This window comes from Heloderma suspectum, chromosome 4 (genome assembly GCF_057233095.1).
Source record: "Heloderma suspectum isolate Gila_16-S chromosome 4, 16-S_ref, whole genome shotgun sequence".
NCBI lineage: Eukaryota > Metazoa > Chordata > Lepidosauria > Squamata > Helodermatidae > Heloderma > Heloderma suspectum.
In genome coordinates this window covers 164,896,703-164,968,366 of record NC_139461.1, presented here as the reverse complement: position 1 = coordinate 164,968,366, position 71,664 = coordinate 164,896,703, and the positions used below count along the sequence as shown (strand labels likewise).

Sequence of the window (71,664 nt, the reverse complement as noted above, 5' to 3'; positions counted from 1 at the left end):
TTCAGTGAAGCCAGGAAAGATGTAAAATGCATTGTACAAAGTATTCATTCCCTTGTCTAGAGATCACAGTTAAATCTGGTGTACAACTACAAACTAGTCCGCTGTTTGAACGCAGGCTTGGTTCCCCTCCCCGCCCTAGTTCTGAGAGTGGATCATAGAATCATAGAATAGTAGGGTTGTAAGGGACCTATAAGACCATCAAGTCCAAGCCCCTGCTCAGTGCAGGAATCCAAGTCAGAGCATCCCTGACAGATGGCTGTCCAGCTTCATCTTGAATGCCTCCAGTGTGGGAGAACCCGCTACCTGCCTAGGGAATTGGTTCCATTGTCGTATTGCTTTGTCAGGAATTTTTTCCTGATGTTCAGCCGGAATCTGGCTTCCTGTAACTTGAGCCCATTATTCCGTGTCCTGCACTCTGGGATGATGGAGAAGAGATCCTGGCCTTCTCTCTGGGACAGCCTTTCAAGTGCTTGAAGAGCGCTATCCTATCTCCCCTCAGTCTTCTCTTCTCAAGGCTAAACATGACCAGTTCTTGTCTCCCATCACAGGGCTTTGTTTCCAGTCCGCTGATCATCTTTGTTGCCCTCCTCTGAACCCTCTCCAGCTTGTCTGCATCCTTCTTAAAGTGCAGTGTCCAGAACTGGACACAGTAATCCAGATGAGGCCTAACCAGTGTGGAGTAGAGGGGAACTACTACTTCCCGGGATTTGGAAGCTATGCTTCTATTAATGCAGCCCCAAATAGCATTTGCCTTTTTTGCAGCCACATCACATTGTGTTTCAGCTTGTGATCAGCTTGTGATCTATGACAATTTCAAGATCCTTCTTATTTGTAGTATTTTTGAGCCAAGTATTCCCCATCTTGTAACTGTGCATTTGGTTTCTTTTTCCTAGGTGCAGAACGTGGCATTTATCCCTATTAAATGTCATTCTGTTGTTTTCTGCCCAGCACCCCAGCCTATCAAGATCACTTTGAATTTTGTTTCTGTCTTCCAAGGTATTAGCTGAAAGAAGCAAAACAATAAAATTGTAATAACAATAACATTGTAATAAAAGGTCTAAAGTAAGGCCCGTCAAATATTGTGACTGACTAGAATAACACTGGTATATCTTTGTAGCACAGATTGTCCCTGTGTCAACTGAGATATTGTTTTCCTTTCATTGCCCACAAGAAAGTTCCTTTTTAGAGCCAGGTTCCCTGAGGACACCCATCTGTCCACATGCATCTTGGACACTATTTTATATAGGACCGTGAGTAGTGTGCTTTATCTGACATGCTGCTTTGGGCAGTAGCTACATCTTTCTCCACCCTTGGCCATTGGAAGGACTCCAATTAGAAGGAGCATGGTGCTACCCCTTCCTTCCTTCCTTCCTTCCTTCCTTCCTTCCTTCCTTCCAATCCCTCCTCAAAACCCACCTTTTTCTGTAGAGCTTTTGGTCAACCTCCAAGTATCCATGCCCTCTTGAAACTAAGCCTGTAACCAAGCACAACCAGCACTTGTGACTGAAACAATAGTGCATTTCTTCCCTGTTTACCCCACCTCCTTACTTCCATCTCCTTACTCTGCAAATTTTATATTGTAAGCTCCTTGGAGCGGGGACCTGTCCTCTTGTACTCTATAAAATGTCATGCATACTGATTGTGCCATATTAAATAAATACATAATGCTTCTTGGCCTATGGCAGTCCTCCTAATGTGGTAGCCATGCATTCACCTGAGTCCCATTGACTGAAGCTGCAGGCATTGGCCAGAGTAGCGTGGCAGCAACCATGGAGGTAAATGGCTGTCACTCTCAGTAAGATGCGAATAGGCTGCGAAATGGGAGCTCATTCAGTCCCACCATACCTGAACGAAATAGATTCTAAATACAGTATTTGCTTCTTAAGAAACGTGATTTTTAACAAAAGAGAGAGCAGGGGCATATACTTCTGGAAACGAAGGAGAAGAGTAACCTCACAAAGTGTACAGGAACCAATACGGTTTGAGGCCTATTAGGCTTCACGTTCAAGATCCCTTCTCAGGTGCAACTCTGACAGGGCAATCCTACCTCCCAAGTCAGAATGCTCTGAGGTCGGAGCACCTAACTTACCTAAGCCCAGCCAGTTGGAAGTGAGGTCAGAGCAGCTTTCTTCTCTCTTTCCTCCAGGTTTTTTTTGGTTGTTTCAACCATATCCCTCCCCTCCCATTGCAATTAATGGGAGGGACATGATTTACATCTGCCCCAGGACTGGTGTAAACACCCCCCCCCCCATGTTGGGGGCATGTTCAGGGATCTGCAGGGCTTTGGATCCTGCAGATCAAAGTCCCCTCCCCCCATCTGCCCACACCACGGCTTTGATCCGCCCCCTTTTCATCTCTCCTGATGTCGAAGTTTCAATCTTTCCACAGGGGCTGGGAGGAGGGATTCAAGGTTGGATTTCCAAGGTTGGAGCTCTCTCTCTCCAGCCTCTGACAGGGGGATCAGATATTCCTTTGGTCCCTGGGACACCCTTCAGGGGGCCATAGGATTGTCACATAAATGACCTATTTCATCTCAAACCACTGTTCACATATACCCTCCTAAATCATTCAATGAGATCTTATGAACAAGCTTCACAATTCCAACAAGAAAAGGTGGAAGACAACAGAAGAAGCCAGTGTGGCTTCACAAAAAGCTTAGGGATGACATGAAAACAAAAAAGTACACATATAGGAAGTGGAGAGAAGGCCAAGCAACAAAGGAAGAGTACAGGCAGGTAGCACAGAATTGCAGGGATGGCGTCAGGAAGGCTAAAGCTGAGAACGAGCTGAGGTTAGCGAGGGATGCTAAAAACAACAAAAAGGCTTTCTTCAGCTACGTGCATAGTAAAAGGCAGAGGAAAGAAATGGTGGTTCAGCTACTAAATAAGGATGGCAAAACGATAACAGATGACAAAGAAAAGGCAGAGGTGCTCAATTCCTACTTTGGCTCGGTCTTCTCCCAAAAGAGGGTTTATGACCCCCCTGGCAAAGGCGAAGTGCAGGCTGAAGGGGCAGGATTGCAGCTTGAGATCGATAGGCATATGGTCAAGGAACACCTAATTACTTTGAATGAGTTCAAATCTCCAGGGCCAGATGAACTGCATCCTAGAGTAATAAAGGAACTGGCAGAAGAACTCTCAGAACCGCTGTCTATTCTCTTTGAGAAATCATGGAGGACGGGGAAAGTGTCAGATGACTGGAGGAGGGCTAACGTTGTCCCTATCTTCAAAAAGGGTCAAAAGGAGGAACCTGGGAACTACAGACCAGTCAGTCTGACATCAATCCCTGGGAAAATTCTGGAGCTGATGATAAAGCAAGCCATCTGTAAGCACCTTGAAAACAATGCCGTGATTACTCGAAGCCAACATGGATTTGTCAAAAACAAGTCCTGCCAGACGAATCTGATCCCATTTTTTGATCAAGTAACCTCCCTTGTAGACCGTGAGAATGCGGTTGACATCATATACCTCGACTTCAGCAAAGCTTTCGACAAAGTGCCCCATGATATCCTGATGAGCAGACTAGCTCAAAGTGGGTTAGATGAAACATCGATCCGGTGGATCCACAGTTGGTTACGGAATCGGACTCAAAGAGTGCTTATCAATGGGACCTTCGCAAACTGAGGAGAGGTAACGAGTAGGGTACTGAAGGGCTCAGTCCTGGGCCCAGTGCTCTTCAACATTTTTATTAATGACTAGGAGGAGGAGGTGCAGGGAATGCTGATCAAATTTGCAGATGACACAACATTGGGCGCGATAGCTAATACTTTGGAAGACAGAAACAAAATTCAACATGATCTTAATAGACTGGAGCGCTGGGCAGAAAACAACAGAATGACATTTAATAGGGATAAATGCCAAGTTCTACACCTAGGAAAAAGAAACCAAATGCACAGTTACAAGATGGGGGATACGTGGCTCAACAACACTACAAGCGAGAAAGATCTTGGAATTGTCGTTCACAAGCTGAATATGAGCCAGCAATGTGATATGGCTGCCAAAAAGGCAAATGCCATTTTGGGCTGCATTCATAGAAGCATAGCTTCCAAATCCTGGGAAGTACTAGTTCCCCTCTACTCAGCACTGGTTAGGCCTCATCTGGAGTACTTTGTCCAGTTCTGGGCACCACACTTTAAGAAGGATGCAGACAAACTGGAGAGGGTTCAGAAGAGGGCAACAAAAATGATCAGAGGACTGGAAACAAAGCCCTATGACGAGAGACGGAAAGAACTGGGCATGTTTAGCCTTGAGAAGAGAAGACTGAGGGGAGATATGATAGCACTCTTCAAGTATTTGAAAGGTTGTCACAGAGAAGAAGGCCAGGATCTCTTCTTGATCATCCCAGAGTGCAGGACACGGAATAATGGGCTCAAGTTACAGGAAGCCAGATTCCGGCTGAACATCAGGAAAAACTTCCTGACTGTTAGAGCAATATGACAATGGAACCAATTCCCTAGGGAGGTGGTGGGCTCTCCCACACTGGAGGCGTTCAAGACGAGGCTGGACAGCCATCTGTCAGGGATACTCTGACTTGAATTCCTGCATTGAGCAGGGGGTTGGACTCGATGGCCTTGTAGGCCCCTTCCAACCCTACTATTCTATGATTCTATACTCACCCCACCAAAAAAAGACCACCAACATAAACAATAAAAATTGCGTACACAAACACATAATAAAGCCTATGTTTTAACTATGTTTTGCTACTGAAGCTGCAGTTCGAGAGTTTTTCTATACAATGCTATTAATTGCTGTATCTACTTTTGGTTTCATCACAGAATTGAGATTTGAGCTCTACACAAACAGCTTTTCCTTTCCTGCTTTTCTACTACATAATTCCTAGGTGGCGCTGTGCTATAGTGGAATAGCACAAATACAGGAGAAGTTCTTTCACTTTCAGAAATAATACCCCATTTTCCCTGCTCTAAAAAAACACCCAGGAAAGTGCTCTTAAACAGAAATGAAACTGGGGGATCATGATGTCATCCAAAGAACCCATAAATAGCCGTGAGTATGGAATCAAGAGCGTACAGTAAATGTCTTGTATAAAAAAGCTCCAGAACACACTTATTAGGGAAGGGGTCCCCAACCTTTTTGGACCCGTGGGCACATTCAGGAATTTGAGAAACTGCTGTGGTCACCACCACAAAATGGCCCCCATGGAGAATATGGCTAGTCACATAATGGCTGCTGTGGAGCCTGGCTGGTCAAGAGATGGGGGTTGGAGAGAAATAGTGAGACTAGAGGCTAGGAAGGAGGGGGGAATTGAAAGAATTGCTTCCTGGCCCACCCAATCTTCTTCCGTCCATACAGATCTTTCCCCTTTGTGAACTCTCTCTTTTTCTCTCTCTCCACTCCCAGCCTCTAGCCTGGCTATTCCTCTCCCCCAACCCCTTTCCTCACTATTTCTCTCCCTTCCCTAGCTTTCTTTTTCTCTCCCTTCCTAGCCCCCAGCTTTGAATGTTCTCTCCCACTCAGCCTTTTATCTTGCTGTTTCTCTCCACACCCAGCCTCTAACCTTGTTATTTCTCCCCACAGCATCTCCCCCCCCCCTTTGCCTCTCTATTTCTTCCCCTCTGCCCCTTTGCCTTGCTTTCTCTTCCTGCCTGCTGAGCAGCTGATCCGTGGCAGGTTCAGGAAGAGGAAGGAGAACCTGGTGCCCTAACATTTTTCAATTTTTTATTTAAAACGTTTTTTTTGAAGGGGGCAGAAAGTGAAGACCTGCGTGGATGCCATTGGAGATGCCCGCGGGCTCCGCATTGGGGAACCCCAGGGAGTAAAGCTCATTGAACACAGGGAGACTTACTTTGGAGTAAATGTGCATAGGACTGCACTGTAATTTATCATATTGTTAATCATATAAAACACAAGGTACATAATAAAGGTGTACCTCTTTTAGAAAACATGACATGTATATTTTATGTAATCTATGTAATGCTGGAATAAAATAGCAAGCCTTTTTCTCCAAACACAAGTTATTCAAATCTATGGACCCTAGCAGGAATTTGTTGTTGTTATCGAACACCAACAATAATGGTGTACAATGTAAACAATGACATGTTTTTTACAATCTCCAGTCCTCTCTCCTATATCCCAAAGTCAAATGCTCATTAAAGAGAATGAGTTAAACATAAACGGTAAGTTAACTTCATCTGAATCTATCCCTTTAAAGGATGCAATTCAGACAATCATCTGCTCTACTAGCACAACCTATAAAACATTTCAGAGGAATCTATGGGTTAAAAGGCTGAAAGGCATTATTCCTACAATTATCCCTACATAAAGAGAAAAATACTGTTGCTGCCCCAGGGCCCAAACCTTGAGCTGTCCCTGAAACAGGAAGAAAGGAAGCAAAAACCCCTTTCTAAACAGTACAAAATTAAATCTTCAAGGAGTAAGCTATCAAAAAAATCCAAGCACTTTGCCTGAAAGTGTTTTCAAGAAGAAATTGCTTGAGAGAGTCACACACTTGTGTTTGCTAAAACCAGTGTTTGCTAAAATACCATCGAGAGAGAAGTTTATTGGAAGCCATTCCTACCTGTTACCAGATTAGGACTGAATTGGGAGGAGGGGGTTAAAATAATAGAAAATTAACCCTATAATTCCTGTACTCTGGGATTTGCGATGCAGGAGGGGTGTTTATGTGAAGGCCCTGTTCATATAAACATAGTTGCTGGATCATGGCTGCTGGCCACACCTGTTGGTGACCAGTGTTTTGGGGGAAGGGCCTGCACACTCACAGGTCCCCGTGCATGGGGCTCTTGTACATATACCGGAGCCCTGGTCATTGAGGGACCCTGCTCGCATAGAGGAGCCCTCTACGCACCGCTCCTTTCACGCTATGCGGAATGGGTGGCTGCTGCTGGGAGGTTTTGGTGACAGATGCATCAGGGGCAGGGCCTGTGGGCTGGCTTCCCTCCCAGGCATTTGTTGAATTTGTGCTGGGGGTTGTCTCAATAGGACTAAGGGGTCTGTTGGAAAGTATATCCCAACTGGCCAAACAAAACTACATTGTTCGCTTTGGGGGAAACTTGCAACTACATGAGATGTTGGCATTTCATGAGCAGATCTCCCACCCTGTTTATTGATTTATTTATTTTCAAAGGAGGCTGGAGGGGATTTCGGTTACAACTGTGGTGCTGGGCGAGGCAAATTTAATCCTTTCCTTGTATTATGTTTTCCTGATTTGGGGCTTCTCCACATGAGGTTTTTATCCTGTGATTTACTGCTCCTCCTTCTTCCAGATTCTTTGCGGGATTTTAAATCAGCTCTTTATGCAGCTGGTTTTTCCTTACTGCGTAACGCTGCCTACCATTTACACTGGTGGGTGGAGTCTGGTGGGATGTTTTTGGATGTTAGCAGCATCGTATGCCCCACTGTCCACCCCCTCTGGGGTAGCCCCTCCCCCGTCTTGGCATGAACTTCATCCTTTCAACTTCCTTGCCTCCCCTTTTCACTGTTATTTGCCTCATTGGGTAAAATGATCTGGTGCTTTTGTTTCCCCTGAGCAATTCAGATCAGAAATACAGTGGAAAGGGAACGGGTTGACTCCCCTTCTCCAGCTCGGCTGCTTTAATCAGATCCGCCCACCCCCAGCCCCAATGTGGGAAAGTGGGAGATCAGGGCTCTCCTGATATCAAGTCTTGTTTAACCCTCAGTACAGTTTCCTCCTTACGCAAAACCTCCCAAGAATCACTAGGAAAGCCAAAAAGATTTCAGTAAGGCTGGCAAATTTTATCGGATGGGTTCTGTATGTTGCTAAGTTGTTGTTGGCTTTTAACACTTGGAAGGAAATATTTGGGTTCCTTTTCAGGTGAAACGCCTGAGCAGGGTCATTGCTAGGTTCTTAAAAGATTCAGGGCACAGGCCCATAACATAAATTTGCATATGCATATCTATCTATATATCTATATTTATCTCCGAGTCTAAGTGAACCTCTAATATGTGTGTGTGTGTGTGTGTGTGTGTGTGGTGTGCTTACATGTGTGCATAGATTACATACATACATACATACGAAGTGTGCACTGACCCCATCTCCCACCCCATTTCAATTCAGACCCCAATTCACCGTTTTGGAAAACGTCCCGCTTCTGCCCGGGCCAGTTTGTAGTCACTCTACTTCAGCTCAGCAAAAAACCTGAGTCAATGTTTGGAAAAATGAGTCTTTATGCTTCCTGTTGACTACTAGACTACTATGTGAAATTAGAAAAAAAATATTTTTTTTCTCTTGGTCAGAACTGGATGGTAATTTCAGGCATAGTGGCCCCCTAGAAGGGGATTACACCTGCCCAATGTCAAAAAAAAAATTGCAGGGTTTGTATTTTGACTTTCTTTTAAAGGGAACTGCCAATAACATTTCTGTTCCTTGGAAGAATTGGATAAAAATTTCAGGATTCATTGCCCCATCAGAGGAGATCATGTCTCCAAATTTCATAACGATAGCCACAAGGGGTTTTGTGCAAGGGTGGCCTTGATGTTTTGAGGTCTCCAAAAGAGGACATATTTCTCTCTATGTTCCTTCTGGAACATTGTTCTGAAAATTACAGATAGTCTTGAGGTGTCCCTAAGTAAGAAACCAGCAAAGTTTTAGAAGGATAAGTGCACCAGTTCATGTGGAAGGGGAGTTCTCCAATTTGGAAGAGGGAGTGATTTGCTTTCCCTTCCCTTCACCCCCTCCCCAATAGTTTTTTGGGTAGATTTGTATGAAAATGCAGAGGTCATTAGAGGTGCCCCCCAGGCAAGAAACCTGCAAAGTTCCTGAAGGGTATACATGCCTGCAAATTTAGAATTACTAGAATTTATTTACATTTCACCAATGTTAGCAGCAGGGGAACATGGGTGAGAAGGTGCAATTGCACTCATATCCTGCTTGCGTGTTTCCTATGGGCATCTGGTTGGCCACTGTGTGAACAGAATGCTGGACAAGATGGACCTTGGTCTGATGCAGCACGGTCTTCTTATGTTCTAAAATATAGAGTGCCTCTGAGCATATGCAGAATGCTTTCCTTTCACCACTGAGCACTTACATTCTCCCCCTACCAATTCTATTCCCCTCTATGCAACCATCGCTCCTCATCCTACCATCCTCCAGCAACTCTTCATAAAAACAGATGTCTTGTTTTGTGTAACTCCTCTCTATCTCCTCCTTGTTGCGCACAAGCTCTCATTCTGTCTTCCTCCCCATAACTTCATTCGTGCTAAGACTTCACCAGGATTCAGCCAATGAGTCTGTTTTCAAAACTAGGGCTAAGTTATGGAGAAACTGTGAGCATGTACTAAGTGCCTTTTCCTCTCCACTGAAGCTAGAGTTCATGCAAAAAACCCAAACACAAATGATCAAACATGCATAGGACTGAGCTGAAGGGGTAGCCAATTCATTAGACGGAATTGGGTAGGCACTGTATTAAGCCTGTAGTACCATGCTCAAAAGTCAGGAGTTATTTCTGAGTAAACATGCAGAACATCAGGGTGCAAACCTCCTTGCAAAAGTAACTCATGCTGGAATCCTGTGCACACTTTCCTGAGGGTATGCCTCATTAAACATAATGGGGCTTCTGAGTAGGCATACATAGGATTGTATAGGGGTGAATGCTCCTTTCTTGTTCTCCTCGACCTCTCAGCGGCTTTTGATACCGTTGACCACGGTATCCTCCTGGACTGCCTGGAGAGGATGGGCATTGGAGATATCATATTACGGTGGTTCCAGTCCTTCCTCTCTGGCAGGCACCAGACGGTAGCACTGGGAGAGGAGGTGTTGGACCCGTGGCCGCTCACGTGTGGGGCGCCACAGGGTTTCATCCTCTTCCCAATGCTATTTAACATCCATGTGAAGCCGCTGGGGGCTATTGTCAGGAAGTTCGGGGTGGGGTGTCATCAATATGCAAATAACACACAGCTCTTCATTCAAATCTTCACCAGGGTTGGCTGTAGAATCCCTGTCCAAATGTCTGGAGACGGTGAGTGGCTGGATGGGGAGGAATAAGCTGAAGCTGAACCCTGACAAGACAGAGGTACTTCTGGTGGGAAAGAAGAGTAGGTTGGGGGATGTTGACCTGATGTTGAAAGGGGTACAGCTACCCTTGAAAGACCAGGTCTGCAGCCTGGGGCTCGACTCCCAGCTGTCCATGGAGGCTCAGGTGTCAGCTGTGAGCTGGACAGCATTGTATCAACTCTATCTGATATGGCGGCTGCACCCCTACCTTCCCATCTGTTCCCATCGGTAGTACATGCCCTGGTCTCCTCTTGTCTAGACTACAGTAATGCGCTCTACGTGGGGTTACCCTTGAAGACGGTTCAGAAGCTGCAGCTGGTGCAGAATGCAGCGGCTCGCCTGATTAAAGGCAGCGACCAGCATGATCACATCACTCCGGTGCTGAAGGAGTTGCACTGGCTACCAGTTGTTTTCCGGACCAAATTCAAGGTGTTCGTTTTGACCTTTAAAACCCTATACAGTTCTGGCCCAGCCTATCTTAAGGAGCGCCTCCAGCAACACCAGACAGGCCGCTCAACAAGATCAGCCTCGGATGGCCTTTTCTCTGTCCCATCAGCCAGGACAGCTAGGCTGGTGAGGACGAGGGAGAGGGCCTTCTCTGTGGTGGCCCCCACTCTGTGGAACCCCTCCTTAGGGAACTCTGCCATGCCCCCTCTTTAATGAGCTTCTGCCACGCACTGAAAATTTGGTTATTCAGGCAGGCATTTGGGGTGGGTTAGGGTATTTTTAAATAATATTTAACGTGTAATTTTGCTGTTTTAAATTGTATTGTTGTACATCTCCCAGAGTGGCCGGGTGACCGGCCAGATAGGCGATTAAGAAATTTAATTAATTAATTAATTACTAGTATAAATGAGCAGTATTTATCTCCACTCCACTTAAAAAACAAACCCCAAATGCCAATTTTTATTAAAGCTTTCTGTTCATAGGAACATAGGAAGCTGCCTTATACAGAGTCAGACCCTGGGTCCATCTAGCCCAGTATTGTTGACACTGACTGGCAGCAGTAGCTCTCCAGAGTTTCATGCAGGATTCTTTCCTAGCCCTACCTGGAGATGCCGGGGATTGAACCTGGGACCTTCTGCATACCAAACATGTGCTCTACCACTGAGCTACAGCCCTTCCTATTGCTGGATAATGGCAACTGACAAACAAAACAGCCCCAAATTTGTTTCTCTGCAACCATGTGAACTCACTTTTCTCAAAGACTTGAGTGAGAAGGAGAAAAAACAACCCTCTTGTCTGTGTGTATAAAGTCAAATACAGTTCAGAACTTCTCTTGCCCACTAAAGATAATTCTCTTTAAGAATTCCCCAAGATATGGTCTGGGTGGAATAAAGAAGAGAAAGAAAGAAAAGATAGGGGAGGGGAGGGGAGGGGAGGGAAGAAGAAAGAAGAACGGTGATTGGAAATGCGGGGCGAGGAGCAGAGAGAATTCCCTAAGCCAAGTGGCTCCTTTCAGAGAGGTAGTACTTCAGAGGAATTTAGGAGGCTGCGGAGGGTTTGTGAGGATTGCACATACTTACATTAACTTTATGAGGTGAGGTGGCTGAGAGCTTTTTCTAAAACCCAGAACCTATTTAAAAGCCTCAGCAGTTCCTCAATCATGCCACCACATAGTCCCAACCCTCCTTTTGGAATAACTCGCATCCTACAGCTATTTAGGAGAAATTAAAGTGGAGGGGGAGAAAGAAGTTTGTGGAGGCTGATTGGATCCTTTGCTGTACTGAAGCTACTCAACTTCTGCAGAAGCCAAAGTTTCCACTTTGAGGCAGTAAAATCAGGTGCTGTGTGAAATACCAGTATTTCACATGGAACTCTTTCTTCCCTTCCATCTCCCTCTTCAACACTAATTGTGAGCAAGCTCCCAACAGTGGGCATGTAAGAGCAGGAAAGTAGAGGGACAGAGGTTTTTTGCACGTCAAAAAAAAAACAACAATAACCTACAGCAGAGATTAGGGATAGTGACCTCCTAATGGTCACCTTAATCGGGGCCGCGGTGGCTTAGTGGTTAAGACGCTGAACTGCAGACTGGAAGGTCGGCAGGACAGCAGTTTGAGACCCGAGTGCTGCGTGATGGAGTGAGCTCCCAGCTTCTGCCAACCTAGCAGTTCGAAAGCAAGAAATTGCAAGTAGATAAATATGTACCTCTTCGGCAGGAAAGGTAACAGCGTTCCGTGCACCTCGGTGTTCAGTCATGAACCACGGAAGTGTCTTCAGACAGCTCTTCAGCTTAGAAATGGAGATGAGCACCACGCCCTAGAGTCGGACACGACTGGTTGGGGACACCTTTACCTTTAATGGTCACCTTAATCACCTTCTGATTAGGATCTGTAATAGGGATGTCAGAGAATTCCGCCACGGATCTCGGTGAGGCCGAATGCCAGTGCATTTGGCCCCCGAACTCCGTGGCAGAATGGCCTGCCACCCCCCACCCCCCCGCGGATTCCCCCCGGGACGAGACTTACCTGTGGCAGATCTTCCGGGTGGCGGCGGCGGCGGCTGCGGCGGTGGCTGGTCTTCCGACTCGCTGCCGCCATTTCCAGGCTTGTGTAAAAAAAAAAAAAAAAAAGACGTGATAGGCTACGTAAAGATTTACATAGCCTATCATGGCTAGGTTTAAAAAAAAACAGAAACGTCGTGATAGGCTACGTAAATCTTTACGTAGCCTATCATGGTTGGGTAGGTTAAAAAAAACAAACACCCACGTATGCAAATGGCGGCAGCTACGGCCGCCACCATTTGTGTTTCTTCTTTTTACTGTCTTAATCTACGTAAATATTTACGTACGCTATGACGGCGAAAATAAAGGGGAACACAAATAGCGTAGCGGGTGCTATTTGCGTCCCCTTTTGATTCGCCATTTTAGCCTACATAAAAATTTATGTAGGCTACACTATTTGCGTTCCCCTTTATTTTCGCCGTCATAGTCTACGTAAATATTTACGTAGATTAAGACAGCCAAAAAGAAGGAACGCAAATGGCCGTGGCCGTAGCCACCACCATTTGCGTACGTGGTTTTGGGGGGGGGTTACCCAGAGCCCTCCGCGGCCGGAAATCTGGCTGTGGATGGCTCTGGCCTGGCTGGGCCTGGCCGGCTGCTCCGCAGAGCTGCCGTGGAGCACAGCCAGCCATTCGAGGATTCCGGGGGGAGGGACGGAGCGCCTCTCCACCAGTGAGGATTCCGGGGGGAGGGATGGAACGCCTCCCCCCCCACCATAAACATAATCCGCGAACAGGTAAGTCACTTTCGTACATCCCTAATCTAATCCCCTGCGTGGCTTGACAGTTTTAACTTTTTATTTTAGTCTTTGAGAAAATGAAACTTTATGCATGGCTAGCACAAAAGCCACTGGACCTAACTGTGAAATTTGGCAGGCTCAGTCAGCTCTATAGAGGCTGCCAGGTCCCCAAATTCCATGCACTTATGGCAGCACAAAAAAAGTATAGCTCTTTGCTTGGACAGATTTTCTTGAGAAAAGCAAATTTTACCTGTGACTAGCAGAAAAATCACTGGACCTAACTGCCTGAAATTTGGCAGGTTCAATCAGCTTCATGGGGGCTATTCGGTCTCCATATTTCATGAATTTCTTATACAAGCTAAAAAAGTTATGTCCGTTTCTGTTTTCCAATGCAAGTCAACGGGAAAATGTAAAAAAAATGGCAATTAGGACAGCTCAAGAGATCCAGGGCACAGCTCAAAAAGATCTGGGGCCCATGCCCAGGTGGCCTTCAATAACAATACCCCTTCACCTGAGGAATTTGGAAGGAAGCTAGCATTTGGTAATCTAAAAACAACAAATCTAAGAGGAAAAGTTGTCTTCAAAATCCCAGGGGCTGTCTCCACGAGCAACTTACTCCAAGCCGGCTATGTTTGGATGTCATTAGGGATCCATGACATCATGGCCATCTTGCAGCCGCTCTGGAGTTTTGTGTGGAAAAACTGGTTCTTCTGAGACTACTTTTAGTCCGATTGTTTTCCTTAATTTGGCTTGTCTGCACTTCTGTTGTGGTGTGCACCACCCTCCACATTTATCTGGCATGATTGATAGCCCTGCCCAGGGATGTGTCTTTCACCTCACTGACCCCAGTCAGTGGGTGTTTCCCCAATGTTTTCCCCACCTCTGTTTCTGCCATTTCAGGGCTGGCTGTCAGAGTTCTGATCTACCTCATGGCATTTACTTCACCTTGCCTACCACTAAACTCTGGTAGCCATCCCTGCAAAGTATAGGTGTGCTCTGGGCAGCCTCTAACTTCTTTTTAAAAATTAAAGTGTTAAACAGAAATAGCGCTTTTGTCGGCAGTACCTACACCTCCCCCCATCTCGCTCTCTCAGTATGTCACTATCTCGCATTTGTCCAGCAATACCTACTGTATATCCCCTATCTCACTACCTCGCTATGCCACTATTCAGGGGCGTAGCTGTTGCTAGACAAATGTGTGATAGTGACGTAGTGACATTAAAAAAACCTTTGCAAGTGTGATTTTTTTAACCTTCCTTTCTGGATGGGTGATTTCTTTCATGTCTCTATTGCCTCTATTGCGCAAGTGCTCTATCGCGCTACTGCACAATTGGAAGGTTAAAAGGAAAGGAAAGTTAAAAAAAACCACAACTACAAAGGGTTTATTTTATGCCACTAGGTCATTATCACGCATAGGGATGTGTGAAAGGCACTTACCTTTTCGAAGGGGTGATTCGCGGTGGGGGAGAGGCACTCTGCACCTCCCCCCGAATTCCTAACCCACCAGGCTGCGCTCCGCGGCAATTCCGTGGAGCCACCGGCCAGGTGCATTCGCAGGCGTGTGGAGCCTGCGGACGCAAATGGTGGCGGCTATGGCGGCCACCATTTGCGTTCCTGTTTTTTTGCCGTGATAGGCTACGTAAATATTTACGTAGCCTATTACGGCAAAAATGGGGAAGCGAATGGCAGACGCAGATGCGGCCGCCATTCGCAAAGCAGTGCGAACGGCACCAGGTAAGTGCTCTGTTTCGCGTGCCTTTCGTGGGGTGGTGGGGCGGAGGGGCTTCGTTCCGCCATGGATTTTGGGGGGCCGAATGCACTGGCATTCGGCCTCGCTGAGATCCATGGCAGAATCCTCTAACATCCCTAATCACGCATTTGTCTAGCAACAGCTATGCCCCCTATCTCTCACTAGGGATGGCGGAGAATTCCGCCACGGATTCCAGTGAGGCTGAATGCACTGGCATTCGCCCCCCCGGAATCTGTGGTGGAATGGCGTCCTGCCCCCCCGCCCGCCCTGTGGAACCCCCCGGGACGGCACTTACCTGGGGCAGATGCGGCAGCGGATGTGGCGGCGGGTGTGGTGGCGGCGGTGTGGCGGCAGAAGGTGTGGTGGCGGCAGCGAGGGTGGTGGAAGGTGCGGCAGCAGCGGAAGGTGTGGCGGCGGTGGGGGCAGGAGGGGCGGGGGCAATGGCAGCTGGTCTCCTGGCTGGGCGCAGCGTATGCAAATGGCGGCGGCTACAGCGGCCGCCATTTGTGTTCGCTATTTTTAGCCGTTCTAGCCTATTTACGTAGCCGATCACGGTTAAATACAGGGTCGCAAACGGCGGCGGCTACAGCCGCCACCATTTGCGTCCCTGGTGCCCAGCGGCCGGAAGTCCGGCTGCGGGCGGAGCCAGCCGGTGGCTCTGCGGAATCCCCGCGGAGCGAAGCCGGCCAGGCAGGATTCTGGGGGAAGGGACGGAGCGCCTCCCCCCCATCCAGGATTCCGGGGGGAGGGACGGAGCGCCTCCCCCCCCACCGCGAAGCAGATCCTTGAAATGGTAAGTGGCTTTCGTACATCCCTATCTCTCACTATGTCACTATTGCACATTAGCACTATTGTGTGATAGTGACAAAGTGAGGTAGCAGTTTTAAAGGGGAAGAAATAAAAAAGTGGCAGAATTGGGCATAGCTTAGGGAAGAGGTTTCCTCAGAAGTAACTCCCATTGTGGTCAATGAGGCTAAGCTCCATCCATCGCTTTATGGGAGTATCAGGGGAAGGAAAAAGGTAAGCCTGGATGGGTGTGGGGAGGCTTTCTTATTGGTTGAGGAGCCCCTGCCAGTCTGATGATGTTTATTCCAATCCCCCCCGCCTCCACCCGGAAGTATGTTCTGTGAAGCAACTTATACTGGAGTGGTGCAGTTGCTCGTGGAGCCCTGCTTGGACCAAAGTGCACCAAAGCCGATTCCTTGAAATAATTCGGGTAAGCCTCCCTTCGCTTCTCCTTCCGTTGTCTTGGAGACAGGGCCCCAGTCTCCACACAATCCCGGTTGAAGAGTCTTCACAGCCATCCCTTTTCTGAACTGATAGGCCTGCTGGAGGTACTTGCCATTTTCATAAAGCAATATGTTTTTTCTTCAGTTGGCTTGCTAAGAATGCAGTTGACTGGTTTTGCAGTTTTCCTCCAGGGTCAAACAGCAACTCTGAGGTGGGGTGGGGATTTTGGTGGGACCACAGCTGGGATAAAAATGGTTAAGCCCCCTCTGCCCATGCACATAGCCCCAGTCCTAAACTCCCACAGCTGATGTTTATGTGAGAAAAAGCCTAAATACATTAAATAATATCATGCTTAATGTATAGTCTAGTTTGGTCTGTAGAGGTAAGAGGTAAGGTTGCTCAGTGGAAAGGTCAGGGCTTGCTTGCTTTCCACATTTGCAGAGTTGCTGTGTCTGCAAGTAAGGCAGTTTCCTCTTTCTTCTGACTCCCCTCCAATATTAATTTATTGCAAAAATTGTTTCTGTGACAGTGTTTGTTATTTTACCTGAAGGAGTAGTCAGATCTGATTCAAAGGTAAGATATACAATGAAAGATAAGAAAAGGTCAGCTTCCTGAATAACATTAAAGACATTTCTCAGAGTCAATGGAGTCTGGATTCTCCTGTGATGATCAACCCATTTCAGGTTTAATTCCGTGCATGGAATGGAAAAAGTCCTTGTCTGTCTGCCTGCCTGTCTCTTTCTCGCTCTCTCTCTGGATCAGTTCTCCCACTAGGCATGTATTGCAAAATAACTGAACCATAAGAGCCATCCTGGTAGCCTTATTTTAACTATTTGGGTTGATATATTAAATATGAATGCCACTGGAAGGCTGCTCTGTGTGCACAGTCTAGTCAGTCTGGATTGGGTGTTGTGACCCACCTCCCTACCCCACCCTACTCTGAGGTGGTGTGAGAGATGAAGAACCTAGAACTCCAGCTTTGTATAAACTGTATTGGATGCCATTTAATTTAGAGGCTCAAATCAATATGCTTGTTTTAAGCTTTTCAAGCCATAAATAGCCTGGGGCCTGCTGGCCTCTCTGCAGGGTGCCATCTGATAAGGGCAGTGCTTTCTCTGAGCCAAGCTACAAGCTAATGTTTAAACGTGTAGTTTGGCATCGCATGATCCCCCGTTACTTTAAGTAGCAGCGGAGTTAGGGGTGGGGAATGAGACTGGGGGCTCCTTCACATGGAGTCTTTATCCTGCTATTGAGATTGCTCACTCATGGAAGTTTGTGGGCCCTTTTGATGACACCATGAACCTCCAGGGCGTCTCCTGCACTAAATGCCCTTTGTGCCATTTTTAAATAAAACCTAGATAATGAGCTATCAATTACCCCGCTTGAGTTCCCTCCGTGAAAAAGGAAAAACCGTAAGAAGAGGAGCTGGACCAATGAAACATATGGAAACATATGTTGATGTTTATGGGTGGATTAATTTTAGATTCTGTTCTTACAGGAGATTTTTTTACACATGCTACCTGTAGGTTTGCAAACAAAATCTGCTTTGTCAATTTACTCCCAAATTAAGATTAATTTAATAAAAGGGGTGGGGGAGAGTATGCGTAGTGAATGGAGACTATCATTTTTGAAATCTTTGAATATAATTTCTCCAAGTCATTGAGGTGTGTGGAACGTTTGTGGACATTCCAGCTGCTCAGAAATTTGAAAACTATTAGCACAAAAAACCCAGAAATAGCCCTCTGGGAAGGGGATAGCAGCGCTATCAAAGTGTTGGTTAACAATTTATTTGCATGAATGATGTGTGCATTTGTATAGAGTGGTGTATGAGTGTGCATAAGAGGTAAAGGGCAAATGGATTGGAAAAACCTGCCCCATATCACAGGTTACTATGTGTATATAATATTGTTATGAATTGGGCTGCCTTGATAATTGCAAAAGGACCTAACCAGCCTAGTGAGTAAGAAAAAGGGACATAAGAAAATAAACCGGTTCTCCTTAACAGCCTGGAATCCCTCTCCAGCTTCTGTCACACATCGGTATTTGAAGCAAGGACAGAGAAACATCTGGAAGGGTTTGCAGTTTTGAATCCAGATGCACAGAAAGAGATGGTGGGAGCTGTACATTTTAGCTGGAGTGTCTGGTTCTGTTGCTCTTTGGTCATCTGCTGGAGGAGCAGCTGTTTGGTGACCTGCTGGAGGATTCTGCTTGCTTCCAAAGTGCTTTGCTTGCATACTTGTGAATAGGCAGATATTACAAAGATGACATAAGTCTCCAGTGCTTGCTTTTATCCAAAGGAAATTTAACTCTGTAGTGCTGTCCATGGACTTATAGAACCATAGAATCATAGGATAGTAGGGTTGGAAGGGGCCTACAAGGCCATCGAGTCCACCCCCGTGCTCAACGAAGGAATCCAAGTCAGAGCATCCCTGACAAATGGCTGTCCAGCCTTGTCTTGAAGGCCTCCAGTGTGGGAGAGCCCACCACCTCCCCAGGTAATTGGTTCCATTGTCGTATTGCTCTAACAGTCAGGAAGTTTTTCCTGATGTTCAGCCGGAATCTGGCTTCCTGTAACTTGAGCCCATTACTCCGTGTCCTGCACTCTGGGATGATCGAGAAGAGATCCTGGCCTTCCTCTCTGTGACAACCTTTCAAGTACTTGAAGAGTATACTTCTCACAGCTCAGGAAGGGCGGGGGGTGATTGGGGGAAAGTTATGTTGGTGCCTGTGTGTGTTCCCAGCTTTGCCACCCTCCTTTATTCAGGCTCTCCTTTCCTTTCAGATTCTCCAGTTCACACCAATCTTGCGCCTGCATCGGCCCCTCCCACAGGGCATTCCACAGGTGGTCAGTCCAGCTACCTTGAGGCTCCTCTCAGTGCCTCGAGGCCTCTCTCCTCCCCTATGACCTCAGTAGGGTCTGGCAATGCAACGAGCTCTCCGTACAGAGTAATCACATCCAACCACATTGGGTCACATTCAGTTCCCTTGTGTTCAGCACCAGGCATGACTTTTGCTGCACATACCAGCCCACAGGTAGGTATCCTCTTTTATTCAGTGTGATAAAACTGAGTTTTTTAAATGAGTATTTCAGATAGCTGCCTGGGTGCTGTTTTTGGTAGAAAGGCAGGGTACAAGTCAAATAAATAAATGCTAGGCATGGTTCTTAACTATTTATAAAGTTCCTTTCAACTAGTTAAATCTTTATAAGGTTATTTTTTTAATAAGCAGTTGACTTTTTGATTCAGTTTCAGATATGAAAAAGCCTTCCTACTATTTTATTTTTTTATTTATTATTTACAGTATTTGCATACCACTCCAGATCCAAAGACCTCGGAGCGGTGAACAGCAAACAAGATAAAGAGTAAAAACACCATGTTAAAATAATGTAATTTTTTTTAAATAAAAAAGAAACAGAGTTCTGATAAAACCAAGTTTGATAAACCATGGCCGGTCACTCAAGGAAGGCCCCCCAAACTGAAAAAAGAATAACTATGCACATGTGAGTTTGCATGGAGCCCTCCCACTTTGGCCAGCCCCTCCCCTCCGGTTCCACCTACTTCAGTGGGGCCTGTAGAGGGAGATTCAAGCGGTTAAAAACACTTCCCTGCATGCAAAACAGTTTGTTCAGGCCCCACTCATTGCTGTTCGTTTGTACAGCGGGGCAGAGGGACTCTGCTGCTCTTTGGTGAGGCACTGCGGGGATTAAGGCAGAGGGAGCTGCACGTGTGCACAAACATACATAAGCACATTTTGTTACAAGTCCCAGTTGCAAGTCAACAAATGCTGAAATATTTTTAGGATTGGTTGGTGCCTACATTATGCTGGCTTCTTGCCAACCATAAGTTAACAGCACTGGGATCCAGCATTGAGAATTTCTTCTCCCTCCTTGCAGTCTCTCCCCTCTCTGGAGCAAATTTTACCCTACTCCCTTAATGATGCTTAAACAGCTTGTTGGCATGTCTGCTAAATACGGTTAGGCTAACCCTTAACTTGGGATCTGAACCCTATGTCAAGGTGGAAGAACTGGTTCCCTGCTTCTCTGTCTGGCCTTCACCACCCTACCTGGGGGGCTAGGCCCTGAGGAGCGTGGAGCAACTGAAAAGGGGTGGGGCTGGGGGGGATTCCGGGACTGGGAGAGTGGAGCTATGCGTACAACACATCCAATGTGTCGTACGGCAGCTTCCTCTCCCGGTCGGCCCCCCCACTGTTAGACAGCTGAAAACAGCTGTCTAGCAAAAAATAGCAAGGCAGGAGAGACGCAGAGGGAATGATCCCCCCCATGCCTCTTCTGCCTTGCTTTGGATAGGTGGTCACCTCAGAGTTCGGAGACGGATGCCTGTCTAGTTAGGATTGTGCCCTAAGCTGCTGAATAAAACTTGCATATCTTTTGTAAATAACTTTTGTAAACCGCCCAGAGAGCTTTGGCTATGGGGTGGTATATAAATGTTAATAATAATAATAATAATAATAATAATAATAATAATATCAAAAAAATTAATATTTCAACAGAGAAATGTAATTTCTTTTATTTTAAATAAAATTTTAGGCATGTGTTCCAATCAAGAAAAAGATATTGTGCATGTGTGTGTGTGTGTTACAGTAATAGCAAAAGAGTAATAATTACAGAATAAAATAAAATTAAGAATACAGAGAACTAAGTATTTAACTTTCATTCTGCAGCCAGGATTTCCTCCAGCCTCTTTTTTAGTAAGTGTGTATGTGCATAACACAGTTTTCTTCACTGCAAATCCCGAGGGCCACTGGAAGCTCCCAGTCACTTCAAATGTGGCTCTCCACCTCTCTCATTCTGTCTGCAGTAGCTGCGCACTCTTAGCATGGGCTCTCGAGCTTTGCCTTGTTGGGCCAGGTGCTGTGATCTAGGGTTCATCTACACAAGGCTTTTACTCCAGTTCTGCTCCACCCTCAAGTCAATCATTCATAGAATCATAGAATCATTAGGGATGTACAAAAGTCACTTACCTTTTCGCGAATGTGATTCGCGGTGGGGGGGGAGGCGCTCCATCCCTCCCCCCGGAATCCTCAAGGGGGGGGTAGGAAATCCGGTCATCCCCCCCGGAATTCTGGCCGGCCAGCTCCACTCCACAGCGGCTCCGCTAAGCAGCCGGCCAGGGCCATCCACAGCCGGACTTCCGGCTGCGGACTGGCAGCTGCGGACGCAAATGGCAGCCACTGTAGCGGCCGCCATTTGCGTCCAGCTAGGCTGCCGTGATAGGCTGCGTAAATATTTACGTAGCCTATCACGTCAGGCAAAAAAAAAAAAGTGTACGCAAATGGTGGCAGCTACGGCAGCCACCATTTGTGTTCCCTATTTTTCGCCATTTTAGCCTACGTAAATATTTATGTAAGCTATTACGGTGAAAAAAAGGAATCCAAATAGCGCCCACTACGCCATTTGCGTTCCCCTTTTTTTCGCCACAATTGTGTCTGCTGTTTGCCGTGATAGGCTACGTAAATACTTACGTATTTACTTACTACGTAAGTATTTACGTAGCCTATCAAGGCAAGCAAAAAAAAAAAGCGTAGGCAAATGGCGGCGGCTACAGCGGCCGCCATTTGCGTTCCCTATTTTTCGCCGTTTTAGCCTACGTAAAAATTTACGTAAGCTAAAACGGCGAAAAATAGGGAACGCAAATGGCGGCCGCCATAGCCGCCGCCATTTGCCTACGCTTTTTTTTTTGCTTGCCGTGATAGGCTACGTAAATACTTACGTAGTAAGTAAATACGTAAGTATTTACGTAGCCTATCACGGCAAACAGGAGACACAAATGGTGGCTGCGGCAGCCGGTCGAAAGACCAGCCGCCGCCGCTGGAACATCCGCCCCAGGTAAGTTTAGTTCCGGGGGGGAATCTGTGGGGGGGCCGGGGGGTGGGAGGCCGTTCCGCCACGGATTTCAGGGGGCCGAATGCCAGTGCATTCAGCCTCACTGAAATCTGTGGTGGAATTCTCCACCATCCCTAAGAATCATAGAATAGTAGGGTTAGAAGGGGCCTGCAAGGCCATCGAGTCCAACCCCCTGCTCAATGCAGGAATCCAAGTCAAAGCATCCCTGACAGATGGCTGTCCAGCCTCATCTTGAATGCCTCCAGTGTGGGACAGCCCACTACCTCACTAGGTAATTGGTTCCATTGTTGTATTGCTCTAACAGTCAGGAAGTTTTTCCTGATGTTCAGCCGGAATCTGGCTTCCTGTAACTTGAGCCCATTATTCCGTGTCCTGCACTCTGGGATGATCGAGAAGAGATGCTGGCCTTCCTCTCTGTGACAACCTTTCAAGTACTTGAACAGCGCTATCATATCTCCCCTCAGTCTTCTCTTCTCAAGACTAAACATGCCCAGTTCTTTCAGTCTCTCTTCACAGGGCTTTGTTTGCAGGCCCCTGATCATCGTTGTTGCCCTCCTCTGAACCATCTCGAGTTTGTCTGCATCCTTCTTAAAGTACGGTGCCCAGAACTGGACACAGTACTCCAGATGAGGCCTAACCAGTGCTGAGTAGAGGGGAACTAGTACTTCCCAGGATTTGGAAGCTATGCTTCTATTAATGAAGCCCAAAATGGCATTTGCCTTTTTTGCAGCCACATCACATTGTTGGCTCATATTCAGCTTGTGATCGACAACAATTCCAAGATCCTTCTCGCTTGTCATGTTGTTGAGCCACATATCCCTCATCTGTGCATTTGGTTTCTTTTTCCTAGGTGCAGAACTTGGCATTTATCCCTATTAAATGTCATTCTGTTGTTTTCTGCCCAGCGCTCCAGTCTATCAAGATCACTTTGAATTTTGTTTCTGTCTTCCAAAGTATTATCTATCCCACCCAATTTTGTGTCATCTGCAAATCTGATCAGCATTCCCTGCACCTCCTCCTCCAAATCATTAATAAAAATGTTGAAGAGCACTGGGCCCAGGACTGAGCCCTGCGGTACCCCACTCATTACCTCTCCCCAGTTTGCGAAGGTCCCATTGATAAGCACTCTTTGAGTCTGATTCTGTAGCCAACTGTGGATCCACTGGATCGTTGTTTCATCTAGCCCACTTTGAGCTAGTTTGCACATCAGGATATCATGGGGCACTTTGTCGAAAGCTTTGCTGAAGTCGAGGTATATTATGTCTACAGCATTCCCACGGTCCGCAAGGGAGGTTACTTGATTAAAAAATGAGATCAGATTCATCTGGCAGGACTTGTTCTTGACAAATCCATGTTGGCTTCCAGTAATCACTGCGTTGTTTTCAAGGTGCTTACAGATGGCTTGCTTTATAATCTGCTCCAGAATTTTCCCAGGGATTGATGTCAGACTGACTGGTCTGTAGTTCCCAGGTTCCTCCTTTTGACCCTTTTTGAAGATAGGGACAACGTTAGCCCTCCTCCAGTCATCTGGCACTTCCCCCGTCCTCCATGATTTCTCAAAGAGAATAGACAGTGGTTTTGAGAGTTCTTCTGCCAGTTCCTTTATTACTCTGGGATGCAGTTCATCTGGCCCTGGAGATTTGAACTCATTCAAAGTAATTAGGTGTTCCTTGACCATATGCCTATTGATCTCAAGCTGCAATCCTGCCCCTTCAGCCTTCAGTCATTCCAGATGACGCACACCCTTCCCCGTAGCTAATGCCGTGTTTCTTGCCCTAAAACTGTTTTTGTTTTTTTTTAACTCTAATTGTGGTGGGTTTTCCAGTCACAGTGACTTCAGTGCAGTTTGGAAGTCCATGTGACCTCAGCTGGCTTCAGTGCTGGCTGGTGGAAACAGCTGATTTGCAGAAGGGAAGAGTTGCATGGGGCGGGGGCTCATGTCTTCCTGGAAGTAACTCATTGCCTTGGGGATGGGAGGCAGCCCTGCTTCTTTGAAAGGATGCTGTTTCTACCCAGTGCTCAATTTCTGCCTGTACCTTTAAATATTCACTGAGCGCAGGAGTGGGGAGGGGAGCATAAGGGGGGTGTTACCTATGGAAGTGCAAAGGTATGCAGAGCCTTACTGATTTTAAGAGCTTCACTGAGCATGAGGGGTGGGGGAACAAGCCTTCTCACTTCCTCACACCTACCCATTTGATGATGTTCAGTTCTACTTGTTTGCCCATGCAAACAGATTTTTTTTTTAATGTATGCACAGTATAGTTGCAGAACTCAGAGTCAGAGAGACCTCGGAGTGAAGGAAAAAGAGTTTTTCTTTATTTAACGCACGGGCTTTATGGCTGGAATCACTTCCAAAGAGCCAAAAGCCCCGAGGCACATTAGCACATTGCTTTTATAGATATTGTGACACATAGGAAACTACTCCTCCTCTCCCTCCCGTGTGGGGTTGCAGTCCTCAACATTTCTTCTCCTAGCACCATTGTTTATAATACAAGAACTGGGTTATAGGGTAGCCATGATAAGCAGAGAACATGATATCACCATGACCTTAGCCTTTGTTGACAAGATAAGAAATTCCTGTGTCTCGTCAGCTTACAGACATATATTTCAGAGAGCAAGACCTCAGCAAGAACATGAAGCATGAGGCTACATGAGGCTACTTAGTCTGACCCCCGATATGGCTGCTACATATTAGTGGCTACCATTTGCCCAGGGAGGAGCTAACCCAATTTCATGAAAAAACATATTTAAATGGAACTTCCTCAAAACTCATTTCCATGTAGATTGGCTCCTGGACTACTGGAGGAGGCTTCGGGGGTGGGGAGTCAGGAGGCCCGCCACTCATCAGCTGTGAGGTGGCTGGGGTGGGGGGAAAGGAAAATGCAGGAGACATGAGCCAATTCGCTGTGGCGAGAAAGGAGCCTAAGTGGCAAAAAGCAATGAATTTGCTGGTGCAGTGGCTAGCTGCTCAGGCACTAGAGGGGAAATGGAGCAGAGTGCTCTTTCAGTGACAAGAAAATGATTCATTCCAATGCGAGGGCCAAGTGAGCTTCTTGGAATTTGCCTGCCTTGTGCCTGACTGGTTAGGCCTTGCTTGGACAATGGGGGGGGGGGGGGCAGAGAGGCCTGGGAAAGGCCTTCAGCAGAGTCCATTGCACAGCACTGCTGCTTGACCAGGGAGGAAGAGGAGTGGCTGCCCCATGGCGGGAAAGGCCCCCAAAACGCTGTGGTGGGGCCTGAAGCCAAAGGGGGTTTTTTGCTTGAAAAACAGTGAAGATCGCTGGTGTAACACAGAACACAGGAACAAACTTTCAGAGTCAATAAGGCTGCAATTCTGTACACGCTTGCCAGTGAATACATACCATTGTTCCCTTTCCTATTGCTGGAACCTCTTCAAAAAATGGAAAGAACAAGAATAGAACAAAATGTTCTTGAGCTCTATAAAATCTCCCTGTGGTGAATCCCAGTTAGCTTCTGTCTCGCTCTCTTTTGGGGGCAATCGCTGAAGCATTAATTCCTTTGACGTTGCCTTTCTGATCCAAGCGCTGCTGCCAGGTGCTACAGGGAATGAAGTGGGGAGCCCTTTCACCTGTGCCATTAAGGGTGCTGCCCAGAGAAGGTAACTAATGGCATGCATTTCAGGCAGGCCACAGACACTAAGGGCCAGGCCCTTCCTGATTTTGAGAGCCAGGGGATTACAGCAGAGCTAATCCCACTCCACTTCCTGCCATATAACTCCGAAGTCTGCCTCTGCCACCAGAGGACTGTTCCTCTGCCCACTTCTGCGTTAGGCATCCTGAAGGCTCCCAGCTCCAGACACTGGGGTGATGGCCTCATTCCTTGCCTGCAGTTATGTGTAACAGTACCTGGGAGTAGCAATTTCTAGAGAGGGAGCTGTGTTAGTCTATGGCAGCAAAAACAACCAAGAGTCTTGTGGCACTTGAAAGGGCCATTTAGAGTGGAGAAGAGGTTGGAGAGGTCAAATCCTTTCCCCATCACCCTTCTGCTGAAAAACACTTCTCGGTTGCTTTTTTCCCTTCATGGTGTTTCAGAGTTACATGTTTTGTGTGGGAAAAACAGTGGTCTTAACGTGTGTGGAGAAAGTTGCAAAGGAGAAACAGCAGGCGGGGAAAGGATGATGCACCTGCTCCCTCCTGTTGTCTCTCTCCTCCAAATTGCCCCCCCCCAGCCGCTTTTCCCTGCAAGAACTGACAGAGTGTTGTATGAATAAAATATACTTTTGTGTGAAATGTGTATTTCCACTGATGGGTACTGAGCACCTGAGAGCTACACTGAATATTCAGCACTATGGGTAGAGAATGCATACATTACTGAGCTGTGGAGTGGTTCCTTTTCACACCAAAATAGCCTCTTTTTCCTGGGGAAGAGAAGCAATAGAAATTTTCAGTCTGATGTCTGTAAGTCTTTTTCACCACCAGTGATGTTAAGAATGCCCTGTAGTCTGGAATGAGTTGCTTATAAAAGTTGTTTAATGTCAGATAGAAAATGAAAGGGTTAAAAAAGGATTGGGTGGGGCGGGCTAAGATGAATGTACATTGTAGCCGGTCAGTGCAGCTGCAGTGCATTCAGTTGCAAAAACCTATTTGATTTAAGCACAGCTCATCATACGAACATAGCTTTAAATTAGCCTTCCCCAACCTGGTGCCAGAGCCTTAGGCTGTTGCACTTGAGTAGCTCGGGTCTGTCTTGCTTGACTAACAGAGATGTTCCGTGCCAAAAATCAAGAACCCTCCCTGGCCTAGTATCTCCAAAGGACAAGTCTATGCTCAGTGGAGGCTGGTGGCTCTGATGTCAGTGGGGTAGTGAATCCTCTCTGGGTTTTAGTCAGAACCAGCCAGAACTCTAAAGGAGCTCTCCAATTGCTTCTTGAATAGCTCCTTTAGAGTTCTGACTGAAACCTGGAGCGGATTCACTGCCCCACTGACATCAGAGCCACCTGCCCTCCAGTGCCTATGCTTGACAGGCCTCTGTGATACACCCCCAATGTTGCTGCTTTTCAGTACTGACTGAATGATTCTCATGCATGGTTTGCCAACCCATGTGTTTATTCATCTATATACTGTTCTTGCTAATGCTGGCAGCAGCCAAGGTAGACCCAAATCCCTTTACAGAATTTGGATTCTCCTCAGCCAGTTCAGGAATTTATCATGAAACATCCCTTCAGAGCAGGGCTGCAGTTCTAAGCTGTTGTGCTGTGTAGTTCGAAGAAGTGTGCTTCACTTATTTTCCTGCTAATGGGATGAGGCAGCTGGTCTTTGGGGATTAGCAAGCAGTCAGCTAATGGATTTGGGTTCAAGCAGCTGTCCTAAATATCATACATCGTTGAGCTTAACGTGCAGGAGCCAAGCTCCAAAGACTTTTGAGGAGACAACAATTCCCCCTACCCCAAACTTTGGAAGTGCAGAGAGAAAAAGAGTATGTGCGAGGGGTGGTTTGATTAATGTTTACATACAAGCAAGTTCTGTTGAGTTCAGTGGGGCCTTCAAGGACTGCAGCCCTGATCTCAGTGTGGATACGCAGTTGCAGAAGTGCCTGGCCCTGGAACAGACAGGGTGGTTGGTTTGGGTTTTGGTACTTCAATGAGCTTAGAACTCTGAGCAGTTGGGAACAAGGTTTGCCCCTCTGTTTGTTTGTTTTTTTCTTTTTCTTTCAGAGTGTTGAAATGCTTCTCAGAAATTGTGCAGCAAGAAGGCAGCAGCCCAAACGCAATAAAATTGCTCAGGTGACTGGCTAGCCAAAGTCTCCTTAAGGATTCATTTACTGGTTCTTCTCATTCAGTGGCAAAACAAGCCATTTCAACTTCCAGGACAGGCTGCCAGTTCTGTTATGCTGTGGGAGCTCGTACAGGTGTGAATTAAAAATGCTTGTGGACTAAGGATGTTGCTGGTAAAGCTCCCAAGTTTTCATAACTTGGTTAGATTGCTCCAGCTTAGAATCTGTTGTGCAAAAACCCTGCTAACTGCTGCTGTTCAGTGTCCTGTATGTGTCTGATTTTTTTCTCCCCCCTCAACAATATTTAGTGGCTGAATGTGCTTTACTGTGTTGGGCTACAGGCGTATTGCCCCAAGTAAAGCTTCTGAGCAAGCTCTCACTGTTTCTTCATCTATTCTACCAGTCTGAAAACTGCATACTGACCATTCCATAATGAAAAGAAAATAGATAACATTCAAATAATAAATATCAATGCATTCCATGGCCTTCGCCATTTTGTTTCCCTGTCCGCATTCACCCAGTGCAGGTGTTCTTGTTGTCTCACCCTAACTGAGCTACTGTGCTCACAAGCCTTTTCCCTTGAAGAGCTTATGCTTAATATCTGGGATGGTCTTTGTCAAGAATGAGGGTAGTAGAAGCCATGATGGCCGATCGGGTTGTCATGTACAAAGTAGCCACCTGGAAGCTGCTTGTTATTTGGCCGTTTCTCAGCCCGGCAGCTCAAGGCCACACTCTGCTCCTGCTAATTGGGAAAGTGATAACAGCCATGTCTGGTGGGAAGATCCAGCCTCCCTGGAGGGTGGAGTGGGGTATCCTGGGACTGGGAGATGATTAGGTGTTTCTAATCTGCCTTGAGTTGCTAGGGCTGGGCAATAGAAAGGGGGGCAGAAAGGGGTGGGTGGCACTTCTTTTGCCCTGACGGTATTAGGGGTGTGCTGCTGGTTGATGGCTATCCTGAGAGGCCCATACTTTGGTATGTATAGGATAGACTAGCTAGCTTTATTGTTTTGCTCCTGGAGTGTGTGCCCAGGTGACTGGCATTTCTGGCTTTGGGGTATTGTAATCTTGCTTGTAAATTCCTGTTCACCCTCTCCCCTTTCCCTTCCTCTTTCTCTTTGTTCCTTTCTCCTAATAAACTTTTATCCAACTTACAGTTTGTGTGGTGTGTCTTGTCTAACTTCAGTGCTAAATACAGTGCCTATTAGCCTGGGAGGGAAGCTACTGGGTAAACTTGGGAAGACTTGTGGGCCTGTCCTACCTTGCAGGATTGTTGGGGTGAGTCCAACAATCCTTCACGGTCTCTTTCCCATCTGTGTCAATTTCACATGTCTTCATTCCTAAGTCTGTTCTGTCCTGTTTCTGCATTAACCTGATAGTTTAAAGAAACACATGAATGTTCACATTTATGCTCACAAAATGCACATTCATAAATGTATTTTATCTCAAAATATGCATTTTTAAAATGTATTTTATCCTTAAACACCCATCATAAAACTCATTTTGGCCCTTTTTTTGGCAGAGAACTGCATTATGAAATTCAGAGGTGTGCAAAATCTGAAGGATAATTACATTCTGATCTGCACATTAGTATGGGAGGTACCACATTAGTATCAGGCCAGTTCACATCAGAATTTGCCAATATGGAATTCTTCAAGCAGTTAGTATGCATTCAGAATTTCTGTCTCCTTAAATTAATAAATGGGCACCCCCTGGAATCTATCTGATCTCTTTTAATTTCCAGAAACTGTGGGGTTAACTACATGTTATGCACAAATGCATGTAACAGATCGTTAACACTTGCTGTCTTTTATTTTACAGAGGAGAAGAAGCTAGGGGGAATTTGAGTAGAGAAGTGGTTCGGGAGGGGGGATGCTTAACCTCACTCCACCTGCCGTTTCTCCACTCCAAATTGCTACCCCCATATGGTTTCTCCCCCATTGTCTTCAAACTGCATGTTTCGTTACGTTTTTGAGTCTCTCTGGGGATGGAATTGCTTGGGGCAGGCAATTCAGAGGGCATCTCTACACCAGCCTAAAATCCTGCATTTAAAACGCAGCTTTCTACTTCCGTTTTAAATGCAGGATCACAATGACCCCCTTTTTCACCCGCTTTCCCCTCCCACCGCTGAGTCTTCCATTATCTTTCATTGATCTCGCTCCTCTTCTTGCCGCTTTCCTGTTTTCACGGCCGAAACTGAAGCAGAACACAACGGGGTAATTTGATAGCTCATTATCTGCGATCTATTTAAAAATCCCGCAAACTTCCATGAAGGAGCGATCTCAATCGCAGGATGAAAGCTCTGTGTGAAGACGAGAGGCAGGGGGAGGAAGCGCCCCTTTCTCTGGTATCAAGTCTCTGCCTTGAAAATCCCCAGAAGCTGCTTTTATTTTTGTAAAAGCCAGTGTTGTGTTCTTTTTACTTGCATTGTTTGTAGTAAATTGTTGGCCCTTATCCCTTCCAGGAATGGGAAATGGAAGAGTGGGGACAACACTCCAGAAAATGAAAAAGTACAGGATAAAGTTTTTTTTTAGGATCGCTGTTGCAATGGTGGATCTTTTGCCAAAGGGCTAAGAATTTTTTTTCTAGGAGATACTTGCTTGGATCTTGGAGGCTGCTTGTTAAGTCGCAGTGTGTTGGTGTGTTTTGCTATTTTTGTTCCAAAGTGTGACTGGGGAGGGGGGGGGGGTCTACAAAAGTATAATGATGAAATAATATTAATCATAAAATCAAGTGGCACAAAATTATTAAGTGTGTTGGCTCCCTCTCTATGGATCACCCCACATATTGGTATCAGGCAAGACACCAATGTTTCATTTTCGGAGCCCGCTGAAGATATTTTTATTCAAACAAGCCTTCCCTGATTAACGAGCCACAGTTGTATAGTCATAATTTGATTTTAATTTTTTTAATTCTGTATTTTAATTCTTTTTTCTTCCTTTTTATGATTTGCTGCTCGGGAATTTTATTAGCTGTCCAGTGGTATAAAAATCTTGTAAATAAATATACTAAAGAAAACAATTCTGATAGGAATTCTAGATCTCTTTTCTACGGGTTCTTGTGAGTGAAGAAACCCAAGTTTTGCTTCTGTATCCAAGGCAATAAACAACTAAAATGGGTTTTGTAGCATTTGGAGCCATTCATCTCACTGTTTGAATGCATTAAACATTGCATTTTTATATGTTTCATTTTAGGCTGAACATTGTGGAGCTGGCCAAAAGGGCTAGAAATCCTGGGAGCTTTCTTTGGCTTACTTGCTCTGAACTATCTAAATTGCACATCTTGATCACTGCTGTTCTCCTTTATGCTTCATAACCTGTGGATTGATTAATGGGTTAATTGGTGCGTGAAGGATCTTGCATTAAGGCAGGAGATTGGTCTTGAATGCCCCTTCCAGCTGTATAATCGAGCATCACTGCATCAGACTAAATTTTTCCAATGTTGCACCTGGACCCAAGATGGGAGCTTCTCAGGTTGGAGCAGTGGTGTTCAAACTACGTTCCAAGGAATGCTGGGGTTCCTTGGAAACATATCAGATGTTGCTCAGTGAGAAGAGTCTTGTCCAAAGCAAGCTCAAACATGGAGGTTCCTGTTTCTGTGAAACTATCAAGGAATTCTAAGGTGCCCCCACTCAAAAAAAGTTTGATAAGATTAGGGATATTTGTGCAGAGGGTTCAGCACACCACTATAGAAAAGGCGTCTGCGTTGTACTTACATTTGAATATTGTGTATCTCTAGATCTTTCACCATGTCATACCTAACTATTTGGATGTCCTAACTTTGCACTATCAAAGCTGGCAAATTTAGAACCAAACCAGAAAAAATCCTGGTGTTCTTCAAATAAGGGTATTTGGAGGATGTGCAAATCTGGGACACAACAACTAGTGCACCTAGCAAATAAAGAAGTATAGTTGGAAAGTGTGCAGAAAGGCCAGAAAGAAAGCAAATGCAGCCAGCAAAAGAAGCAGAACTTCTAAAAAAAATTGACAAATACTTTAAAATGTAGGCAGAATCTGTTCTTGGGGTTGCCAGGTCTCAGGGTCTGTCCTGAAGCCAAACATGGAAACAGTGGATGAAATATGGAAAGAGGGTATATTGTTTAAATGAGCACACATAGTCCTCACAATACCACATAATACTTCTTTAGACAGCCAGATTATAGCACAGATGGTCAAAATCTCAGGCAGGCACCCAGGTTTTTGTATGCCTGGCCAGGAAGGACTTTTACCAAGCATCTTAAGGAAAAGTGATGCACGTTATCGCTCCACTCACCTTGAACTATTTTGCATTGGGTTTCTTCCTGCTGCTTGAGCATTTAGCCTAGATTTGCCTGGCTGAAAGTATGGCTTCTAACAAAAGCCTCATTCGCGCAAACAGCAGTTCAAGTGTTGGGGGGTGGGGGGTGGCAGTGCTGCAGCCAGGCTCTCTCTTTAAAAAAAAAATAATCTTTTACTGTGGATTTTTACAAAACAAACTGAAAAATTACAAAACCTAAAAAAAAGAACAAAAAAACCAACATGTTCAAAATCCTCAGTTTCTAACATTACAGTATTCAAGAAGAAAGGGGGGGGGGGGCAAGGTTACACATAAACTTCAGTAAAAGCAGACCAAATATCTGCATATAAGCCCATTTGCAAGTTATGCCTACATACCATTCTTTCAAATGTTGCTACTTTAGTTCATTGCATTATAGGCGGTGAGCTTTTATCTTTCCAATATCCAATATCAGTCTTTTAGCAAGGTTACACATAAACATAAGGGGCGCAAAAAATCCATTTATGCTGACCATATTACGTTCCAAGAAGCAGGTACGTAATTGAAAAGAACATTTACATCAGTAAATATTGAAGAGCTTTCCAATACAAAATTTATCCATACAATAATTTCCTCCCAAAAGGAGGCGGCCATTGGGCATTTCCAAAACATATGAATAAAAGAAGCATTGACTGTATTACACCTCCAACAATTAGCCGAATTTGACAAGCCTTTACTAAAAAGACACTGTGACATCCAATAGACCTAAAAGAGCTTTTGCTGAATAAGGCATAACCGAAGATCCATTGAAATGTCCGATACAGACGCCAAAACGGCAGTCCATTGATTAAGCAAAATAGGATGTTCCAATTCCCTGTTCCATTCCTGCTGTGTGAACCACTTGGGTCATATATATTAACTGATAAAAAATTAGGGATGTGAGAACACATCCCAGCTCAGGTTCTCTGGGCACCCTCTGAGCTCTCCCCCTGCTCGCTGGCTCTCCAGGCTGCAGTCAAGCCCCCCCAGTGAGCAGCCCACAGCTTACCTAGGCCTGTTCGTCATTATCCCGCTCGCCATGTTTTTTAAAAACATGGCAATCGGCAGCACTTGCTCATAGACTTATATGCCAAATAGCGCTGTGAAACTAGGGTATATGGGTGATCCACAGCGCTTTTTGCGTGTAAGTCTATGGGCCCAGATAGGCACAATGACCAACAAGCCCAGGTAAGTTGCGGGCTGCTCACCGAGTGTGGAGGGGGGGCTCAACTGCAGTCCGGAGGGCCAGCAAGTGGGGGAGAGCTTGCGGGGCGCAGCTCGGGGGTCACGGGCACCAGCGGTCCAAAAGATTTGCAGACCGAAACAGGTGCCCACGCTATCCCTGTAATAAACGTAAACATGAATCGTAGGTTGATGCATCTGATCAGCTTCAAGCAGCCAGGCTCAGCTAGACAGCTTCTGTGGAGTCCTTGGCACTGTGAACTGGCACTTCCACGTGGGGGCTGCAAAGGTAACTGTAAGTTGTGTGAGCACAGCAGCTTCAAAAGTATGACCAGATCACATAAAGCATAGTAGCTGTGCAGACAGCTCTTATGTGGAGGGGCTAGTGGGGGACTTTCCATCAGAACTCTATCCTGGATGTTGGATCACCATTGCATCATCAGCCTGAAGCTGCATCATCCAGCCTGCTCTCTCCATTCTCTTTTCAGATCAGTGTCACGAATAGTGTCAGCAGCGCTGAAGATATGAAGCCTTTGCCAACCCTGCAAGGGACAGGAGCCATGAATTACACATCCATGAGCCCAGGATCCCTGACCAAGCACATCTGTGCAATTTGTGGGGACAGGTCGTCAGGTACCCAAACCCATCTTTCACCCTTGACTTGTGAAGATGCTTGGCTAGGCAGCACTAATAAAATCTTACGGAACAATATTGTGATCCTTCCCCCATAAGATTCTTCCATCCGTATAGTGCTTTCAATGCATGTTATTCCTGATATGTAGTCAGAGAGAACATTGGATTATAATTCTGAGCACAATTATTCTTTCTGGAATCAGGAATTAATGTGGGTATTTGGGAATCACGGAAGTTTATTTTTCACGATTGTGGAGCTACAGAAGACATGTAAGTAGTTCCTGCAACAGACTGGATGTTCAGCGGTGGAATGTCTGGGTCCTACATAGCTATGTGCCCTTCTCTCATCACTTCCAGTTGAGATCGATCATTCCTGCTGCTCCCCTTATTTACTTACACCACTCCTATCAGGTCTTCCCCCCAAATATCAAATTCTGCAAAAGTGCGAATATTGAGCTATGCATAGTGAGCATAAAAAAAGCAAAGGTTGACCGTACGAAAAATGCCCAAATCCCTGTTTCTGTAATACCTTTATTAGGAGGGTTACAGGAGGGCTCTGCTGACCCTAGTCACGCTGGGGAGAAGGAGGGGTGTTAGTGAGCATGTTACGCATAGAATTTGCTGGCTTTTTCTTTTTGCATTATTTTATACATGGAATTGGGATTGCCTTAGTGCAGAATGTGTTTGGGCACAACCCTGTGGGAAGTTCTCCTGTGAAAGACCCATTGAAACAAATGGCAGCTGAGCAAGAGTACTACCATACTGATCCCATTCATTTCAATGGGATTGTGCCCTTTGTGGGTGTTAAAAAATGCAGAATATGACAGTCCTTGCCTGTTGTGCTCTGTGCCTATAGGCGCCGTGAATGTGAGCCAAACTGGATGTGACACATCCGACATGTCAATTGTCTCACAACAGGTTTTTTCCAACTTTACTGCAGCTACAGGGGGCTCTGCATGTGACTGGGGCAGCAGCAGGTAGAAGGGAATGCTGTTGCACTCGTGTCCTGCTTGTGGGTTCCTGGTCGACAGCTGGTTGGCCACTATGTGAACAGAATTCCAGACTAGGTGGAGCCTTGGTCTGATCCAGCAGGGCTGTTCTTATGTTCTTCTCTGTACTCTAAAAATTTCCTACCCAAGCTGTTGTTCCTCCACTGGAGAAAAATATACATGGATCCATGATCCATATATTTTCCCCCACAGATGGGAAAGCAGCTTTGGGTGGAGGGACAGCTCTGACTGGAAAAATAGCCTGGGGCAAAAGGAAAAAAACCCTCCTGCCTGCCTGCCAGCTACTGCTCTGGTTAAACTTCCAGCTACATTGAAGTGAAACAATGCACATTCTTTATGTGTCTCTGCATCACATCTAGTTTGGCCCTTCACCACAATCCTGGCATGTATTCTGTACTGTTCCATTAGTCCCCTCTTGTGCAGTTGAGCACATCAGTATTTAATCCTGAAACAAAACTTCCTGAAAAGTTGCTTGTCGTCTGCAGTTTTGAGTTAAACAAACACACCAATAGATGTTTTTGACTAAAACTCAGTTATTTAGTGTTTGAAGATTTCAGTCACTAAAATTTTAGTGCTTTTTTAGCAGAATGTCAGTCTGATATTCACCCTAACATTTTAAAAATAGATAGAACTGAGGTATCAGTTCTACCTTAGTTGGAGTTAGAACTGATATAGTAAATAGATACATAAAATGTATTTTGGAATCAACTTCTAAAAGTCAACTTGTGATTTTTAACACCGAATTCAGTGTAACATTGACTTGTTGCCTTCCAAGTTCTCAGACTTGAATTAAGTTAAGATATTGAACATTTTTTATTGCACGGTCATGATTGGTCACTCATGGAAGTTTGTGGGTCCTTTATATGACAGTGTCAACCTCCAGGGCGTCTCCTGAACTTTCTGACCTTTATCCCGCTTTTAAAAAGATCGGAGATAACCCGATCAGGAATGTTAATCCAATATATCAGCAGTGTGTAATGACAGGGTTGGGCTATAACCCCAGCACCATCTAGTGGCTGTATAATGAAGCATATAGAACTTGGTGAGAAAGACAGCCCCGAAACAAACCAGCCTGTGTAAGGAGCTAATCTTAATCCCTCAAAGAATCTGGAAGCAGAAGCACTGGTAAATTGCAGAATAAAAAACCTGGTGTGGTGAAGTCCATTGTTCTCCAGTGTTGCTTTATCTTTTGTAAGTTGCAGGCAAATAATAGTTCTTTTTTTTTGAGAGATGATGGTGGTTCAAAAGAGGGATCATTGCTGGCGTATACACTCATCCCATGTTTGCCTCTGGTAAAATAGGTTTTGCACAATGTTGAAACAATGCCAAGATGTTTGTCTGGAGGTGACCATGGAAGAAAAGAAGAGTATGTGTGTGTGCGCGCGCGCGTGCGTGCGTGCGCCCACCATGGGAAGTAATGCCTCTTGCAAACCACTTTTCAGTTCTTTTTAACTCTTTCTCTACAAGGAAAGCTTAAGCACTTGGGGCTCTTCTCTTTAGAAAGAAAAAAGAACAATACAAGGAGGTTTAGAAAATTATACATATTGTTGAGAAAGTAGACATAGAGCTCTTTCCTCTACTCTTTCATAGTACTAGAACTTGGGGTCACCCAGTGATTATGAAACTGTTTTGAAACTAAATTGAGAACAGATCAAAGAGAGTGTCTTTTTAGACAATGTATAATTTAATTCATGGGATTCACTGGCGTAAACTGATTTGGCCCTGAGCAGGTTGGCAGACACAGGGAGGGTGTGGACGGGCAGGTAATGATTGAGGTCATGGAGCAAACGACCTGGGACATGGGCCCTACAGGAGACCACCTAATGACACCCCGACCTGTGGGATAGCTGTGCAAGGCGTTTTGCTTGGTAGTGCTAGGAGCCCACCACCTGGAAGACCCTTTCTGGGACTGCAGTAAAAAATCTGGTAAAATCAGTACCTGGAAATGAAGATTTCTCAAAATGAAAGGCCACTGCCATTTCCCCCTCCCCCACAATACCTCTTGCTGTAATCTCCAAGTTGGGCACACACTGATACATGCTGCTGTCTCGTTGTTAGGGAAGCACTATGGAGTGTACAGTTGTGAAGGCTGCAAAGGCTTCTTCAAACGAACAATAAGGAAGGACCTAGTCTACACATGTCGGGATAACAAGGACTGCTTGATTGACAAGCGCCAGCGAAATCGATGCCAGTATTGCCGCTATCAGAAATGCCTAGCAATGGGCATGAAGAGAGAAGGTATGTCTCTATAATGGGAGGGGTATGTGTGTCGATCGATAGATAGAGTGTGTGTGTGTGTGTGTGTGTGTGTGTACACACCCACAAACACATTAACACACCACACCATCCTTGGTTGTACCAGCCAGCCTGAATGATCTGGGCATACAGTAGCTCAGGATCCCTGCTGGTTTTGATCTAACACTACGCTGGATGAACCAATCTCACGCTGGCTGGGAGTGAATTCACTGCAGTGCAGACACAGAATTCTCTGGATTGGAGAACACTGGCTGACAAGAATGGTCTGCCTGCATAGAGGGGAACAGGAAATGTAATTTAAAGTCCTGCCGCGGCAACCATTGCTAGTCAGAGGGAGCAAAATGCAAATTGTAAATCAAAATGTCTTTCCAAGCAGAGCACTCAGTGCACAGTGCAAAGTGACTTGCCAAGCATTAAATTTCATTCAAAAACCATCAGTTCTGTTTATGGTTTCCATAAACATCAAGGACAAGCCCAAAGAGTCAGTCTGAAAAGGGTAGGTGATGAATCTACAGTAGAATTCCCATAAGGCTTGGTGCTACTGAAAATGTATATGTGAAGAGAAAGCTTGTGTGTATGCAAGAGAGCTGGTTTTGATTCTTCTTGGCTTAAGTTGCTGCTGAATTCCATCCCAGATTCTGACATATGGGGAGACCCAAATCCACCTTGAGTAGGATTTGGGTAGAAACTCATTGAAATGTTGTGGCACTAGAGTGGTGGTGGGTGATCTATGCAGTCCCCAAGTCTGCTAAGCATGAGAAAGTTGGTGTGAGCTCACAAATTACTAGTTTATTAATCTACTTCTACTTTTAAGTGCCAACTACATGTGAAATTGGCACTTCTGTCAGTTTAAATGTTAAGTGTGTTAAAACAAAAGAGCATGGGACTGCAAAAACCATGGGACTGCCCCAAGTGTGTTGACAGAGAGGAATAGGGGATCAGATGAGGGATTGAAACCTTGCAGATGAAGGGCTGAAACCTTCTCCTACTCCCAAGTCTTATTTCCTCCCTCCTTGCTGCCTTTGTCATCAAGAGCTTTTCCTCTCAGCCAGAGGCTAGCCTTGGACAGGGGAAAGGTGCTGTGCTCCTCACCCACGTAACCCCTTTTGCTTTTACAGTTGGGTCATTTTTCTATGTGATTGGGGCAGTTTCCCATTTAAACACACAGTACTTCTGCCACCATATCTAGTTTAGACCCTATGACTGGAAAACATTTTGAACAGAGTATGTGGTAGGGAGTGCCCCCCCCCACCCCAACACACGAACACAGCTTCAGCATCAGGAGTGTACATCCAACATAACACTTTGTGAGAAAAGGACTTCATGTAGCTGGCTGCTGATTCTCAGGGGGTAACCATGAACTCTACAGAGGTAATGGTATTGGTAGTAATAAGCATATTTAGATGTATGTAGCACTTTCCCTAAGTGTTCATAAATACTGCCTCTCATATACCTACATCAGTCCTTGTAAGGTAGGCCAGTATTATTATCTCTCTTACAGACTGGGGAGGGCCTGAGGGAGGAGCTTTGTCCAAGGGCCACCCAATGAATTCATAGCTGAACTGAGATTTGAACAGGGGGCTTCCCACTCATGCTCTTCACCAGTATGCAACAACTGCTCATGAAAGCAATCTCAGACTCAGAATAGTCCCTGGTCCTGCCCCAAAAGTTGATGTAAATATTAGAACATTCAGTGGGTGGATTTGTGTGTTTAAATTACTTTTAGGGAACAGGGCAGCAGAAATCTCAGTCTAAGAAAATAGTCAGAGCTGTGTGTGGATGCCATGATTCCTTAGGAATGGACATTAAGTGTGACATGGGACAGAGAATTCAACTTCCTGAGATCCATGGCTTTCACTTTAAAATAATAACGCAAGTTTCTAAAACTTGTGGCTGCTGAGATATGCTTGCAGGTCTGTGGGCGATGCCTGCGGAAATCTCACAAGCACTGTATGTGTGTGCAGACTTGTGCATTCGCACGCACATGAAGTACGATTTTCTGTAGCGGCTGGACTCCAGTGCCATCAGCTGCTCTTTCTCCTCCACCATGACTAATGATTCATGAACAAGGATAAATTATACAAAATAAGCAAACTGATGCAAATGTGCTGAATTTCCATAACTGGTACAGGTTGCAGAACTCTGCTTTCCTTACTGCAGTATTATGTTATATATACATTTAGTGCAAAGCTCATACTGTCCTGATGGTCCTGGTCCAGAAAAGGCTTTGTACCAGAACTGTTTGGAGACTGAGTGGGAAGGGTCTGATGAAGAGAGGGAGGCTATTCTGGCCATAGGGACCAATGTGGCCAAGTCCAATAGCTGGCAGTAGGAGAAGCATGTAAAAAAGTGGGGCTGAATTCTGGGGCACGGAGGTGGAATGCCTAAAATGTTGGGTCTGGGGCAAAACCTTGTGGGTTTTTTGCACTCAGCGGTCCAGGAGGAGAGGCAGAGAAGCAGAGAACAGGGTGAGAATGAAGCAGAGAGCACTACCAGCGGCGCTGGCAGCAATGAAGATATGCCTGTGGAGAGGATCTTAGAAGCTGAAATGGCCGTTGAACCCAAAACGGAACCCTACGGGGATGTGAGTGCTGACAGCTCGGTAGGTGGCTGCTTGGGACTGGCTGCTTGCAACGAAATGAGAAGGCTGAATAATGACGTGCACATTGGTGTGGAGCCCCAAATTGGATCGGGTCCCAGGTGGCTGCTTTTCCTTCAGCCTAAAAGTGGCCTGCTTAAGCACACTGGTTAAAAAGTTCGTTTAGCACATAATTAGAGCAGCCTGATTTTGCTGACAAGAGGCACAGCCCATGTAATACCGGGGAGCATTAATGCAGCATCTAGTTGTGTCCATGCTGCAGATGAAAGGAACAAACCAGAGACATCAACTTAAATGAGTTATTAAATTGGCCACAACTTCATTAATTTTTAGAATAGGATTGGGGGAGGCATAGGGCGTGGATCCTGCCATCGGGCAGCCTGACTGCTGTCTGATTTTCCTTCCTGGCCCGCCTGCCAGGAGCGTTGGTGGTGGGTGGAAGAGTCAGAGGCCCACTATGGCGCAGACCGCTAACGTGAACCCTTTCCCTCCACCCTGGATGTGGCACGCTTGCAGCCACCGTGCTGGCCTGGTGTTGGTGCCACAGCCACCCAGATCCCTTAAGGTGATCCCACGGCTGGGAAGCGGGGAGCCCAATCCCACTCTCCCTCCCAAATGGATCCATCCCAATGCCTATCTCACCACAAGAGGCAGGTGTCTCTTACCATTCCCCTGCTTCGCCGCCAACCAGCTGTAGCCAGTTTTTGATGCCATATTGGATATCATCTAACCAGAGCTGATTGCCCATGTCAGAGAGGTGCACTCTGTCTGGCCTGTACAGCTCTTCCCAGCTAAATGTGATGCTACAGTGCCTAATGACCCGCCCACCTTGGAAACGCTGCACGGCCTTGTTCATTTTCTTTCTGGCCGCATCTACTTTTGCTGGGTCTTCAGCCCATCTCCAGATATGTCTCCCAGCAGTTCTGGCCATAACATGGTTACACCTGGCAGTTGATGCTGCATTTCCAGGATGTCTCTCTGCACCATGTTGACCAAATCAAGCCCCTTACGTGCCCCAGATTGCTCTCACCCAATTGTACAATGATATCTTCATTGGCTATGTGTTGTGGTAAGTCCTAACGCCATTGGTTTCCATTTGTCCCAAAGCCTGCCCCTCCTGCACGGCCAGGTAAGGGTTATCCCTGGATGTAGGCCTAACCTCATGCCCAGTCCATTTCATAATGCGTGCTGCTGCGCCCAATGTACAGTGCTGTGCCCACAGATCCAGCCTGATGAGGTGTTACAGAATCATAGAATAGTAGGGGCTGGAAGGGGCCTACAAGACCATCGAGTCCAACCCCCTGCTCAATGCAGGAATCCAAGTCAGAGCATCCCTGATGGGTGGCTGTCCAGCCTAGGGATGGCGGAGAATTCCACCATGGACTCCGGGGGGGGGGATTCCTGGAATCCGGCCCCCCTGGTGTCTGTGGCGGAATGGGCCACCCCGCGAAGTCCAACCCGGCCGGATCCTACCTGGCAGTGCCGGGTCCAGGTCCGTCCGGGTCTATCCACGTCCGGTCTTCGGAAGCGAATGGCGTCCTGCCTAGCTGACGCCATTTGTGTCCCTTCCCTTTCCTGTGATAGGCTACGTAAATCTTTACGTAGCCTATCACGGTAAAGACCAGGGACGCAAATGGTGTGCGCTACGCTAGGCTGGACGCCATTTGCATCCAAAGACCAGCTGCGGCCGGAAGACCAGCTGCGGCAGGCCCTGGCCGGCGGCTCTGCGGAGTTGCTGCAGAGAGGAGCCGGCCGGGGAGGATTCCGGGGGGAAGACCAGATCGCCTCTCCCCACAGAGAACCCCCAGCAGACTCCAGGTAAGGGGTTTTGTACACCCCTAGTCCAGCCTCATCTTGAATGCCTTCGGTATGAGAGAGCCCACTACCACCCTAGGTGATTGGTTCCATTATCGTATGGCTGTAACAGTCAGGGAGTTTTTCCTGATGCTCAGCCAGAATCTGGCTTCCTGTAACTTGAGCCCATTATTCCATGTCCTGCACTCTGGGATGATCGAAAAGAGATGCTGGCCCTCCTCTCTGTGACAACTTTTCAAGTACTTGAAGAACACTATATGCCCACTTCTTTCAGTCTCTTTTCATAGGGCTTTGTTTCCAGTCCCCTGATCATCTTTGTTGCCCTCCTCTGAACCCTCTCGAGATTGACTGCATCCTTCTTAAAGTGCGGTGCCCAGAACTGGACACAGAACTCCAGATGAGGCCTAACCAGTGCGGAGTAGAGGGGAACTAGTACTTCCCAGGATTTGGAAGCTATGTTCTATTAATGCAGCCCAAAAGAGCATTTGCCTTTTTTGCAGCTACATCACATTGTTGGCTCATATTCAGCTTCTGATGGACAACAAGTCCAAGATCCTTCTTGCTTGTAGTGTTGTTGAGCCAGATATCCCCCATCTTGTAACTGTGCATTTGGTTTCTTTTTCCTAGGTGCAGAACATGGCATTTATCCCTATGAAATGTCATTCTGTTGTTTTCTGCCCAGCGCTCCAGTCTATCAAGATCACTTTGAATTTTGTTTCTGTCTTCCAAAGTATTAGCTATCCCGCCCATATGTTGTGTCATCTGCAAATCTGATCAGCATTCCCTGCACCTCCTCCTCCTAATTAATAAAAATGTTGAAGAGCACTGGGCCCAGGACTGAGCCCTGCGGTACCCCGCTTTTTACCCCTCCCCAGTTTGAGAAGGTTCCATTGATAAGCACTCTTTGAGTCAAATTTTGTAGCCAGCTGTGGATCCACAAGATCGTTCTTTCAACTAGCCCACTTTGAGCTAGTTTGCTGATGAGGATATCATGGGGCACTTTGTCGAAAGCTTTGCTGAAGTCGAGGTATATGATGTCCACCGCATTCCCACAGTCCACAAGGGAGGTTCCCTGATAAAAAAAAAAAATGAGATCAGATTCATCTGGCAGGCTTTGTTCTTGACAAATCCATGTTGGCTTTGGGTCATCACTGCATTGTTTTCAAGGTGCTTACAGATGGCTTGCTTTATCATCTGCTCCAGAATTTTCCCAGGTATTGATGTCAGACTGACTGGTCTGTAGTTCCCAGGTTCCTCCTTTTGACCCTTTTTGAAGATAGGGACAATGTTAGCCCTCCTCCAGTCATCTGGCACTTCACCCGTCCTCCATGATTTCTCAAAGAGAATACACAGTGGTTCTGAGAGTTTGTCTGCCAGTTCCTTTATTACTCTAGGGTGCAGTTCATCTGGCCCTGGAGATCTGAACACATTCAGACTAATTAGGTGTTCCTTGACTATATGTCTCAAAATGCAATCCTACCCCTTCAGCCTATACTTCGCCTTTGCCAGGGGGGTCATAGACCCTCTTTTGGGAGAAGACTGAGACAAAGTAGGAATTGAGCACTTCTGCCTTTTCTTTGTCATCTGTTATCATTTTGCCATCCTTATTTAATAGCTGAACCACCATTTCTTTCCTCAGTCTTTTACCATGCGTGTAGCTGAAGAAAGCTTTTTTGTTGCTTTTAGCATCCCTCGCTAACCTCAGCTCGTTCTCAGCTTTAGCCTTCCTGACGCCATCCCTGCAATTCTGTGCTACTTGCCTGTACTCTTCCTTTGTTGCTTGGCCTTCCTTCCACTTCCTATATGTGTCCTTTTTTGTTTGTCAGGTTATCTGTAAGCTTTTTGTGAAGTCACATTCTTCTGTTGTCTTCCACCTTTTTTTCTTGTTGGAATTGTTTGTAATTGTACCTTGAGAACTTCCTGTTTTAAAACTGCTCCTCAGTTATAAAACAGCTACAATCAATGTATGATCTGAAGGCCAATGACGTCCAACCACTAGTTGCCTATATACTAGCCCCCTGGTATACCCTACTCGGCCATGGTTGTGGCTGCCCCAATCCTGAAGGAATGTGAGCTGAACTCCTGGGGTAGGAAGCCCAAGGTGTTGATACAAGCCCATAGTATGCTCACTAGTTGGTATCTGGTGAGTGGAGTTAGGTCCTGATGTACAAAAAACAGACCTGGTCTTCTAGGCCGCACAGCTAACAAGGTCCTAGCTGCCCTCAGGGGGCAAGGGCCCTCTGCTGGGGACCCCCTCAAGTGAACTAGCCAGCCTTTCCCCTTTTGATCAGTCTTTGAACATCGATCTTAAGGCGTATGTCCTGTGACAGTATTGTCGCATCCTGGACATCTAGGGCCTGTCCAGAGCTGACTTTGCTGCGGCCACTAATTCACTTACGCGTAATGCTCCAAAAAAGGCCAAGGTGAAGGCTGCCCTAAAGAACTTGACTTCATCCCCAGACCAGCACAGCTTGTCAGCCTTATGGCATAGCTGGGCTGGCAGATTAAGTATTATGGGCCTCCTCCCGTTAGGAGCTACTGGTTTCTCTCAGCCCAGCCCTCTAATATCCTCATAGCCTGAAAAGAGATGCAGGGATCTGGCCCCCCATGTGCCTTACTGAAGAAGGAGATGACTGCTAAATGGATGGACATGGTTTTGGGTGCAAAGCCCTGATCCCATAGGGATAACAGATATTGTAGGACCATTGCTTTGGATGGAGGCCAGCTGCTGTGTTCTCCCCTGCTGAAGGCAAAGGCACTAAATGTGTTGGCTGCTGATGTGTATGAGCACAGTGTAGATTTTGAGATTGGGTTAAATACTCTGCATTATTGCTCGCTCCCAAGTGCCCACAGCTCCTCCAGGAATGGGTCTGGACAGATTCTCGCATCTGGTGCCAACAACCGGAATCTCTCCTCCTGGAACTGAGACTTGGCATCTGCAAACTCATTATCCACACCCAGGACATGTCATGCTGAAAACAGGGTATTGGCCAACAAGCATGCCAACACAAATTTTTTGACGAGTCACATCACTCTGTCTGAGAGTGACGTCTGGCTGTTAATGACTCTGACTGCTGCTTGATTGTCGCACCAGAAGTGCACCCACTTGTCCCTGAATCTTTCTCTCCAGATATACACTGCCACCAGGATGGGAAAAAATTCCAGAAAAGTGAGGTCTTGTGTGATGCCTGCATCATGCCAGTGGGTTGGCCATCTTCTTGCTCTTTGAAGAAGACCCTGAACCCCAAGCTCCCTGAAGCATCTGATTGAATTTGTAACTACACTCAGGCCTCAAGATGATCTTGCCAGAATGATATGCCATTGTACTCGGACAAGAAGCTCAGCCATACCCTCAAGTCCTCCTTCATGCCTTTTGTTAGATGATGGTATGGTGACGGGATTCTGGCTGTTGACCTTGCTAGGCAGGCACAGAAAGCTCTGCCAGGTGAAACTGCTCTACATGTGAAATTGAGGTGGTCCAGGAGGGCCTGCATGTCCCTCAAGGTGCATTTCTGACGCTGAAGTTGCTTCAGTTTTATCCTGTGCCAGTGGGACCCCTAACTCGTGGGCCAGGCTCTGAAAGGCAAGAAAACTTGGCACTCACCTGTGTTTGTAGCCCCAGCCAAGAGGAAACCATCCAGATAGTATGTGACCTGAGGGTGGGCTACCCTAGCTTTAACTGTCCATTCCAGGAAGGCACTAAATGTTTCAAACGCTGCACAGGCTATTGAGCATGTCATTGGCATGGACTTACCCACACACTAGTAGCCGCCAAACTTGAAACCTAGCAGGTTGAAGTCCTGTGGCTGCACTGGTAGCAGCCTGAAGGCCAACTGTATGTCACACTTGGCCATCAAGGTGCTCCTACCTCAAGATTTCACTGTGCTTACCGTCTGGCCAAACTGCACAGAGCTCGGGTGGTATGGCATCATTGACTGAAGGCCCTTTCGTGTACGATAGGTGATGGATAAGTCTAAACTCTCCCTGGTCAAATGAGGCATACCGAACCGAACAGAGCTCCAGTAGTACGACATCATTGACTGAGGCCTCTTTCAGGTATGATAGGTGATGGATAAGTCTAAATTCTCCCGGGGACATCTTGGGCACATCTCCTAGTGGTGAAACCCTGAGATTCAGTATTGGAGGTGCGGAGAAGGGGCTGGCCACCCTGCCTGCCTTGTGCTCCTTCTCTGTCTCAGTTGCCACCACTTCTGGCATGTCCTTAGCAGACTTAAGATTTCGTGCACCTTTGATTATATATTCCCTGGCAAATGGGATGTGGAAACCCTATGTGAAGCCCTCCCATAGATAATGTGCTGCCTCCCTTTCTGAATAGCAGTCTGGGGGGGGGGGGCGAAGGGCATCTGGAATAATCAGTGTGTCTGCCATCCCCAATGCCCCTGACTCCGTCCCTGGCTCACTATTTCTTAGGGCTGTGGCCAAATTGGGGGTGGGTGCAGGTAGCTGGGCACCATCCCTTTTCCCATAGCTACCCCCTGTGGCAGATCAAGCAAACCTTTTATAATTGCGTGATCTTACGCCTGCTGCTCAATTAGGAAATTCAATGTTTAGATAAGTATGTTGGCATGCACATTAATCTCAATAAGAAACGTCAAGAATCAATAATCTTATTTAGACATATGAAGATTTAGAGTAGAAAGGTTATCTTTGGAATTCTTGGATAAGAAATATAAACTGTAGTAAAAATAGTTTGGACATATTTTATAGCATCCAAAAAGTATATAAAGGAGACTCAGAACATGCAACAGTGGAAGCTATCCTTTAGGATCAGCTTTCCCCAATGTGTTGCCTGTAGAATCAACCTGGTAAGCTTGATATTATCATTGAGAACTAGCAAATGTATTTGACTCCGCTTAGAGGCCTTGTTTAAGAATGATGTTAGATGTTTTGTGTGTTTGAATTTATGCATGCATAAGCTCTTGTATTTAACACTTCGTAGTAAAAGACAAAAAGACAAATCTTGTCTGAGAGAGTGTTTCTTAAGAACTAGAATTCTGTATTACCCATATCAGAGTGAAGTACTGAACTGGCTCTAGATGGTATCTGGTTGTAAGAGAAATCTGGCTGTATACACAGTAGACAGGTGATCAGTGGTTGCCAACGTACTGACAATATAGTTTGAGAGAATCTCTGAACCAGGGCATATGCTATACCCCTGATCCTCTGGCACCCCAAAAGGAGCCCTGGCCCCATTGGGTCTGTGGGCAAGAGGCCCGAGGGTGGGAGCCCAAGCAGATTTCACAGTAGTGGTGGAATTTGCACTGTGCTCTTTAACACTTGCCCTAACTGAACTCCCAGCACACCTTAAAAAGGACATCTTGTTTTGACTGGAGCCTGACTTGATGAAAGGACTCTGGCCTGTCCGTTATGTGCAGTCCCACTATCAATAGCCATAATTTATCATTTAGGAGGTCCCACCGGGCCTTGGGGTATGCTCTTCTGCAGAAGGTCTGATCAGATTCAATGACCGCACTGTCACCCGCTAATGCTTGAGCCCTCAGCACTGTGCAGTAATGATTAATTAAATGCCATGCCCTCCGTGAATAGGCAGGTGCTACCACTCCCATATATACATCGTAGCCTGCAAACCAGTTAAAGAACGACCTCTTCCCCTCATCTCTCCCCACCCCCTTTACTGCCCTTCTTCCTTTTTGTCTCACCTTTCCCTTCCTCCATCGCTGGTTTTAACAGCGAGAACTTATCTACATAATCCCCATCCAAGATGTGCCTCCTCACCTTTCGCGAGATGTGAATGCCAGGGGGATCTTCATTGTCCCTATATATAGGGGTGATGGGTTTTTCATCTAAGCTGCTCTCTCCTGTTGCCCATGCCTCCCTGGGATTCCCATTTTCCCTTGTATTCTTTGCCCTGTAGTGCAATGCCCAGCTGGGGAGGCCAGGAGTATGAGCTCCCACTGCATGGTGTTGGGGATCCCTCCTCCGATGAGGACTCACCTGATGTTCCCCCACTGTCTCCCCTCTCTGCTTCCTGGGCACTCTTATCTTTTCGACTCTTCTGGGTTGTCCTGGCCTTGGCACTGCCTACTCTAGAGGTGGTGGGAGTCCCCTCCTTGCTTGAAACTCCTGCTATTCCCTGGGGTCCTCCCCTTGGCGTATTCACATGGGGCTGTGCTATTGCACTGCATGGTGCAGAAGGCCGTGTTGCCCTTGTGGGCAGATTGGTAGGAACACTTGGAACGGATGTTGCCATCTGTTTCATATGCTCATTGAAACGATTCGGTGCCTGCATTAGGCCTTCCATCAGTGCATTGTTGTCCTGCCCCTCCACATTATTATGAACCCTGCTTGCCCTGGCCCTCTTTGGGTTCACTGCCACTAGGGGCTTGGAGCTGGGCCTTTTGCTGCTTATGCTCCTGGTGTGAGGCAGAGTATGGTCTCACTCTAGCCCCCCCCCCCCCGCCCCGAGCTTGCTTTCTTTGTTGACATTCTGTTGAATAAATACTGAGAGAGAAAACAACATGAACGACCTGTGCCTTCACCTTTTGCCATTTGTCCCTTGGGTGGTTCCTATCCCCCTGACTCTGCTTTCTGCCTAGGGTTATCCCTCTGCTTTTTTGTGGTGGGGATGACGACTGGAGATGGACCTGGGTTCTGCTGCATGCAAACAGGCATTGCCGTCATGTACTGTTCCACAGCATGTGCACACCATTATACCTACTGATGTTCATTTATTTATTTATTATTAATTCCCTGTTTTATTACCATCATCATCATTACCATTATCTGCATGTTGTTATGCTTCCAGGGTACCTTTTGGGTGGAGCTGGGCTTGAGCCATAAATGTTCCAGCCCATATCCCCCAATGCTTTCTTTCCTCCTTTGCCTTCCCCCCTGCCCCTAATGAATTAATTTATTTCTTTATTGAAGTTGGTTGCCTTGTCTGTTATGCCTATATATATGGGGGGGGGGGTGTACCATAGCCCAACTTGATTGTGCCCTTCCTGAAATTATGTTGGAAGTGAGTAGGGGCTGGTTGTAGAGACTGAGCCCTTTGAGGATGGGGGCTGGGTCCTACTCACAAGGTCTGTCCTCCCATCCATAAGCCTCACACAGACTGAAGGCAGCCATGAAATTCATAGAACCAAATGAGTTACAAGCCTACAACTAATTTAAGTCATGTTGCTTTCAGTGGGACGTCCCGAACCTATTTATTCAGCCTTATGGAGCAACAACGCTAGGAATACTGCATCCACCTCTAAAGGAATATTCTTCCTCCCTTGCCTTTTGAGGATGGGGCCTGGGTCTTAACCATGAGGCCTGCCCTCTTACCCTGAGCCACATGCCCTCCTGACCATGGAGAGAAGCACCCTGTGTTAACCCTCTCTCTCTTCTGTGCTGTATGGGCTGCTGAGTCACTCCCGCCTTGCCCTCAAGCCCTACTGGCCTTGCCCTATACTGGGGGAGCTGTGTGTTTGATGGGAATGCTATAAAAGTCTCATGTTGCCACCATTCCCTCCCGATTGCCATCCCCCAGGGGTGGGGTGGGGAAAAATGCCACCCCTCGGCCTGCCCAGTCAAACCGCTGCCGCTCACGTCCTCCCCCAGCGTGTGGATGGGTGGAAGCTGCCCCCCCCCCGGCCACCAACAAAATGCTCCCCCTTTCGGCTGCAAACTCGCCATGGGGGGGGGACATGCTTCTCCCCCCCATCCCAGATCCTGCAGCCATACTACCATGCTGCCAACCTCCCTAAGCCACCAGGAGCAAAGAACGGCCCTGGGAGTCAAGCTCTCAGAGCTTTACTGAGCCGCCTTGCTGTTGTTGCTGTTGCCGCCGCTGCCCCTCCTTCCCGGCTTCTGCCTTCCTTGGAGCTCAGCTGCTTGCTGGTCTTCCGCCAGCTGCTGGCCAGGCTTCTTCGCTACAGCCTTCACCTCTTCTGCTTCCTCCTTCTCTGCGTAGTCTCCTCTGAAGCCGGCAATGGCGCCAGCCCCGCTCTCCTGTGACCAGGCAGACTGGAGAGGGAACTGCCTGCTACTGCCCCCGTTTAGCTCGTCTCCTCGCAGCCACAGCCCAGCTCGGCGCTATTGGGCTGCAGGGAGGTGCCGTTGCCGCCTCACCGACTCCTGCCAGCTCCCTGCCTTTCCCGCCACAGGACCCGCGGGTGCCCACAATGGTTGGTGGCTCCCCAGTAGGTGGGGAACTTGATTTCTCAGGGGCAGAGGTGGCCTGGGGATCTTACGCTGGGTTTAACAGAGCTGCTTTTTACACAAACCCACAGCATTTGAAGCATTGTGTTACAGACCAGGCTTGATTCAGGCTGAAGAGAGGGTGTGCATGTACATGTAAGTGCCTGTTGTGTTTTACAAAGTCAGTAAGTAATGGTGCAAACAAAACACTTCAGATAGGACCTGTTTTGGCATATGCATTGTAGACCCATAAATCTAAAGCAGACTCTCTTAACTAGTAGTTTGGAGAACTTAGGTTGGGCATAAATGATTTTTTTCCTGCATAAAGTATATGAAATGGGCATTGTTTTCTGTGATGGGGATATGAGTCCTACTTTTGTCTCTGATAAATAACCTTTGAAAGTTTCAGTGGTGCTTCAAAAATCTGCAAAATCTCTATTTTTACTAAAGTTGAAACTGGAACAAAAGATGGTTTTGTTTTTTGCATCACAGGAAATGATGCTTTCTATTGTATCATTCATGTTCAACTCTCTTAGAAATGATGGTCTGCCCCAGTTTTGGTTCAGCTTATTTTAGCATTCTTTGTTCTGCCTCTTTAGAGACCTCCATGATTTTACCGGGCTGGGGGTGGGGGCATCTCCACAACAACTGGAGGAGAAGCAAATGGAGGATTACCTGGATTTTTCAGGGAATCAGCTTTGTTCCGTGCAGGGCTCCACAAACAAGTACAGCGTACCATTCTAAGTCACTTCACAGTAACATACTTCCAGGTTTGGGGTGTGTGTGGAGTGAACATCATCAGACTGGCAGGGGCTGATCAACCAATGCTAGAAGCTCCCACCCCATCCTTCCTTACAGCTAAGTAAACATTAGAGAAACACAGCTGCAGCCTTCTCCCTCCGCTGAAGATCCCGATGCAGCGAAACATTGAAGCTTCACATTAACTACCTCCTTCCAGCTGACAAGGCAAACATTAGAGGAACACAGGTGCAGCCTTCTCCCTCCCCTGAAGCTCTCATAAGAACATAAGTAGAGCCCTACTGGATCAGACCAAGGGTCCATCTGGTCCAGCATTCTGTTCACACAGTGGCCAACCAGCTGTCAACCAGGAAACCACAAGCAGAGCACGAGCGCAACAGCACCCTCCCACCCATGTTCCCCAGCAACTGGTGTACATAGGCTCACTGCCTCTGGTACTGGAGGTAGCAGATAGCCATCAAGACTCGTAGCTATTGATAGCCTTTTCCTACAGGAATTTGTCCATCCCCCTTTTAGAGGCATCCAAATTGGTGGCCATCACTACTTCCTGTGGTAGCGAATTCCATAGTTTAACTATGTGCTATGTGAAGAAGTCCTTCCTTTTATCTGTCCTGAATCTCCCACCAATCAATTTCATAAGATGACCCTAGGTTCTAGTATTTGAGAGAGGGAGAAAAATGTCTCCCTACCCACATTCTCCATACCAAGCATAATTTTGTAGACCTCTATCATGTCTCCCCTTACTCCTTTTTTCCAAGCTAAACAAGCCCAGCTGTTCTAACATTCTCTCATAGGGGAGATGCTCCAGCCCCTTGATCATTTTAGTTGTCCTTTTCTGCACTTTTTCCAGCTCTACAGTATCTTTTTTTGGTATGGTGACCAGAACTGTACACAGTATTCCAACTGTGGTCGCACCATAGATTTGTATAGGGGCAGTATGATGTTGGCAGCTTTAGTCCCAATCCCTTTTCTAATTATGTCTGACATGGAGTTTGTCTTTTTACAGCAGCTGCACACTGGGTCGACATCTTCATTGAGCTGTCCACCACAACCCCAAGCTTTCTTTCCCGTTCAGTCACTGCTTGTTCAGATCCCATCAGGTTATACTTGAAGTTGGGATTTTTTTGCCCCAACGTGCATCATTTGACACTTGCTTACGTTGAACCGTATTTGCCATTTAGATGCCCAGTCTTCCAGTTTGGAGAGATCCTTTTGGAACTCTTCACAATCCCTTTTTATTTTAACCACTCTAAATAATTTGGTGTCATCAGCAAAGCAAACTTGGCCACTTCACTGCTCACTCCTAATTCCAGATCATTTATGAACAGGTTGAAAAGCATTGGTCCTAGTACAGATCCCTGTGGGACCCCACTATTTACTTCCCTCCATTGGGAGAATTTACCGTTTATTCTTACTCTCTGCTTTCTGTCCTTTAACCAATTACTGATCCATAAGAGGACCTGTTCTCTTATTCCATGACTGCTAAGTTTGCTCAGGAGTCTTTGGTGAGGGACTTTGTCAAAGCCTTTTGGAAGTCCAAGTAAACAGTGTGTACTGGATCACCCCTGTCTACATGTTTATTGACACTCTCAAAGAACTCTAAAAAGTTAGTGAGACAGGACTTAACTTTGTGGAAGCCATGCTGATTCTTTTTCAGCAGGGCTTGTCCTTCTATATGCTTACTAATTTTATCTTTAATAATGCCTTCAGCCAATTTACCCAGAAGAGATGTTAAGCTAACCAGCCTGTAATTTCCCAGATCCCCACCCCCACCCCGGATCCCTTTTTGAAAATTGGTGTTACATTGGCCAAATTCCAGTCCTCTGGTATAGAGCCTGATTTTAGGGACATGTAGCATATTTTGGTTAGAAGAACAGCAATTTCATATTTGAGTTCTTTGAGAACTCTGGGTTGGATACCATCTGGGCCTGGTGATTTATTTGCTTTCAATTTATCAATGAGGTTGAGAACTTCATCTTTTGTCACCACTATTTGCCTCAGTTCCTCAAACTCCCTTCCTGAAAACATCCTGTCCTATATCTTCTGCAGTGAAGATGGATGAAAAGAATTCATTCAGCTTCTCTGCAATCTCCTTGTCCTCCTTCAGTACTCCTTTAACTTCATTGCCATCCAATGGTCCAACTGCCTCCCTAGCTGGTTTGCTGCTTCTGATATATTTAAAGAATTCTTTATTGTTGGCCTTGATGTTGTTAGCGATATGCTCTTCAAAATGCTTTTTTGCATCTCTTATTGTCTGCTTGCATTGTCTTTGTGCAAGCTTGTGCTGCCTTTTGTTTTCCTCACTTTGGCAAGATGTCCGTTTTCTGAAGGAAGCTTTCTTCTCTCTAATAGCTCCCTTAACACTGGTCGTTAACTGTGCCGGCGACTTCTTGGACTTGGTGCTACCTTTCCTAACCTGTGGTATACATTTTAGCTGGGTTTCTATTATTGTGGTTTTGATTAATCTCCAAGCATTTTGAAGGGTTTAATCCTCTTGACTCCCCCTTTTAGCTTCCGTTTCACCATTTCCCTCATTTTAGAGAAGTTTCCTCTTTTGAAGTCAAATGTGACTGTGCTGGGCTTCGTGGGCAATTTTCCACTTCAATATATATTAAATCTGATAGTACTGTGATCAATGTTTCCGACTGGTTTAACAACATTTACATCTTGTACTAGGCCCTGGGTGACACCATTTAGGATTAAATCCAAGGTCGCCTCCCCTCTGGTCGGTTCCATGATGAACTGTTCTAGGGCACAATCATTTAGGGCATCTAGAAATTTAACCTCTTTCTCTGAATGCTTTCTCCCAGTGCTGTGAAGGGGTGAATTAGTTACTTCCAGGAAGCAAGGAAGCACACATCAAAGTCATGCAGCTTTGACATAGCACTTCATACCCTTAGGAGAGTTAACCCTCTGAATACTTGAAGCACCGTGGCTCCAACCAGCCCCCTTTCTCCATTCCCTTGAAGCTCCCGATGCTGCGAAGAAATGAAGCTGCGAATTTATTACTTCTGAAAAGCAAGGAAGCAAACATCAAAGAAACGCAGCTTCGACATAGCTTTATATAGCTTCGACATAGCATATATGTGTTATTTCGATCCATGGGAATCTTAGTAACTTTGGGAGTTACTACGAAACATACTCACCGGTCTGCTGGGGGCGTCTGCGGGGGCGGGGAGGCAATCTGTCCCTCCCCCCGGAATCCTCCCTGGCCGGCTCCGCTCCGCAATGAGTCCACAGAGCCACTGGCCGGGCCCGTCCGCAGCTGGACTTGCGTCCGCTGCAGGGCTGTGGACGCAAATGGCGACCAGCACAGCTGACGCCATTTGCTTCCCTGCTCTTTTCGTGATAGGCTACGTAAATATTTACATAGCCTATCACTGAAAAGCACAGGGACGCAAATGGTGTCAGCTACACCGGACGCCATTTGCGTCCGCAGTCCGGGGCAGTGGATGGAAGGCAGCAGACGGACCTGGACAGATCAGCCAGCAGCAGGTAGGGTCCATCTCAGGGGGATTTCGGGGGGTGGCAGGGGGGGTAGTCCATTCCTCCACGGACTCCAGGGAGCCAGATTCTGAAGAATCCTGCCTCACTGGACTCCGTGGCAGATTTGTCTGCCATTCCTACCTTTGGGGAGATCTCATATCCCTCTCCACATCCCTTACTTTTTTGGTTGTGACTAATACAGATCTTTCTCCCTCCAGTGTTTCTTTTCTGTTCCCAGAGCTTGAGATATTCAGATGGATATGGTGCTTTTGGCTGAACCTGAAGCAAGAAGCTGTGCTTGGGTCGTGTGTTCTCATTTGGTCTCATCTCATGAACCCCCTAACTTCTCCCCCTGCCCCAAACCCAGCCATAAAGGAGAACCCTACTGCAAGCTCAGTGTAGCTTTGGTCTCTGGACTCCAGGGGCTCACCAAGAGGACCTGTGCTGCTACTGCTGACAGCAAATGCTGGCAATACTTGCAGGCATAAGAAAGTGGGGCACAGCCTCTTGGGCTGCTGCCAGTGTTACAGCCGCCCTCTGGGCCCAGCCTCCCTGCCCCATGCCGTCCAGCTAGCATGGCTCCTCAGTGAGAAGACTGGAAAGACAACTGGCTCCCCAAAAGACAACTGGCCCTCCACTGCTGGCCCTCCCCTGTAATGTATAGGCAGGGGGATTGTGTGGGGTGTGTGGGGTGTTCTGGGATTTTACCAGCTTTCTTGGATTGGAAGGGCCGCAGCGATCCATGCTGTGACGACCTCCAGGCGAGACATGTGTGGCCGCCCTTGAAAAGTGTTTAGAAGCTCCAGCTAGGGCAGAATTTGGCTGCTAGAGTTCTGGCTGGTTTGCTTGGGCGCAGACATATTACCTCAGTTCTGAAGGAATGACATTGGCTGCCTGTTGGCTTCTGAGCCCAATTCAAGGTGCTGGTGCTTCCCTTCGAAGCTCTTACATGGCTTGGGGCCCAAATACTGGCAGGAGCTGCTCCTCCCACATCAACCGGCCTGTGCATCAGGATCACTGGAGGAGACTATTCTGTATATTCCAAAGAAGTACTTTTTCATTGACAGATGAGAGCCATCTCTGTGGGGCCCCCTGACTTTGGGATTCCTTCCCATGGGAAGGGCACCTGACACCAACATTGTACCCTTTTCAGCACCAGGTTGAAATGTTGTTGTTTTTTTAGCCAGGCATTTTAAATTCAAATTTGTGTTTTTCAGCTGGTTGTAATCTTTTCTATGCCTCTCAATTTTACTGTACTGAAGTTTAGGTTTTATGCACTTTTATTGTATCAAATTGTATTAAATATCTGATTTTTCTGTGTGCATTCTGCCCTGAAATCCTCTTTGGGATTAATTTTAAAAATAAATAATATAAACAGTAGGATGCATGCTTGCTTGGTATGGGTTGCTAGTAAGGCACAATTGGCCTTGCCAGTGTACCACACGAACTGAGGCTGTGCCCCAGAATCCTCTGCAACATGCAAGGGCTCTATGGTGGACTTCCATGCATTCCTCAGCAGATATGTTGATGCAAATTGTTTCTGCATAAAATGGAAAATTTTGAAACCAATGCTATAGATCTCCAAACATTTTAATGGTAATAATTTAGAGGTTTAGTATCTAGGGACCATGTCTACAGAAAGAACAAGGCGGTTGCTGATTTTACCGGCTTCCTGTTTCTCCCTTAGACCAATGACCCCGTCACCAATATATGCCATGCAGCTGACAAGCAGCTTTTCACACTGGTGGAATGGGCCAAGCGGATTCCACACTTCTCAGAGCTGACACTGGAAGACCAAGTTATCCTCCTCCGAGCAGGTAATGGGATCTTGGCCCCTACACCTTGCTGCTGCTTGAACTGACTCAAATACTAATTTATATTAAGAGCAGAGAGCAATAATCAGAGCCCTTGCGTGATGCAGCTTTTGCTGGTCTGCACCATTGCAGACCATAGGTGATAGAGTGCATGCTTAACTGGGCCCTTGTTTTTTTAAAAAAAGGGCTCAGTCAAAATTGGAAGGGGGAATTTTACCCCTGGTGAAAAATGCCTCCCCAGTTTGGCAATAGTTTGGAGGATGTGTGGCTGCAGAATGGAGAGAAAATGCTCACCTATTTAGAGTGAGGGCAGGAAGCCTTGTCTTTACTCTGATTCGTCTTTGTAATGTCATCAGGTAGCCGAATCTGATGTGCGACACGGCATTGTCAGAAGTCCTATTCAGGGTGAGGGTAATGGTTCCTGCCTTGTCTTCAACAGATGGGTCCCCAAATTTTGGCTGGTCTTGGTGGCCAACCAAAAATGTGAGGTCACAAGACCCTCCCCTCCCCCAAAACACAGTGTTGTTGGGGGCAACGCCCTGCTCCCCTCATGCCAAATTCAAAGCTGGCTAAGTGGGTGGCTGTTCTTGGAACCAGCCCCAGCCTCCCTCTCCACCTCAGACCAGGAGAGGGAAGAGCTTGGGATTGTTCCTGCAGTTGCGCTGTGCCCCTCTGCGGTGCAGCACATGATCCCTCTCCCCAGCTCCACGGTTGGAAGGATGCATGGGGCTTCTCATACCTGCCAGAGGGTGGTGGGACACTCACCACAGTGAGCATTGCAAGCAGAATTGGAGACCCCTAGGCTCTGTGATATGTCACACAGCCAAATCTCATTGACACCATCTAAATCAGGGGAGGGCAACTGGTGGCCTTCCAGATGTTTTGGCTTACTGCTCCCATGAACCCTCACCATTGGCTGGCTAGGGCTAATGGGGGTTGGCGGTTGAAAGATGTGGAAGGCTGTAACTTGCCCACCCCAGCTCTAAATGGACTTCTGGGCAGTTCCACGTATCGAGCTGGATTTGTTTATTGACTGTCTGCACAATGCTGTGATGTTGTCCCACTGGGTACATGATCCCAGATCCGCAGGGTCACTTGGGAGAACATTTTGGGTCCTCGAAGCCTCCTTTTTCACGCCAAAAATGTTCACCCACAAAAATCTGGTGCAGCCCTAAAAAAAATGCCCTGTGTTTACAAAACTAATGTGCCAGGGGAAAAGGTTCTGTTCTAACCTTTTCCCTAATTCTGTAAGAATGGGAGGGGCTTTTTGTTTTGCATTGGGACACAGTCAAACATGCAGTTCCCCATCACTTGTTGCAGTCTGAAATGGTAGAGTCCTGCAACTGCTGCTGCTGCTGATTGAATGCTACCCTTTGTTTCACATGTGCCAGGCATAGATAATACCAATGGCTGCTGGGAGCCGCATTGTCTTAGGCTGCTGCTGCTTCTCTTCCTCTTCCGCCTTATCCTGAGGGGTTCTTGTGTGCTGAAGGGCCAAAGAGAGGGAAAGTGCTCGGCTCCCCTGAAAACTGGGTCACATGTCCTTCCGGCTGTCTACAAACATGTATTTCCAAAGATATGTACTACATACACACTTGTGTGTGTGCCCTCTCTCTCTCTCTCTCTCTCTCTCATATATATACGTATATATATGTATATGGGAGCCAGACCACTCTTAACATGGCCCTCTGATATTCAGTAACTATATGTTTAGTGCTACCCTATTTCTGACTAGAGTTGCCAACTTTTGGGGGCAGGATTAGTGTGTCTTGAATGGCACAAGATAGGAAAACAATTAGCGAGTGAACCTTTTCCTGGAATGGGGATGGAAGTGATGAATAAAGTAGTCCCGCTAAATTTCTGCCTTTTGGACATCTGTTAAAGATCACTCTCATCTGGATAATGAGACCCAATAGCTTTCCTACTTGTATTCAATGTATGAGCTTTTTAAGAGAAAAACACCTGTAGTCTCTGTGCAGCAAGGTAAAACGCTCAAACCTAAATAATCCATCTCACCTCAAATATAAATAACCATCTCACATTCTCCTCTCCTGCTTTGTTGCCCATACTCCAAAATGGCCTTACTATTGCTTCCTAATTGCACTCTTTCCCATTATTCCCTCCTCTTTTAAAGGGAAGTTTAAAATTCTGGCAACAGAGTTCTCCAGTATAAACATCTCATGTTACATTTGGTACTGTTTTTATTTATTTGTTACGTTTATATCCCATCTTTCCTCCGAGGAGCACAATCTTCCTCTCCATTTTATCCTCACAACAACCCTGTGAGGTAGCTTAGGTTGAGAGTCAGTGACTGGCCCAAAGTCACCCGGTGAGGTTCATGGCCAAGTGGGAACTAGAACCTGGATCTCCTGGCTCCCAGTCCAACACTCTAACCATTACAACACATTGGTTCAGTCCTCTTCCATTTCAAATATATAGTTACACATGGAGAAACATCCATTTCTGAAAACCCATGCAACAGTACAGTGAGAGTAACTCATATAGCTAGTTTGGAGAGAGAGAGATTTTAATGGTTAAAGAATTCTGTGTTGCTCAAAAGCTTGCGTTCCTCAACACATGCATATATTAGTCCAGTCCAAGTTAACAGCAAAGCCTTTAAAGAAGCAAGTCCTGTTAAACTGTTCCCATGGGAAAGGTGTGTATTTTATTTATTTATTTATTCATTCATTCATTCATTCATTTCATTTCTATACCGCCCAATAGCCGAAGCTTTCTGGGAGGTTCACAAAAATTAAAACCAAACAGCACACAATAAAACATATCCATCTTCTCTTTTAGGTTGGAATGAACTGCTGATTGCCTCTTTTTCCCATCGCTCTGTCTCGGTGCAGGATGGTATCCTCCTGGCTACTGGCTTACATGTGCATCGGAGCAGTGCGCACAGCGCTGGGGTGGGCTCCATTTTTGACAGGCATGTTTTTCCTCTTTGTCTTGACATTTGAACTTTCCTAGATAATGTCTGATTTAAGTTTTGATGGAATAAGAAACTTAGCTAGGGAAAATGCACTTTTGGAACCCTGTGGGAAGGAGAAAGCTGTCCAGGAGGTAGTTAGCAGCAAAAAGCAGGGGTGGGGCTTGTCTGCTGTAGTGCCATCCTCTCAAAACAGCCTTTTGGTTTTCAAAAATGATCTCAGGGCTCATTTACATGCATTTGTGTACAATATGTAGTTAGCCCCTCGTGTTTGGATGGCTGTTTCCAGTCAGCTGGTTTCTAGCATTAACAAGCATTGCTCTACTGCTGTAAGGTACAAGCAGAATTGCAACTGACTTCTGACAGGGATATTGCACTTTTTTCATGGGTTCATCCTGCTGTGTTCCATCCACCTCAGTGGGTGTGCCATAGCTGCTTTTGGGGTGGGGGAAGGTCCAATTTATGAGTGGCCACTTGAAACACAGCACACCTTTGTAGTGGATATCATTTTATGACCCTGCCTATTTTTAAATCAGTCTTCTAATTAATGCTAAGACACTATTCTGGCTGTAATTGAAGTAAAAAATTAAATAGAGAAATACCAGTTAAATTAAAGAGTGTTATAGCGCTATAACAGTGTAATGCTATAGTGCTATTTAAAAAAATTATGAAAAAAGTTTCTAATTATTTCCATTGCTAAAATGGTTTTTCTTTTAAAATTAGCATTATAGTGCTATAACATTCTTTCATTTAAGTAATATTTTGCTAATACTGTAGTATCTATAAAAAGCATAGTTGGAAAAAGCATTTTAGCACTATTTATAGGATCAGTTAAAAATAAATAAAATGGTGCCCACCACAAAGATTATAATGAATATGTGCTGAGGTGTGATAGGCTGACCTGCCTGATACATTGCTACCCTCACTGAAATCTGCCCTTTGAAGAAGACAGGAGAGTAGTGCTAAGGACAGCCGTACCTGTGGAGATTGCGCTACTCTTCTGTTCTGCTGGAAAAAGTCAGACTTCCTGTGCTCTGAGAAAAGATGGAAGAACCATGGGGAAAATACAGGATGACAATGCTTGGGCAATGGGGACCTGCACATCCTCTGTCAAAAGTGAGTGAACAAAGCATGGCAATTCCACTCTTGACTGCCCAATGTGGAAGCACCTTGATCTCCATGAGCGAATTCAGTGCCACACCTTGGCCCTTGTCTCTAATTCCCCATCTTGTCTCTGTATTAAGGGTTCTTACTGAGCTGGTGTCCAAAATGAAAGATATGCAGATGGACAAATCTGAGCTGGGGTGCCTACGAGCCATTGTCCTCTTCAATCCAGGTAAGCCCTGATGGCTGGGGAAGGTGGGCATCTTCATTTAGCAACTCTCTGCCCAGGGTCAACTCACCCAGTTAATAAATTACTCTAGAGTGCAGTTCATCTGGCCTTGGGGATTTGAACTCATTCGAAGTAATTAGGTGTTCCTTGACTATAAGCCTATCGATCTCAAGCTGCAGTCCTGCCCCTTCAGCCTGTACTTCGCCTTTGCCAGGGTCATAGACCCTCTTTTGGGAGAAGACTGAGACAAAGTAGGAATTGAGCACTTCTGCCTTTTCTTTGTCAACTTCTCTGTCATTTCTGTGGTCATTGAGAGGGCAAGCCTCATTCAGCACAATGGGAGAAAAGACCCCTTGACTGGGGTCATGGGCTATGTTCTAGTGCTTATTTTCAATAATGTTTTAAAAGTTGGTCCCTCAGCATCCTGCTCCAAAACGGCAATGAAACTTCCGGAAAACACAGAGGGAAAGGGTTGGGTCACTGAGGTCAGAGCGACACAACCCACAAAGACCGGGCTACACGTCCCATGGGCAGGGCTAAGGCAGCGAACCCAGTGCGATTGTGGGAACAGGTCAGTAATGGAGCCGCCATAACCGGGAAAAGTCAGACTATAAGCAGTCACAGAAGAAGTGGTTTTTCTGAGATAAGATGCAACACTGGGGCTGAATGGCCATGACGTTATGGAACCACAGAGACCCCACGGCGTAGGCAGGTTGGAGTAAATCTCTGGTAGAAACACAGCCCAGGATTTGCTGGGGGATAGTTAAACTGTTATAAAACTGCTACAAGTTTATAATGTAGATATAGCCCACTTTAAGCTAGTTTGTTCACCAGGATATCATGGGGCACTTTGTCGAAAGCTTTGCTGAAGTCGAGGTATATGATGTCCACAGCATTCCCACAGTTCACAAGGGAGGTACTTGATAAAAAAATGAGATCAGATTTGTCTGGCAGGATTTGTTCTTGACAAATCCATGTTGGCTTCGAGTCATCACTGCATTGTTTTCAAGATGCTTACAAATGGATTGCTTGATAATCTGCTCCAGAATTTTCCCAGGGATTGATGTCAGACTGACTGGTCTGTAGTTCCCAGGTTCCTCCTTTTTACCCTTTTTGAAGATAGGGACAACGTTAGCCCTCCTCCAGTCATCTGGCACTTCACCCGTCCTCCATGATTGCTCAAAGATAATTGACAGTGGTTCTGAGAGCTCTTCTGCCAGTTCCTTTATTACTGTAGGGTGCAGTTCATCTGGCTCTGGAGATTTGAACTAATTCAAAGTAATTAGGTGTTCCTTGACCATATGCCTATCGATCTCCAGCTGCAATCCTGCTCCTTCAGTCTGTACTTTGCCAGGGGGGTCACAGACCCTCTTTTGGGAGAAGACTGAGCCAAAGTAGGAATTGAGCACTTCTGCCTTTTCTTTGTCATCTGTTATCATTTTGCCATTCTTATTTAACAGCTGAACCACCATTTCTTTCCTCTGTCTTTTACTATGCACATAGCTGAAGAAAGCTTTTTGTTGCTTTTAGGATCCCTCGCTAACCTCAGCTCGTTCTCAGCTTTAGCCTTCCTGACGCCATCCCTGCAATTCTGTGCTACCTTCCTGTACTCTTCCTTTGTTGCTTGGCCTTCCTTCCACTTCCTATATGTGTACTTTTCTGTTTTCAGGTCATCTCTAAGCTTTTTGTGAAGCCACATTGACTTCTTCTGTTGTCTTCCACCTTTTCTTCTTGTTGGAATTGTTTGTAATTGTGCCTTGAGAATTTCCTTTTTTTAAAAATTCCCACCCATCTTGGATTCCTTTTCTCATTAGAGTCGCTTGCCATGGGACCTTACTTATCTTTATTCTGAGTTTATTAAAATCAGCTTTCCTAAAATCCAGGGTACAGCGTAGCTGAGCTACACTCAGCTTTTGCTTCCTTTAGAACCAAGAACTCAAGTATAACATGGTCACTTTCCCTCAGAGTTCCTGTAACTGCTACTTTACCCACTAAGTCAACTCTGTTGGTTAGGATCAAGTCAAGGATAGCCAATCCTCTAGTTCCTTCCTCTACTTTCTGTAGGAGGAAGTTATCTGCCACACAAGTCAGGAATCTCTTGGAGGGGCCATGTTTTGCAGAATTTGTCTCCCAACAAATATCGGGAAAATTGAAGCCCCCCATTACTACTACATCATGCTTCCTTGAAACATTGGCTATTTGCTTTTCAAAAGTTTCATCCTCATCTTCTCCTTGATTGGGTGGCTGGTAGTAGACTCCGACCACCAGGTTCCTTTTATTCTTTGCTCCGTTCATTTTAACCCAGATGCTCTCGATGGGGCTACCAAGCTCCTCCTCCTGTATTTCTGTTCAGAGATATGTATTTTTAACATATAGTGCAACCCCATCTCCCTTCCTGTTCCTCCTGATCTTTTTGAACAAGTTATATTCTTCAATTGCTGTATTCCAGTCATGAGAATCATCTCACCAAGTCTCAGTTACACCTATCAAGTCATAATTTCTCTCCTGTATTAAGAGTTCAAGTTTGTTCTGTTTGTTTCCCATATTCTGGGCATTAGTATTATAGTATATAGACACTGAAGACCATGTGTTTCATAGTCTGACTTTCTTCCTACATGTTTCTGAAGACTATTATTGGGCGCTATTAGAGCTGTTCTCTCCATTGCGGTGCATGAGCCTTCGTCCATGGTTACCCCAACTTTACAGCTCCCTTCCCTGTAGGATTCAGTTTAAAGCCCTCCTGATGAAGTTCTTCATGCTGTGGCCAAACACATTCTTCCCAGCCTTTGTGAGGTGCAACCCGTCCCTTGCCAACACATCTTCCAGGAAGTATAGCCCGTGGTCACAGACTCCAGATCTCTCTTGTCGGCACCACCTTTGTAGCCAGTCATTCACCCGGAGTATTTTCCTTTCTTTCATTAGATATAAGACAGCAGGCTTAGGCTTGGGCCTGGCTGACTCTGTATCACCATTGTGTCATTGGGCCATTTGCAGCAGTAGGACCGATCTGGAGCTGAGCAACAAACAGGGGCTAACTGTATATTTAGTCATTTAATGCACCACATTTGGGTAATTAAGTTTCTACATAAGAGGCGTGCAACCTCTTAAGCCTCAGAGAAGGGTGCAACTTCTTGAGGATTGTTGGTTTGGGGCTCTTATGTAGGAGGCGTGCAACCTCTTGAGATTCAGAGGGCTTGAAACTCTTTGAGATTTCTTTGTAATTAAGCTTGTACCTAAGAGGCATGTAACTTCTTCAATCTTGAGCTTCAGAGAGCCTGAAACTCTCTGAGATTTGTTTGTAATCAGGTTTGTGCCTGAGAGGTGTGTAATCTCTTCAGCCTCAGAGAGCGTGCAACTCTCTGGGGAGGTTCTACTTTTGCTTATTTCTTTTTATTTCAGTAAATCTCCTTTTCTTTCATCTACATTGGTTGTGTGCATGTTCTTCTCCACCTCATAAGATCCCAAACCTCTCAGCCTGATCAACTGAGTGGTCCTGGGTAAATTGAAATCCATTATTTCACACCATCTTCACTAAGCAGCTGATCTACTGTTACTTTTGTCCTCCTTTTACTTCGAACATATGTAAAGAAGCCTTTTTCATTGTTGTTCTCAGCATCCCCTGCCAACCTTAGCTCATTCTAAGCTTTAGCCTTCCTGACGCTATCTCTGCAATTCCGGGCTTTCTGCCTGTAGACTTGCTTAGTGACCGGTCCTGCCTTCCACCTCCTGCATGTGCCCTCTTTGATTTTCAGATCATTGCTAAGCTTTTTGTGTAGCTGCATTGGCTTCTTCTGTTGTCTTCCTTTTTTCCTCTCATTGGAATTGTTCCTGATTGCACAGTGTTGTAGCTTTTGCCAAATTCATAGCTAACGTGCACTTTAGGTATCTGGATGACTGCCTGTGGTGGCACTACTGTCTACCTTTTCTACATGCTGTAGTGCTGTTATCTCTAAAGGTGGTTGCAATAATTTTGCCCATTAAATTCTGCATCCAACAAACCAGGGATGGGCAGGTAGCTGTTTCTCTTGATTTCGTTCTTTTTTTCCTGCCTGCTTTCTCCACATCAGATGCCAAAGGCCTGTCCAGTCCTGCAGAGGTGGAATCGCTACGTGAGAAAGTTTATGCTGCTCTGGAGGCATACACCAAGCAAAAGTATCCTGAGCAGCCTGGAAGGTAAACAGAAGTTGGTTCAGCACTAGAGATGTTGGAGAAATCTGCAACAGATATTTTCATGAATCCAAACAACGGATTCTGCAGCAGGCTGGCTTTTCCCCTGTCAGACGGATTCCACAGACTTGCGGACCGGTTTTCTAACCTTCAGGAGTTTTGAGCAAATTTTGTTGTAAAAAAATATGCAAAAATAAGAAAAAAACCTGGCTGAAAGTGTGTATTTCCCCCATTGGCTAAAGCGTGAAAATGTGTATTGGGAGATTTGCACATTTTGAGCGAAAACGCGCATTGTTGCACACATGAATTTGCGCAAATTTGCACACATTCAGAAATGGGGGAAATCCAATTCCGTTGATGGGTGGACAACAGAACAAAAGGCGTTTGACAACCCATGAAACACATCCCTACTTAGCACCACTCTTAATGCATAATGGTGTTAGGATGTGTAGAGTACTTCTGACAATGGTGCTGGAACAGAGACATTCACAGAACCTCAGAACCAAAAAGGGGCTAAAGATCATCTATAACAGTGGTTGCAGTAACCTTACTGAAGCTAAGTAGGTCTGGGGGTTGTAAATTCAGTCCTGTTTAACCTCAGAACCTGCACCAAATGGGTCCGAAGCACCCCAGTGGGTAACCAAGCTAATCCCAACAGACAAACATCACTACAGATAAAATTGTAAATTGAAATCTATTTAAGGCTTTATTTCAGAAAAATACAAAATATAAAGGAAGTGGCATGGTGGTTATATGAGTGTTAGAAACTTTCTGTATAATTACAGGGAAAGAGAATGCAACGAAAATAGAAGATTAATCAAAAGAATTGCAATTGCCAAAGCTGGTATTATGAATTTGGCTAATAAGATAACAGCTTGAGCTTTTAACATTGTTATGACTCCTCCTTCTAACTTTCTCCTGTTTACTACTTGTAGTTCAAAGCTAAACTAAAACAACCTAACCTAAGTATTAACCCTCCCGTTACTTCCTCTTGCTTCTTACTTGAATATAAAAGCTACACTAAAGCATTACTAAGTTCCTCTAGGCATGTGAAAAATAAGGGTCGGAACTAGAGTGAAAGGAAAACCCAAGACCTGGAAATAGTTCCATTTGCCAACTCTGAAGATGGGATTACAAATCCCATCCTCAGAAATAACCTCCAAGTGTCAAGCTTAGAAATCACTCCCAAACTCAGAAATAATTCTAAGTTCTACTTTCAGAAAATATACTAAGTTCCAAAGTCTAAGAGTCTAAAGAGGTCCATAGTTACCCAAACTCTTGGGTCTGGTGGTGAAGCAACAGCAGCAGGAACAGCAGCAGCAAGGAGCTCTCATTACCTGTGCTTTTATGTCCCTGCTCTGGTCAAAGGTGGGGCCCACGGAGCAACGAGACGATCACCTTCCAATCAAAATGGGGTGCACGTGGTTAGAGCATTTGCTCACCAATCAGAAGCAAGGTGTCTCATCTGTCTCCCACAATTTCATGTGTTTGGGGAATATATCTCACATAATTCCAAATGGGTTTCTTTGAAATGTCCCAAAATATGACCGCCATCTGGGCATGTTATCTTGATTTACACATTTCTCCCTGGTATATCTTCTGTGAACTCCGAGTCATCTTTGGCCATTTTTGGTCATATCTGCCTGAACACCTCCTCCCAGTTGTCGCTCATGCTCGGCTACAGCTTCCCTACCCAGCTAGCATTTAGTAAGGACATTCTCTTAGCAGGTGTACACCACGAGATGTCAAAACAGTACTTTTCCTCCTCTTAATAGGCATCTGAGCATGCTTGATTCTTCTGTTCATCTCTGCCAGCATGTTGTGGCCTTGAACAAGCTCTGTGAAGTCACTTGTAAAGACAGCTGCACTTTTCCCCCTTTCTTCTAAGACAGTCCTGCAAAATCTTAGTTAGAGTCTCAGTTAGTGAAATAATATCATTTAGCATAGAATCAAACTTCAAGGTCTTCTCACCCAGGGGTCAAGAGTCTGGAAACTAAAGCTGGTTACGAGTCTGGGGTCTTTTAGGGGCTCTTCTTGTAGGTCTCCCCAAAACCCTCACTCAGGTCCTTCTACCATTCCAGATCAAATCAGCCATCTGTACTCTTTGTTAACCCTTTTAGTACCAGATTAACAGGGGTGGCCAGTGTCTGGATGGGAACCCTTTGAACCTCACCTTGAGTTCTCTGGAGGAAAGGTGAGATATAAATATAATCAATACATACCTTTATTTCTCAGTTCCTACTCAACCTTCAATCCCAAAACACATTTATCTCCCCTAGGAGCTTGGGACAACAAAAATATATTGAGATATATTTGGTCCTCACAACAATCCAGTGAGGTGGGTTAGACTGAGGGATAGTGGCTGATCTAAGATTGCTCAGCAAGTTTCATGGCTAAGCAGGATTAGAACCCAGGTCTCCTTGGTCAAGATTCAACAGTCTACCACTTCATTGGCTTTTGGTGGAGCTAGGAATTTGTCTGTGAGCGACTGTTTCTGATGCAAGCACTTCTTGTCTGCTCTTGTGAATAAAAGCGTCTTGAATATCCTGCAGGTTTACATTTATTTTCACTTCCCATAGGGGGAAAAAAATAGCCCAGAGGTTTGATGTGGAACAGGAAGTCAGATATGCACCATTTTTCTTTGGGGTTTTCCCTGCTCACTGGGGAAATAAAATCTCAACAGGAATGTTAAAGGGAGTATTGATCTGTTTTGGCGTGCTAGCGTGACAGTTTAGGCATTTGCCATGTCAGCCAGAATCTTTTTCTCCAAACTAGGTTTCAGCTACTCCACAGTTAGCAACCTTTCTCATAGGAGTTCTGTGCCTTTTGTCTCTGACAAATGCAGGAACTCCACTGCTTAATTTCTAGAAAAAAAAAATGCTGTGGGGATAGGATGGAGCATTAGCAATGGGGAAACGCAAAGTAGAGTAGAGAAACCAGTTTTGAAGATTAGGGATGGCAGAGAATTCCGCCACGGATCTCAGTGAGGCCGAATGCCAGTGCATTCGGCCCCCCGAAATCTGTGGCAGAACGAAGGCCCCCCGCCCCACTACCCCGCGAAAGGCGCGCAAAACGTAGCACCTACCTGGTGCTGTTCTCGCTGCTTTGCGAATGGCGGCCGCGTCTGCGGCCGCCATTCGCTTCCCCATTTAGGCTGTGATAGGCTATATAAATACTTACGTAGCCTGTCACGGCTAACGCAGGGACGCCATTTGCGTAGCCTATCGTAGCCTATCATGGTGAAAAAAAGGGACGCAAATGGTGGCGGCTACGGTGGCTGCCATTTGCATCCCTGCGCAGCCTATCCGCGCAGCCCAGCGGATGCCATAGAGCAGAGCTGGCTGGCGAGGGTTTCGGGGGGAGGGATGGAGCGCCTCCCCCCGCACTGCGGATGTCTCAAAATGAAACAGGTAAGTTGTTTCGTACATCCCTATTGAAGATTGCCTCAATTCTCATGCTCAACTTTTCCTTCCTTGGAGTGGCCAACCCACACCACAAACCATCTTTGTGGTGCCTATGTTGCCCAATTCTGCCACCTGCTGGCCAATATGCAGAAGTATTGCAAATGCAAAACCATTATTTCCCTTAAGAACACTAATCAGATGCTTTCTGAATTACGTCTGCTGCCTGACGTCTGGAGGCACGGTTGCTCAAATTATCTAGGTGAAGGATCCTCTCTTGAAGTAGCTTCCCTCCACCTCGCCACTCCTACAAGCCTTTTGCTACTTTCAACTAAAGTATATGGGGCAGCTGAGCACTTGCCTTGGAAGGCTCACAAATGATTTTCTTATAGCATAGTTAAACCTTCCTTTGACCCTGACTAATACAATTCATAGCCAAGGAGTTCTGGAGTGGATTTTACCATGTGTGCTTGCTTCCTTAATGGCTAAGCCTTTCAGACTTTGTGTGACTTGCCACCTCTAGGTGAAGATACAAACCCTGTGCAAACAATTCTATGTAGAATCAACCCATGGAGGGGGGGAGGGGGTCATTTTATTTATTTACTTATTTAAAGTATTGGTATATTGCTTTTCTGGCCACCAGTGCCCACAAAGCAATGTTCAATAAAATCCAATAAAATCACAGCATAAAAAGCAAAAACAGAACATTCTTTAAAAACAGGCCAAATGTACTTTTATCATGCCATCTAGGCCTGCCCCTGACCTCCACATCTCTGTCAGGTCTCCTTTTCAGAGATAAATGCTTGTAGACGTGTAGGTTCTGTACAAGAGATCCCATCTATGCAGGGATGTTGGAGACAAAGACGGTGAGCATCCTCCCTCCATGTATTGATTCCCCATGGATATTTAGACTGCACAGGGTTAGACACACACATCATGACATTTGATGAAAGTGGCTTGAGCACACATTCGCTTCCTTCTGAGACAGTGGAGAATGTACATTTAAACCACTTCCACCATTTGTTCTATGTCTTCACCCTCCATTTTATAACAGTGGTTGCCTTGGTAGTTCCTGGTAGTTCCAGACATGTAAATGAACATATCTGTTCTGTGTGCTGATCCTTTTGACCTGTGGTTCTTTAAGGGCCACGTGGTTCTGTTTCTAGATTCAAATTCCAACCTAGAGATTGCTTCTCAACAGATGTTCTTCACCTGTTTTGGCTTTTTTACCTGTATGTCCCAGCAGAGCAAGAGCACTGCAGTCTTTGGACCTACAGTGGCCCTTAGCCTTCTATGCTGACAGAACCCAGTCTTTTCCACAAATGCAACTCCCTCTTTGTTGCTTACGGTGGCCACATGAAAGGGGCTCCTGTTTTTGTTCAGCATCTATCCCAGGAGTTTTGGCCTATAACCCCCATCATCCTTCACCATTGGCTATGCAGGTTAGGGCTGGTGGTAGTTGTAGGCCAAAACATTTGGAGGGCCACAAGTTTGTTTGTTTGTTTGTTACATTTCTCTACCACCCTGTAACCGAAGCTCTCTAGTCAGTTCACAACAAGTTGCCCACTCCTTATCTAACTCATTTGATAGTATATGGCAGGCTGGACAACTTCTGGAGATCCAGAGACCATTTTTGCCCCCTCCCTTTGGGGGGCACACACCCCTCCCATGGGTGCTGAAAGTGGGTGGGGGACAGGATTTAAAAAATTGTAACAAAATGGTGTCTGGAGCTGCTATAGAGCACTCCAAGGGTCAAAATTAGCTTGCAAACAAGCTATTTTGACCCATTTGGCACCCTGTAGCAGCTCCGGATGCCATTTTATTCACAAATTTTATACACACACACATACACACACAAATTGTTTTAAGTCCCCTTGAATTTTAGGGGGTGGCAGGGGCCACACTGGGGGTCTGTATGTGACTCATGAGCCACATGTTGTCCACCCCTGATATTGCTATAATGTTGAGCATAAATGTCCAGGCTCTCTCTTCCCCTGGTCTGCTAGGCCTGCAGATACCTTGATGGCATTTGCCAGAGACGTCCTGGCATGAAAGTGTGAGGGCAACAGCTTGGGCATCTTCATCCATGCTTGGGAAGTATGACTCCCTAGAGATGCAAACTTTGGAGGAATTATTCTCAAGGGTCTTTTCCTGCAATATGCCTCTTGCTCCCACCATATGGGAGCTCAGCAATCTCCCACATGGTGGACTGCACAGCACCCATTCTGAGCTACTTACCTGCAACTGTTGTTCTCTGAAAGAGTATCTTGTGCAGTCACGTATCCCATCCCTGCAGCAGGAGACCGTCTAGAGAGATCATGATCTCAAGCTTGAAGGTGTCTATGATGGCCTGTGAACGGAATTGATTATCCTTGTTATCCTTGTCATTTTATTTATATACTGTCTTTCCATATCATGCTAGGAGTGATTTATATTATTTTCCAAAGCAAATAGCAAAAAGAAGACAAATAGGCCTACAGCAATATATCCCAAGCTACAAATCACCATATGACTATTACTATTGGTATCACACCTACTAGGGGCTAAGAAAACCAGTGGTATCCAAACGACACAGATTTATCGAGGCTTTGCATTTCTGTTCCCTTCAGGTTTGCCAAACTCCTCCTGAGGCTGCCCGCACTGCGATCTATTGGCCTGAAATGCCTGGAGCACCTTTTCTTCTTCAAGCTGATTGGTGACACCCCCATTGACACCTTTCTCATGGAGATGCTCGAGACGCCACTGCAGATTACCTGACTGTGACAGGATGCCGAGGCGAGAGGATTAATGGTACTGAGGATTTCCATTTAGGATGTGGTGTTCCCTGTCCACTTGTGCCCGTTCCCATTCTCCTTCAATGTGGGATGTAATAAGGGGGTGGGGGGCACTTCTCTGAACATTATCTTTTAAAAGATGGAATTTTGTACTGATGTATACTTGTTTCTTTTACCCCTAACTGGCAGCTAGGTGGGGCAGGGCATCCTGCAGCTTGTCAGTAAAACAGCCTGTGCCACCTGTATAAATAATTGAGTTTAAATTATTTTTTCACTTCCAAATAAAATAATATATAAACAATTGGTGTAGATGTCACTGTTGTTTCTTGGGGTTCCTTCAGAACCTATATTAGGTAATACCTTTATTAGGCTAACTCAAGGTCACAAAAATGTGCAAGCTTTGGGGATCTCTGGACCTCTTCACCAGGCAGAATGTTGCAAAAAGTGGGTGGGGGGAAAGGGAGAGAAAAAAGGCTGACAATGTTGAACATATTCCTGCAGTGCCTGCCTCGCCACAATCTGATGAATGGCACAAGCATCAAGAGTAGCATCCAGATCTACAGAATACCAAAATATTTATCTGGGTGTAAAGAAGGTGTAACTGCCTCGTGTGGCGCCGAGTGGTGGGCGGCAGTATTGCAACCGAAACTCTCCCCACGACCTGAGTTTGATCCCAGTGGAAGCCGGGTCTTAGGTAGCCGGCTCGGGTCGACTCAGCCTTCCATCCTTCCAAGGTCGGTAAAATGAGTACCCAGCTTGCTGGGGGAAAGGTAGTCACGACTGGGGAAGGCAATGGCAAACCACCCCACTAAAGTCTGCCATGAAAACGCCAGCGCAAGCAGCATCCCTCTAGGGGTCAGTAATGACCCGGTGCTTGCACAGGAGGAACCTTTCCTAAAGAAGGTTTATTCAATCCAAGATGACTGGCGCATTTTAGAAAAACTCAAAAGGAGTCCTGTAGCCTTGAAGGTGGGTGGCAATTATTTGATATTATAAAGGTTTTGAATACATTGCTTCTGTTCTCATATGCTATCTGGCATAAGCATCCTTAACTGTGGCTTGGATTCTGCCAGATTTTCCTTACACTACTGTTACGAAGCACCAGAGGGCTCTCTCATAAAAGGAGAGGAGAAAAGAAGGGTGGTGGGGGAAGCAGCAGAATGTAAAAATACATAAAAGGTTTTTTTTTAAATTATTTTTTAAAACCCATACAGGATGTTAGTCTCCACTATTAAAACCAAG

The 71,664-nt window shown here is 46.0% G+C and overlaps 1 protein-coding gene across 1 annotated transcript; it reads left to right on the top strand.

Annotated features, from left to right (window-relative positions):
- The first annotated feature begins 16,117 nt into the window (after positions 1 to 16,117).
- RXRG (retinoid X receptor gamma) lies at positions 16,118 to 70,701 on the top strand. Its single transcript, XM_084848174.1, has 10 exons — positions 16,118 to 16,195; positions 18,992 to 19,242; positions 33,766 to 33,910; positions 36,979 to 37,158; positions 39,609 to 39,778; positions 55,689 to 55,818; positions 58,615 to 58,747; positions 59,992 to 60,083; positions 64,148 to 64,253; positions 70,258 to 70,701. The coding sequence occupies exons 2-10, from the start codon at positions 19,111 to 19,113 to the stop codon at positions 70,403 to 70,405; spliced, it is 1,236 nt and encodes a 411-aa protein (XP_084704300.1). The 5' UTR covers positions 16,118 to 16,195; positions 18,992 to 19,110; the 3' UTR covers positions 70,406 to 70,701.
- The last annotated feature ends 963 nt before the right edge of the window (positions 70,702 to 71,664 follow it).

Bases quoted from the DNA above. Each gene is read 5' to 3' on its own strand.
- RXRG (XM_084848174.1), top strand. From the start codon at position 19,111: ATGACCTCAGTAGGGTCTGGCAATGCAACGAGCTCTCCGTACAGAGTA. The intron at 55,819-58,614 runs GTAATGGGATCT...CTTCTCTTTTAG, and splicing joins AGTTATCCTCCTCCGAGCAG to GTTGGAATGAACTGCTGATT. The intron at 60,084-64,147 runs GTAAGCCCTGAT...TCTCCACATCAG, and splicing joins CATTGTCCTCTTCAATCCAG to ATGCCAAAGGCCTGTCCAGT.